The sequence below is a fragment of the Anomaloglossus baeobatrachus genome, chromosome 2, assembly GCF_048569485.1.
Source record: "Anomaloglossus baeobatrachus isolate aAnoBae1 chromosome 2, aAnoBae1.hap1, whole genome shotgun sequence".
NCBI classification, from domain to species: Eukaryota; Metazoa; Chordata; class Amphibia; order Anura; family Aromobatidae; genus Anomaloglossus; species Anomaloglossus baeobatrachus.
Window position 1 is genome coordinate 29,894,401 of NC_134354.1, and position 72,089 is coordinate 29,966,489.

At 50.5% G+C, this 72,089-nt stretch overlaps 1 protein-coding gene across 1 annotated transcript; it reads right to left on the bottom strand.

Annotated features, from left to right (window-relative positions):
* Positions 1 to 20,352: 20,352 nt before the first annotated feature.
* LOC142290890 (interferon-induced GTP-binding protein Mx2-like) lies at positions 20,353 to 51,149 on the bottom strand. Its single transcript, XM_075334957.1, has 14 exons — positions 50,831 to 51,149; positions 50,703 to 50,740; positions 47,739 to 47,934; positions 46,263 to 46,400; positions 45,156 to 45,310; positions 44,797 to 44,935; positions 42,453 to 42,651; positions 42,207 to 42,285; positions 38,102 to 38,224; positions 37,842 to 37,983; positions 25,393 to 25,551; positions 25,136 to 25,212; positions 22,646 to 22,906; positions 20,353 to 21,079 (listed from the first exon to the last, which is right to left on the bottom strand). Exons 1-14 carry the CDS (start codon positions 51,144 to 51,146, stop codon positions 20,849 to 20,851), a joined length of 2,253 nt encoding a protein of 750 aa, XP_075191072.1. The 5' UTR covers positions 51,147 to 51,149; the 3' UTR covers positions 20,353 to 20,848.
* Between the last annotated feature and the right edge of the window lie 20,940 nt (positions 51,150 to 72,089).

Sequence of the window (72,089 nt, forward strand, 5' to 3'; positions counted from 1 at the left end):
GGCTAGGAGTCGCCATAATTTGCCAAATCCGTCAGTGAAGGGGACGACTGTCTCCCAACAACCAAGTCCCGATTGAAGGCAACAGTCCGACCGTTAAGGGGAGACACCGCCACCGCCAAGGCACCAGTTTCCCAGGGCCAGCGCCTGCGGGCAAGAGTGGAGCTCCTCCGGCTCATATCAAAGCTGGGGAGCGGGTTACCGGTGGGAACCCATCGCTACCAAGCAACAACACATAGGTGCAGGGAAGAGACAGTCACCGTCAACTGCAGGGGATATCAGCAACGTAACCGTCTGAGGGACTCGTCTAACCAGCCGTTTGTTTACCGAAAACTGTGTCGTGTTTACTGGCTGAGGGAGTACCTCCGTGCCGTGCGGCACAGCGCTGCCCCTGCACCTCCACAGGCCCCCTACCCGCCTGCCCACCATCCCAACCCCATCACTGGGCCCCGGGATCACCAACCCCTACCCACGGAGGGGCAACACAACAACTGGCTGCTCCACACCATCACTCCCGGGATCCCCAGCCAGAGCAGCGGTGGTGTACACTCAATCACCACAACCGTGGGTGGCGTCACGGACAATAAACAATCCCCACACCCAAAAACCCCCTTTCACTCACGGGCGAGGAGCGCCGCTAGAGTCCCCGGGATCCGGCCCATCGCTTGAGCCACTGAGCAGCAGCAGGCCGCAGCAGCCGGACCCGAGCAGTGGGACAGCGCGGCGTCCCCTCCTCCGCCCGCGACAAGCTCCCCTTTCACCACCAACAAGCCCCAGGGAACTCTTCCCCTACCCACGGAGGGGTTAAACACCTAGCTGCCATACCATCGCCACCGGGCGCTCTCCACAGCAGCGGTGGTATTACACCTTACCACACACCATGGGTGGCGTCACGAACTCTAATACCCCCCTTTTATTTCTAGTGTCCGCGGGGCCCCTCCCGGGTCTGGAGATCTCTCGAGCCACCGCGGATCCGGGTCCGAGCAGCAGCCCGGCTGCTGGCACTGGGGTGGTACACTCCCCTTACCGCGAACCACGGGTGGGGTCATGAACACTAATCCCCTGTACATAGTTCTCACCTTTTATTTTCGAGTGGCTGCGAGCCCCCGGGTCCGGAGACCCTCATGCCACAGCAACCCCGGATCCGAGCACTCCAACTGCTGCAGGGGCAGCCCACAACTCCTTCTCAGGTCAGCATAGAATAAACTATAGCTGGCAAAACACTAGTCTTCTATTATAAAGACAATATGAGGAAGGGAAGACAAGCAAAGGAGACATTTTCAACACAGAAGTCCAATTCTTCTCCAGAGAGATTCCACCACATATGCTGGAAAGATCACCACTGCTTTCTCCAAAGACAACCTCCTTCTCAGGTCAGCATAGAATGAACTATACAACATAGTTGTAGAGAAAGACATGAACCGCACATCCAAATATCATACTTTAAAGCCATGAGGGAAAAATCTATGCATCTGACCATGAAGTTCTTGGTTTAACATTCTGATGAGACTGTGTGAAGCCCAGTGCCTAGTGCGAACATCAGAGTTGGTCCCTTACGTTTAAAGGTGCGGCGTCGTGCACCAACCAATGCTGCAGCGACAATGCACCAGCACGACAGGTGATCTGGTGCCTCACTGCGCCCATACTGCAAGGCTGAGTCCCCAAATCTTCAGGTCCCATTGCCCCAAAGACACAAACACCCTGTGAAAGGAGCTGAACTCACCTTCCACCAGCTCCCGGTATGTGAACTGAGGCAAAAAAAAAAAAAAAAAAAAAAGGCAGAGCCCTCTTGCAGTCTCTTGCTGATTGAAAACACCTGTGCCTAATGGGAGGGGTACTGGTCAAAGTAAAAAAAAAAAAAACAGAGGTGATACTGTGGCGCCCCTGACCTGGTCAGGCACCACTGAGTACTGCACCCATGCTGGGGACAGTACAATACAGGTAATCCAGAAGGCTGACAGGGGTGTGGAACACAGGCGCATAGTGATCAGGTCTCACACATGTACCCATGAGAGGACCCCTGGGGATCCCAGGAGGGGGCAAGCCTTCACCTTCACTGGAATAGTGGAGGGGGGTAGAGCCTCCATCTCCTCTCAAGGGGTGTGGTGGAGAGTCTGGTTGCTAGGTGGCGTAGGCAAGAACAGGAGAGGAGGAGCAGTGAGTCAGTTAGAGCAGAGAACTCCATATGGCTCAGTGAGGAGCAGACCTGTGGGGCTGTTGCTGTCTAACAGCGCCCGCGCAGTGGCTACAGACGGGGGAGAACGGTCAACTAGGAGTGCTGCCTGAAAGCCAGCTTCAGCTAGCGAGTGCAACGGAGTGGGAAGTAAGGAGACTGCTAGAGAGCACCAGGCCCAACCGGGCGGCAGATCCCGAAGCGAGGATAGATTCACCTTTCCCTGCTAAACCTGCCGGTGTGGGGCTCTTAAAGCCCACACCACAACACTACAAAAAGCCGCAGCCACGTAACCGCAAGTTAGGGCCCATAGGTCATAGGAGGCAAGAAGCTGGAGTGGCCTGGTCCGGGGAACAAGCACACGGCAAACAACAAGGGGAGAGAGGCTGCAGCATCTTCCCTGGGTGACCCCCATAGGGACTCAAAGTCGGGGTCACCCCAAACCATCAAGGGCTAAGGAAGGCGAGTCGGTAGTCACCCTCATAAAGTCAGCCTGAAGGACACCTGGTTCCCACCTGGTTCATCTCAGCTACGCCCGGGCTACTCACCCTGCCATCAAATGTGAGTAAAGCCCTTGAAAGACATTCCTGCCTGTGTGGTTATTCTGCGACTTGTGGTACTACAAACCTACACAGGGCCCTGGGGCTTGCCTCACTCTCAGGAGGCTACTACATCCGACTGCACCCACCATCAGCCCCAGGCGTCCCCTAACCTGCAGTGGCGGTCCCCACTGACCGCAATACTGAGAGTGGCGTCACGATCAAACAAGAAGATTTCCTACCAGTGACGGAGATCCAGCAACGTGGAGTCCCTGAAGGTAATGCACCGACACCGACACAGCACCGGCGGGGCTTCACATCTGGCGTCACGAACAGGATAAGGACTAGACCTGTTCAGACAGGTGACCATGTGCCTAGGCGGTCCGCTTGAAAAATTGGAAGCGCCGCCATATTGCCACCATGAAAAGCGCGCTGAAAAACAACAGCAGCCCGCGCTGGAAGAAGTTACCGCCCACGAAGAGGTGTGGCTACCCAGAGATCCCCTGCAGAGTTCTGACCTTGCCAGCTATGAGAGTGGAAGCGTCGAGAAACGGCGGAACAGAAAGGGAGCCACAAGCCTGCTGCTGGGAGAGGAGCTGCTGAAAGAGGCAGAGCAGAAACTGGACAGCTTGTTACAGGAGGCAGCGAAGAGTCCACTGCTGGGAGATCGTGCAGAAGACGGCGCAGAAGAAATGGCGTCTGACCGCAGGAACCCAGAACCAGGCTCCGCTGCCTGGTGGTATCGGGAGCTGGCCCAGTTCTGTGACCGACTGGAGACCCGGGTCATGGAGCAGATCAGGGAAGAACGCACGGAGCTCCTGGAGATGGCTGCGGCGGTACGGACCTACGAGGGGGGAGCCGCGCGACGCCTGCCAGACCGAGCGGCGACGACGCAGACCCCGATGCTGCTACCGGTGGGTGAGTCCAGAGATGCCCCGGCCAGCGCAAGTGCGCCGACCCCTGCTGCCACGCCCGCGGTCCCAGAAGAGGCGCCCGGCGCGGCGACGCTGGACCAGGCCGCAGCCACGCTTGAAGCGGCCCGCCAAATCCAGGCTGCTGCAGCCATGCCCCGCCTGTCCCGCAGGGCTCCGACCACCACGGCAGTGCTCATCCGTGCTGCAGGTGTGACGCTGACCCAGGCTGCCACCCTGCTGAACCCGGTCCGCCAAGACCCCAACGCAGCAGCGACGCTAGTCCGCGCCGCAAGTGATATGCTGAACCAGGCCGCAGCCCCGCCGGGTGCGGCCCGCCAAGCTCCGATCGATGCAGCGACGTCTAGCCCAGCCTGCACAGAGCCCCCTGCAACAGCGACACTGATCCAGGCCGCCGCCATGCCAGGCGCGGCCCGCCAAGACGAGGCCGCCGCCATGCCAGGCACGGCCCGCCAAGACCAGGCCGCCGCCATGCCAGGCGCGGCCCGCCCAGACCAGGCCGCCGCCATACAGGGCGCGGCCCGCCAAGAAGAGAAGACTACCTTATCATTTTCCCCGGCCTGCAAGGCCAGAGCAGACACCGCTCCCCGGTCCACGGAGGTCCCTGATCGGCAGCCCACGGTGGGTGAAGACCCTGCATATTGGCAGATGAAGGCTGACCTGGAGGCCAAATTTCCACAATGGTTGGTGAGCCAATACATACCCCCTCCGCATACCCCAAAGAGTCTCCTGCTAACTCCTGCAGCAGCCACGCCAAAGAGTCCCTCACCTGGGCCGGCTGAAGAGCATCCATCCCCGGCACTGCCACAGCTGGAGTGCCAGGAAGAACTAAGGGGGAGAGGAGGCCAGGAAGCAGAAGGGTTGACTCCGACTCCAGTGCCACCCGCGGAAGATGTGTATTCGGAGCCAGAGATGCTGCCATACTCCCGCTGGGATGAGGAAGACCCGACACCGTCTGTTGACGAAGATCAGCCCCAAGACCTCACCTGGGAGTTTGTGAGCTGCCCTCTACAGAACCCAGCCCGCAAGACACGGCGCCACAGAACACAGCGTGCTCCAGCCCCACAGTCTCCAGAACAGAAGGAAGTCACCGCCAGAGACCTACAGGAGAAACGGTCCCTGAGAAGGGCCAAAAGCCAGGCTAGAGGACCCCTGTGTTATGGCGTAGTGGAAGACTTTAATCTGAGAAGCGGCTATGGATTTATTGTAGCACCTGGCATCAAAAAGGGAATATTTGTTAATAGGAGAGATGTCAGCGCACACCTGCCTAGAGGACACCCTGGCAGAAATCTGAAAATGGGAGATTCGGTACAGTATACCATGCACCAAGGTGAAAGGGGATTGTATGCCCTGGACGTAGCGTTATGTCCCAGCAAACCCTACAGCCATCCCATGCCACAAGAAAGACAAGAAAGACAAGAAAGACAAGAAAGACAAGAAAGACAAGACAGAGATAAAGAAACAGATACAGAAAAGGAATCAGATGCAGACCAAGAAAGGAAAGACACAGAACCTACAGATGAGGCAACCACAGATGAAGAAAGAGACAAAGAGCAAGAAAGTCACAGGTGCCAGTGCCCAACGTGCCCTCGCCCTAGTGAAAAAGAGGAGTAAAGTAAAGTACAGAAGTTAAAGTTTTGAAAAGTTTGTTTTGCAACGTTCCCAAGTTTAAGCATGTGCCCACAAAAACTATTGTGAGAAATAAACTTAAGGCTATGAACTTGCTATAGCCACAAACTCTCGCAGTGTAAATAGTTACACCAGTGGCACCACCACCAGGGCCAGCCTGTTTAGGGGCTTGGCTCGTCTGCGACCAGGGGGGGCCCGTCCGTAGAAAAGGGCCTTGGCTCACCTGCGATCAGAGAGCACGCCTGTTTATGGGGCCTTGGCTCACCACCACAAAGAGGGTACCTGGTCAGCACCAACTGTGGAGGCCGCCTCTGCATCCTGCCAGAAGAGGCTGACGGCGCGGATCCACCAGGCCAGGTATACCCTGAAACCACCAGCCCATGAAAGCCGCCTCTACATCCTGCCAGAAGTGGCTGAAGTCGCGGCCAACGGGAGAGGAAGATTGGAGGAAAGGTCTGGGGAAGTAGATGGCCCAGATCTGGTTACCAAAAGGACCGGTGACCTGCCTCCTGAGAGGGTTTTGGGTGGGTTAACGGACTTGTGGGTGGAGGGTGGTGATGTCTGATATCTGGTGCTTTTAAATGTTTTACATGTTTTAATGTTTTATGCATTTTAAAAAGTTGTCTTGCAGCCCGAGGACGTGCTGGTGATAACTAAGGGGGAATGTGGCGCCCCTGACCTGGTCAGGCACCACTGAGTACTGCACCCATGCTGGGGACAGTACAATACAGGTAATCCAGAAGGCTGACAGGGGTGTGGAACACAGGCGCATAGTGATCAGGTCTCACACATGTACCCATGAGAGGACCCCTGGGGATCCCAGGAGGGGGCAAGCCTTCACCTTCACTGGAATAGTGGAGGGGGTAGAGCCTCCATCTCCTCTCAAGGGGTGTGGTGGAGAGTCTGGTTGCTAGGTGGCGTAGGCAAGAACAGGAGAGGAGGAGCAGTGAGTCAGTTAGAGCAGAGAACTCCATAGGGCTCAGTGAGGAGCAGACCTGTGGGGCTGTTGCTGTCTAACAGCGCCCGCGCAGTGGCTACAGACGGGGGAGAACGGTCAACTAGGAGTGCTGCCTGAAAGCCAGCTTCAGCTAGCGAGTGCAACGGAGTGGGAAGTAAGGAGACTGCTAGAGAGCACCAGGCCCAACCGGGCGGCAGATCCCGAAGCGAGGATAGATTCACCTTTCCCTGCTAAACCTGCCGGTGTGGGGCTCTTAAAGCCCACACCACAACACTACAAAAAGCCGCAGCCACGTAACCGCAAGTTAGGGCCCATAGGTCATAGGAGGCAAGAAGCTGGAGTGGCCTGGTCCGGGGAACAAGCACACGGCAAACAACAAGGGGAGAGAGGCTGCAGCATCTTCCCTGGGTGACCCCCATAGGGACTCAAAGTCGGGGTCACCCCAAACCATCAAGGGCTAAGGAAGGCGAGTCGGTAGTCACCCTCATAAAGTCAGCCTGAAGGACACCTGGTTCCCACCTGGTTCATCTCAGCTACGCCCGGGCTACTCACCCTGCCATCAAATGTGAGTAAAGCCCTTGAAAGACATTCCTGCCTGTGTGGTTATTCTGCGACTTGTGGTACTACAAACCTACACAGGGCCCTGGGGCTTGCCTCACTCTCAGGAGGCTACTACATCCGACTGCACCCACCATCAGCCCCAGGCGTCCCCTAACCTGCAGTGGCGGTCCCCACTGACCGCAATACTGAGAGTGGCGTCACGATCAAACAAGAAGATTTCCTACCAGTGACGGAGATCCAGCAACGTGGAGTCCCTGAAGGTAATGCACCGACACCGACACAGCACCGGCGGGGCTTCACAATACACCATGCATTGAAACATGGTTGTAGAAAAAGACATGGCCGCACATCCAAAAATCATAAATTGATCTAAAGGCGCTAGACAAAAATTTAAGAAAATCGTTCCTCCTCAGGAATCTGTAAAAATCCATGTCTTCTGAAGCAATATAACTGAGGGTGAAAACCATATGGACCAAGAATTGTTGACTTGGGCCGCTTTCACACATCCGGCATTTCACCACTTTGCCGGATCTGTCATGTGACCGGAGCTTGCCGCGATGCCATTGTACCGTATTGCACTTTTCTGGAGTGTGACGAATCCGGCAAAGCGGCGAAATGCCGTATATGTGAAACCGGCCTTACCAGTGGACTCATGAAGATGATTGGTCATCGTACCTCTGGCAGCATTGAACAATCTTCCGCTTTCTCAGACACACAACATATAAGGTACGTCTCCAAACTTTAGGCTACATGCGCACGCTGCATCTTTTTGTGTTCACAAACTGCAGCCAAAACTGCACCTTGCCAGAGAGAGCCTGGAAATGTCACAACAAATGCTTGTATTTCTGGGTGCGTTTTTGCTGCATTTTTTGTGCATTTTTCACACCCTGCGTTTTTGCTGCGTTTTTTTGACAAATGTTGACAAAAACGCAGGAAGAATGAAGATGCTGCATTTTTTTTGTCACAAACTTTTGACAAATAAAACGCTAACAAACAAACTGCAATGAGCGCACAGCAAATCTGACTTCTCATAGACTTTGCTGGGAAGTCAAATGTCAGAAAGTTCTGACAACAAAACTGCAGCCAAAAACGCAGCAAAAACGCCTTCTGTGGGTGGCTCGAGGGTCTCCGGACCCAGGGGTTTCGCGGTCACTTCAAATGAAAAGGGAGATGATGGGATGGTGGATGTAGGACGTAGATGTACGGGCTGGGCCGTACGGAGTTCGTGACGCCACCCACGATATGTGGTGAGGTTGGACATCACCGCTGCGTTTACGGGGCACCCGGGGGAGATGTTGTGCAGCAAGTTATTAACCGCTCCTTGGGCAGGAATGGTAGCCCCGGGACCCGTTGGGGAGGTTTGGTACAGGGAGATGGGCGGCCACTGGGTGCTGATGTACTCACTATTAGAAAATACACGAGTCTCTGGTAAACCAAGGTGATGGTGGTCGGTGCCCGCAGCCGACTCCGTTCGGGGATCCCCCACCCGGCTGGTAGTCTCTGTCTTTCTCCCGCACCTGTGTAAACTGTGGACTGCCTGCGCATGAAACTTCAGGAGTCCGCTCCCGGCTGGTTGTGGCCAAAGGAGCCCTTGCTTACAGACGCTGACCCGTGGGATCTCTGAGCCATGGTGGTGGCCTTTTATCCCCCTTGTTGCGCTGTTGCCTTCTTTCGGGACTTTAGGTGGGACAGGACCTATAATCCTGGCCTCAATCGGTTAGTTAACCAGTTCCAGTAGGTTCTGGTTCCTGGCTTCAGGGTCCGAGTACCCCCCTTTGTGCACGGTTTCCGGTCGGGTCCCCAGTGTACATACTGGCGGGCTACGACCCTGTCCCGGTACCACCCAGTTCTGCCGAACCGTCTTCCCTTCTCCTACGGATGGAGACCACCGTCTGCCTCCTAGCCAAAGGCTCCAGGGCTCCTACCCTGGTACCGGTCAGTTTGCTTCAGGCCTGACACACAGACCTGACCTCCACACACTTCGCTCTCTACAGACTGACTCCCTGAACTTGACTCTGAACGGTTTCTTTTCCTCCCCCGGGCTGTCCAAACTCCTAGGTGGGTGTCTTCCAACCGCCTGGTTCCGCCCCCTGGTGTGTCTGTCTAGCCCTGAGTGGGTGACTAGGGTATTCTGGTCGGCTATGTGTTACCTGTGAGGGAACGGTGTAATGCGGGGCCCTCTTTGTGACTACCTGGCCTGGCCAGGGCGTTACACAGTAGCAGTCAGGGATGGAATCACTCCCCTCAGGTGTGGCGGGCCCCAGGGAGGATGATGAGAGGAGTAGTGATGGCGTTTGGCGCCGAGGAGCTGGGCGGCGGTGCCGGTATTAAAGAGTTCAAACCAGTTGCTGTGGCTCCAGGTGGTTTACTCAGTCTTTAGTGCCGCTCGCCCGGGTAATGCCAGTCACCTGCTGTGATGGGCTCCGTCGAACCCAAATCCTTTCAGAGGTCAGCAGCTGGCCGGAATTGCCGCATCCGTTAGATTCAACAGTCCTGGGACTTTACCCGGCTCATCTCATTTCCCTGGTGCAGTGGCAAACGGGGTAATATATGGGGTTCATACCAGATGTGTAATGTCACCTGGCATCAAGCCCAGGGGTTGTGATGGCACGGCGTCTATCAGATACCCAACATCACTAACCCAGTCAGTATTAAAAAAAAAATAGACGACAAACAAATTTTTATTTGAAAAAACACTCCCCAACACATTCCCTCTTTCACCAATTTATTGGAAAGAAAAAAAACAAATCCGGGTCCGACGGAATCCAATAAGGGGATCCCACAACGATCCATAATCACTGTCCCAGTCAATAAAGAACAGAATGTTCCCCATTGGCTGGAATAGTAGTGCAGTAACTTGTGCTAATATCATGAGGTCAGCCCAGGGCATGACCAGCGCTGACTGCAGGAGGTTAGCTAGGTACATTACCTCCAATGATGGAAGCCGCTGCACTCCTGATGTCAGCGCTCGTCACTGAGTTCAATGACTGCCGCGTTCTCAGATTACCTCTCGCGAGCGGTCCGTGATGTCACCGCTACTCAGTCTCAGGCCACCCACAAGAGGTGATCTGAGAACGCAGCAGGCATAGAAGTCAGTGACAAGCGCTGACGTCAGGAGAGCAGCGGCTTCATCCACCGAAGGTAATGAACTCTACTAACCGAACTTTACTAACCTCCTAACGGCAATGCTCATCATCCCCGCAGCTGCTCACACACTGCTGTGCGGGCAGACGCTGACACTGCTGTGCGGGAACATGCTGACATTGCAGTCTGAGCAGCCACGGGGCTGACGCGGGAGTGGGACACAGACTGCAGGGGCACCCGACAGAAGTCACACGGAAGTGCTTCCATGCGGCTTCCGGGGATTTGGTGGACCCCTTGACTTGTATTGAGTCACGGGCCGTTATCATGGAATAGAATAGGACATGTTCCATAATAACGAAACAGACAAACGGCATCCGATGTGGTTTTTGTAAACATGTAAATGTAATGTAAATGTAAATGTACCCCCAGACGAGAACAAAAGGCCTTCCAAAACTTGGAGACAAGCTTGGTCCCCGATCTGACACCACATCCGAGGGAACCTCGTAAAGCTTCATAATCTTACTGACAAATACTTGAGCCAAAGTTTTTGCATTAGGGAGCGCAGGTAAAGCAATGAAGTGTGCCATTTTGCTAAACCTATCCACCACCACTAAAATGACCATTTTTCCATGGTCTGTGAAGTATAGCCAAAGGTAGGAGAGACCCGGATGGACGAGTTTGCGGGATCTTAGAACACGCACAAACATTACATTTAAGCACAAAATCAATCATATTCCGATGCAAGCTTGGCCACCAAAAATGGCAAAAAAGGAGGCATCCCCACACTTCCCTCCACCCGGCCGGCACTGTCAGTGTTGAAGGGCTGGTGCGGTGCGGGGCACGGCCCCGCTTTTTAAGCCAGAATGCAGTACTCACCGGAGAGCATGCCATGGGAACCCAGGTATTACCTCCGGTGAACTGAGTGACGTCACTGCTGCCAGCCATGTCCCACTTGTCAGTATTTTCCGGAACCAGGAGAGATTGGACATGTTTTCGGTATCTCCAGGTTCGGATGTAGCAGAGCCAGGACCATCGTGAGACGTTGTATGGATTACGGCGGAACTTCAAGAGTCTTTTTGGGGTTAATAAAGAGGGTGCTGTATTTTATTCTAAATACAGGAGTTTTCTCGGTGTTTGTGTTTATTTATAGGATTAGTGATGGGGGAGTCTCATAGACTCCTATCCATCACTAATTCTAGGCTCAATGACAATTGTGTGTTGTCAAATACTTAATTACCCCGATTGCCACCAGACCAGGGCAATCGGCAAGAGCCAGGTAAAGTGCCAGCATTGTGGCATCTAATGGATGCAACAATTCCAGAGAGGCTGCGGGCTGCTCTTATTAGGTTGAGGGGTCCCAATAACCATGGGCCTCCTCAGCTTGACAATACAAGCCTTCAGCTGTTGGCTTTATCTTTGTTGTGTATAAAAATGGGGGGGGGACCGCACTTCAGTTTTTAAAATTATTTATTTAAATAATTTTAAAAAAAAAGTGCCTCTTATTCAGATACACAACCAAGATAAGCCAATGGCTGGGGGCGGCAGCTTGTAGCCGTGGCTTTATCTGTGTTGTTATCACTATAAGGAGGACCCTACACTATTTTTTTCATTTATTTATTTTAAACCCTACTATAAGCATAATCACAAAAAAACCCCCAGAAAAGATCCATACATAATCAAAGCATATCAACTAATTACAATCGGCATCCAATTAATAATGTGATGTATGGGGACAAATATTACTGGTCAAATCGCTACATAAATCAGAGCACAAAAAAAACAAACAATTGACTAGCCCAAATACTGCAAAATGAGATTTATTGACAAATATGAAAATTGCAAGAATTCAGTGGAGGTGCACAAAAAAAGCAGAATTACAATTAAAACCAAGAATCTGGTCCTAGCTTATCCATGAAGATATGGCTGTATAGCAATAAAACAATTGCAATGCATGGCACCGCCACAAGAGGTCACCATACTCCCAAATAAGGACATGCACTCCAGAAAAATAGCGATATATGCAAGGTATCCAGAAACTGGCTGTATATCAATATAACCAGCATACCAGAGAGTAACTAGTGTGGCGCTGTAGGAGGCCCAATCCAGAGGCCTGCACTCCAACGTACATTTCGGTAACTTAATTACCTTTGTCAGGGAGCGAGATTACCCCCTGACGAAGGTAATCAAGTTAACGAAACATATGTCGGAGTGCAGGCCTCTGAACTGGGCCTCCTACAGCACCACACTAGCTACTCTCCTGATAATGTAAGTCTGCCTGTATCTGCACTCTGTATGCTGGTTATATTGATATACAGCCAGTTTCTGGGTACCTTGCATATACGGCTATTTTTCTGGAGTGCATGTCTTTATTTGGGAGTATGGTCACCTCTTGTGGCGGTGCCATGCATTGCAATTGTCTTATTGCTATACAGCCATATCTTCATAGATAAGCTAGGTCCAGATTCTTGGTTTTAATTGTAATTCTGCTTTTTTTGTGCCCCTCCATTGAATTCGTGTAATCTTTATATTTGTCAATAAATCTCATTTTGCAGGATTTGGACTAGTCGATCGTTTATTCCTCTTTTTTTGTGCTCCACTATAAGCATGCAGACAGCCCCTGTGATTCCAGCCAATTACTGGTGCTGTCAGAGAGGGTGGCGGCATGGTCTACCGGCAGCCAATCAGAGCCACCGGTGGGTGGGGAAAGCAGTGAATATGTATGAGGACTGATGAGCGGACCCAGAAGTAGCGTTACAGCCGCGCTGGAGGCTCAGTAAGTAAAATGCTCACACCTATCACAATTTTTTACAGCATATGTTCGGGTCCCCATAGAAGTATATGGGGTCTGGCGTCCGGGAAGATGTTCGGGCTCAAGGACAGTCCAAAACCGGACTTTTTTGTTAAGTCCAGCCGGACCCACTGGACACGAACATCTGCAGGTTCGCTCCTCCCTAACTGTAATTATTGAAAAATCATGAAGAATTGCAAAAAAAAAAGTATTTTTGACTTTTCCTAGATTTAATTGCTGTATGCTATATTTTTGCGTACACCCTATGCAAATCTAGTACGAACCTATATGAATTCATGGTCACTATAGACCACAAAATTATGAAAATGGAAATTTTATTAAGATATTATTATGGCCTATCAAAAAGGAAATCATGTCATAAAGGGAAAACAATCCCCCCAGCATATACACAGCACAATCAAGTTCATTTGGTTAAGTAGTGAATAACAGTATACGCTCCTACCTACTAGACCACAGGGCTGACATTCAATCACAATGATAGTGCATTTCAGCTCCAATTTGGAATCAGAAGCACAATATAAAGTGCAATGCTTATACATAAGGTTGGGGGATTATGGGCCCTCTACATTACCCCGATGCATGTTTCGCATATTGCTTTTTCAAGGGCTTATTTTATGATCTATCCTGCTTCAAACTATATACTGCCATTAATTAATGCAATTTGACTGGCGTATGTGAGCTGCAGCCTGCACCGGTAATACTGGACCAGCTTCCACCCATCATCATATTGCATCCATGTCAGGGGAAAACATTTCCCCTTGACATCATAGATATGTGTGGGTTAATGGACCGCTGAAGCGTAATGCGCAGTCGTACGTTGGCAGATATTTTATTGTAGTCTGCTGGAGAATACCATGTTATATAAAGATCAATTATACAGTGTGTCCACCCATATCCTGTCCACTGACCTTAACTTGAGAACGGCGGCAGCTATAGGCATAGAAGTGGTGTCTAGGTATAGTAAAGTAGCCATGCATTACGCAATGAAACCACCTATATAGCGCCACCTGGTGGAAAACAACGGAGTAAGCATTTTTATCTCAAAAACAGAATGAGACAGAGAAAAAAGTGAATTACAAAGTTGTAGGGCATCATCAATTCAATCCGAATGGACACCTTGCATGCAGAAATGCTATGATTAGAAGGTGGAAAACTCACAAGGCTGCGGACGTGAAGCGATACCTCATGGAGACCTTCCTACAAGTCATTGGGTATGGTGGCTGTGTGGAGTGGCCTCCTCGCTCACCTGACCTGACCCCATTGGCCTTCTTTCTGTGAGGTCACATCAGACAGCAGGTGTATGCGACCCCTCCACCAACATCGCAGGACCTACGACCATGTATCACAGATGCTTGTGCAAACGTGTCACCTACCATATTCCACAACGTGCAGCTAGATACAGTATGCTGTGCAGAGGCCAGATGTGCATTGCAGCTGACGGGGGCCACTTTGAGCATCAAAGTTACATGAGCGCCATATGTGTGACCAGCATTCAATGTTTTGGGGGGTCATGGGTTTCATATCATAACATTTCTGTATACAAGGTGTTAACTCGTATTAAATTGATGATGTCCTACAACTTTGTAATTCACTTTTTTTCTCTATCTCGTTCCGTTTTCGAGATAAAAATGCTAACTCCGTTGTTTTCCACCAGGTGGCGCTATATAGGTGGTTTCATTGCGTAGCGCATGGATACTTTACTATACCTAGACACCACTTCTATGCCTATAGCTGCCGCCGTTCTCAAGTTAATGGCAGTGGACAGGATATGGGTGGACACACTGTATATTATACAGTTGCTAATATGAAAAAACAGCGCCATCCAGTGGCTAAAAAAAGATGCACGAATGATGAATGAGCATGCTCGCCACTGCTTGATAGTCAATCATTGGAGTGCTTGGACACGCTCATTACTCGACCGAGTATTGGAAGTGCCATGCTCGAGTCCCCACCCCAACTTAGACAGCCCACCAACATGCGGAGATTGCCTGCCATACACGGTAATGCCGTAGCCTTGTTGACTACTGGCATTACTGTGATTGGCTGCATGCATGGCGTCGTAAATTAAATTTTGATTTGACTTTGATGAAATCCGAATTACAGGTGTCACCCGGAGTTTTGCACAAACGTTGCTGACTGTCATGGCAGCATTGGACTGTATTTATATTGCAGATTCTGGAAGTCCTCCCGATGGCTTCTCTGGTGTCTGGGATCAACCCAGGCAGACTTGGCGTTGACTAGCTGTGTGCTGCTTCATTGGCAGGCTAGCAAGAGTTAACTTCTGCTAGTCTGCTTGCTCCTTTATTCACATGTTGTGGGTATACTGTCACATCTGCTCCCCTCCTATTTATGCTGGTGGAATCATTCTACCCATGCCAGCTATAGTTTATTCTATGTTGGACTGTTGAGGTGTGGTGTCTCAGACTCTCTGGTGAAAGTTGTGCCTACTGCTTGGAGCAGTTGAGGCGTTGACCCCTGTTGTTTTGTACTTCCCCCCCTCCTCTTGTTTTTTCCCTGCTGAATTTCTTATTGTCTTATCCTGTGTGCGTGCTGTGTGACAGAGTTTTGGTTTTCCCTTGTCGGTCTTTATCTGTGGTCTTCAACACACTCATGTCCCTGGGGGAGGGAGAATCAGATCAGGACTGCTCATGACTCATGAGCAGGGCCAGGAAGGAGACTCAGACCTCTCCACCATCAGGTGTATCCCTAAGGTTAGGGATAGCATAGAACCCCCTAGCTTGAGGTTCAGCTTAGGAGCCCCGGTTCCCCGCCATTCCATAGTCATGGTTGCAATAACTACTACACTGTCTATCATTATAAGCTATAATCGCCAAACTGTCCACCCTCAAGAAACACTACTTGTGCCATGCCTGCCTATCTTCACTGTTTTGCCTTATACTCTCTTTATAGCCACCTACCCCGCTAACCTCTGCCCATTCTGTACTCCTATTTCACACTGTCCCCTTTCCATATCCATTCGGAGCCCCTTTTTTACACTGTGCCCTCATATCCATTATACTCACGTTCTCGAGTCGCGCTCATCTGAGCATCCAACTGCTCATTATGGATACCGAGCAGCCAAACATGATCGCCCATCAGTGGTTACAAGAACCGAGCTCCCGAGCATGGTAGTGCCCGCTCATCACTAGTTACCAGTACTGAGCACCTGAGCATGGTAGTGCCCGCTCATCACTAGTTATGAGTACTGAGCACCCAAGCATGGTAGTGCCCGCTCATCACTATTTACGAGTACTGAGCACCCGAGCATGGTAGTGCCCACTCATCACTAGTTACGATTACAGAGCACCTGAGCATAGTAGTGCCCGCTCATCACTAGTTCCGAGTACCGAGCACATGAGCATATTAGTGCTCACTCATCACTACTTACGAGTACTGAGTACCCGAGCATGGTAGTGCCCACTCATCACTAGTTACTAGTACTGAGCACCTGAGCATGGTAGTGCCCGCTCATCACTAGTTACTAGTACTGAGCACCCGAGCATGGTAGTGCCCACTCATCACTAGTTACAAGTACTGAGTACCCGAGCATGGTAGTGCCCGCTCATCACTAATTACCAGTACAGAGCACCTGAGCATGGTAGTGCCCGCTCATCACTAGTTACCAGTACAGAGCACCTGAGCATGGTAGTGCCCGCTCATCACCAATTACCAGTACAGAGCACTTGAGCATGGTAGTGCCCGCTCATCACTAGTTACTAGTACTGAGCACCCGAGCATGGTGATGTCCGCTCATCACTAGTTACCGGTACTGAGCACCTGAACATGGTAGTGCCCGCTCATCACTAGTTACCGGTACTGAGCACCCGAGCATGGTGGTGTCCGCTCATCACTAGTTACCGGTACTGAGCACCCGAGCATGGTGGTGTCCGCTCATCACTAGTTACCAGTACTGAGCACCTGAGCATGGTAGTGCCCACTCATCACTAGTTACGAGTACTGAGCACCCGAGCATGGTAGTGCCCACTCATCACTAGTTACGAGTACTGAGCACCCGAGCATGGTAGTGCCCACTCATCACTAGTTACCAGTACTGAGCACCCGAGCATGGTAGTGCCAGCTCATCACTAGTTACGAGTACTGAGCACCCGAGCATGGTAGTGCCCACTCATCACTAGTTACCAGTACTGAGCACCCGAGCATGGTAGTGCCCGCTCATCACTAGTTACGAGTACTGAGCACCCGAGCATGGTAGTGCCCGCTCATCACTATTTACGAGTACTGAGCACCCGAGCATGGTAGTGCCCACTCATCACTAGTTACGAGTACTGAGCACCCGATCATGGTAGTGCCCACTCATCACTAGTTACGAGTACTGAGCACCCGATCATGGTAGTGCCCACTCATCACTAGTTACGAGTACTGAGCACCCGATCATGGTAGTGCCCGCTCATCACTATTTACGAGTACTGAGCACCCGAGCATGGTAGTGCCCACTCATCACTAGTTACTAGTACTGAGCACCCGATCATGGTAGTGCCCACTCATCACTAGTTACGAGTACTGAGCACCCGAGCATGGTAGTGCCCGCTCATCACTAGTTACCAGTACTGAGCACCCGAGCATGGTAGTGTCCGCTCATCACTAGTTACCAGTACTGAGCACCCGAGCATGGTAGTGCCCGCTCATCACTAGTTACCAGTACTGAGCACCCGAGCATGGTACTGCCCGCTCATCACTAGTTACCAGTACTGAGCACCCGAGCATGGTAGTGCCCGCTCATCACTAGTTACCAGTACTGAGCACCCGAGCATGGTAGTGCTCGCTCATCACTAGTTACCAGTACTGAGCACCCGAGCATGGTAGTGCCCGCTCATCACTAGTTACCAGTACTGAGCACCTGAGCATGGTAGTGCCCGCTCATCACTAGTTACCAGTACTGAGCACCCGAGCATGGTAGTGCTCGCTCATCACAAGTTACCAGTACCGAGCACCTGAGCATGGTAGTGCCCGCTCATCACTAGTTACGAGTACCAAGCACCCGAGCATGGTAGTGCCCCCTCATCACTAGTTACGAGTACTGAGCCCCCGAGCATGGTAGTGCCCACTCATCACTAGTTACGAGTACTGAGCACCCGAGCATGGTAGTGCTCGCTCATCACTAGTTACGAGTACTGAGCACCCAAGCATGGTAGTGCCCGCTCATCACTAGTTACGAGTACCGAGCACATGAGCATGGTAGTGCCCGCTCATCACTAGTTACCAGTACTGAGCACGGTAGTGCCCGCTCATCACTAGTTACCAGTACTGAGCACCCGAGCATGGTAGTGCCCGCTCATCACTAGTTACGAGTACAGAGCACCCGAGCATGGTAGTGCTCGCTCATCACTAGTTACGAGTACAGAACACCCGAGCATGGTAGTGCCCGCTCATCACTAGTTACGAGTACAGAACACCCGAGCATGGTAGTGCCCACTCATCTCTAGTTACGAGTACTGAGCACCCGAGCATGGTAGTGCCCGCTCATCACTAGTTACGACTACAGAGCACCCGAGCATGGTAGTGCCCGCTCATCACTAGTTACGAGTACAGAACACCCGAGCATGGTAGTGCTCACTCATCACTAGTTACGTGTACTGAGCACTGAGCATGGTAGTGCTCACTCATCACAAGTTACCAGTACTGAGCACCTGAGCATGGTAGTGCCCACTCATCACTAGTTACGAGTACCAAGCACCCGAGCATGGTAGTGCCCGCTCATCACTAGTTACGAGTACTGAGCCCCCGAGCATGGTAGTGCCCACTCATCACTAGTTACGAGTACTGAGCACCCGAGCATGGTAGTGCCTGCTCATCACTAGTTACGAGTACTGAGCACCCGAGCATGGTAGTGCTCGCTCATCACTAGTTACGAGTACTGAGCACCCGAGCATGGTAGTGCCCGCTCATCACTAGTTACGAGTACAGAGCACCTGAGCATGGTAGTGCCCGCTCATCACTAGTTACGAGTACAGAACACCCGAGCATGGTAGTGCTCACTCATCACTAGTTACGTGTACTGAGCACTGAGCATGGTAGTGCTCACTCATCACAAGTTACCAGTACTGAGCACCTGAGCATGGTAGTGCCCACTCATCACTAGTTACGAGTACCAAGCACCCGAGCATGGTAGTGCCCGCTCATCACTAGTTACGAGTACTGAGCCCCCGAGCATGGTAGTGCCCACTCATCACTAGTTACGAGTACTGAGCACCCGAGCATGGTAGTGCCTGCTCATCACTAGTTACGAGTACTGAGCACCCGAGCATGGTAGTGCTCGCTCATCACTAGTTACGAGTACTGAGCACCCGAGCATGGTAGTGCTCGCTCATCACTAGTTACGAGTACCGAGCACATGAGCATGGTAGTGCCCGCTCATCACTAGTTACCAGTACTGAGCACCTGAGCATGGTAGTGCCCACTCATCACTAGTTACCAGTACTGAGCACCCGAGCATGATAGTGCCCGCTCATCACTAGTTCCAAGTACTGAGCACCGGAGCATGTTTGTGCCCACTCATCACTAGTTACCAGTACTGAGCTCCTGAGCATGGTAGTGCCCGCTCATCACTAGTTACGAGTACTGAGCACCCGAGTATGGTAGTGCCCGCTCATCACTAGTTACAAGTACTGAGCACCTGAGCATGGTAGTGCCCGCTCATCACTAGTTACCAGTACTGAGCACCCGAGCATGGTAGTGCCCGCTCATCACTAGTTACGTGTACTGAGCACCCGAGCATGGTAGTGCCCGTTCATCACTAGTTACGAGTACAGAGCACCCGAGCATGGTAGTGCCCGCTCATCACTAGTTACCAGTACTGAGCACCTGAGCATGGTAGTGCCCGCTCATCACTAGTTACCAGTACTGAGCACCCGAGCATGGTAGTGCCCGCTCATCACTAGTTACCAGTACAGAGCACCCGAGCATGGTAGTGCCCGCTCATCACTAGTTACGTGTACTGAGCACCCGAGCATGGTAGTGCCCGCTCATCACTAGTTATGTGTACTGAGCACCCGAGCATGGTAGTGCCCGCTCAGTACTAGTGATAAACTGTTCCTATCATTTGGTTCCAGCCTTTCAAGACGTGTAAGGCTACTTTCACACATCCGGCTTGAGCCCTGCGGCTCAATCCGGCTGTGCAAGCTATGCAACGGATGCGGTGAAAACACCGCATCCTTTGCATAAGTTTTTCCCATGCGGCCCGCCCGGTTTTTGCCGCTTGCGGCATGCTACTGAGCATGCGCAGTGGCAAAAACCGCATGCGGCGGCCGGATGCGGTATTTGCCGCATCGCGCCGCATCCGGCCGCCATAGGCATGCATTGAGAGATGCGCCGCATCGGCCGAATGCGTCGCGATGCGGTTTTTTTTTGCCGCACGAAAAAACGTGCCAGGCAACGTTCCATCCGGCCGCCGCATCGGCTAAATCTGCCGCATGCGGCAAAAACCGGATGGAACGCAAGGCCATGCGGCACAATGCGGCACTAATTAAAGTCTATGCAGGAAAATCGCAACCGGCAGCAAAAAAAAACGTTTGCGATTTTCCTGCAAAGTGCCGGATTGTGCCGCAGAAGAAAAACCGGAGGTGTGAAAGTAGCCTAAGAATTATACAAGTGTCATCTTTTATTTATTTATTTTTGTACCATACATACACATAATCCTATTTGTGCTGTGGGTGAGATCCATTGCAGACTACCACTGTCCATATTACCGAGGCTTGCTTTTCTTGGCACTCCGGAGAGCCTCTGCAGACACCTGCCCTCACTCTGAAGCTCTCCACAACACGTCCTCTGGTTCTAGTTGACATTGAAGGGAGGCATGTAATACAATTCCTGTGGATGTTCTAGAAGCTTCCACGGAGGAAAACCGCTATTCTCTTGGATGAGTTCCACCAATTAGTTCCTTAAGAGATCAGCTCTTGCAAGGAGAAGGCTGCACAAGGGTCCCGGTTGGAGACTAAGGTGAGTCAGACAGATGATGCCCAAGAGCTGGAATCAGGGATTAAATGCATTGAGATAAAATTGTCTTTACATTGAGGATAGAAAAAACTACAAATAACGACATCACAGGCAACGGGAATAAATAAGCAGAGGAAAACTGGCCACAAGGAGAAAGGATCCAGGAACGACCCACTACAACAATGAATAATTGTGGGGTAAATGGGATAACTTCTAGCATGGAAATCTGGCTAATCTCCGTTGGGCGGCGCGGAGGCGCTCAATCTGGTCTTTCAAATCCTTCCGAGTTCTGGCTACGTCCGCCTTCTCCATCAGTAACACACTCAGGTTCTTCTTGTCTTGGAGCAGAGACAACATTTGCGCCTGCAGCTTCTCAGCAACTTCATGGAGCATGTAGTGTAGAATGATCAGGGGGATCTGGTTACACAAACGGGCGGTCGTGTTCTAGAAGGAATATAGAAGACGAATATTAAAGAATGGATGAAACTATTCATAATATAAGTACAATACAGTACAGTGCATCTCAATAAATTAGAAGATCATCAAAAAGTTAATTTATTTCAGTAATTCATTACAAAACGTGAAATGCATATGTTATATAGAGTCATTACACACAGAGGGATCTATTCCTATATATTATATAGAGTCGTTACGCACAGAAGGATCTATTCCTATATATTATATAGTCATTACGCACAGAGGGATTTATTCCTATTATATTATATAGAGTCATTACACACAGAGGGATCTATTCTTATATATTATATAGAGTCATTACACACAGAGGGATCTATTCCTATATATTATATAGAGTCATTACACACAGAGGGATCAATTCTTATATATTATATAGAGTCATTATACACAGAGGGATCTATTCCTATATATTATATAGCCATTACACACAGAAGGGTCTATTCCTATATATTATATAGAGTCATTACGCACAGAGGGATCTATTCCTATATATTATATAGAGTCATTACACACAGAGGGACCTATTCTTATATATTATATAAAGTCATTACACACAGAGGGATCTATTCCTATATATTATATACAGTCATTACGCACAGAGGGATCTATTCCTATATATTATATAGAGTCATTACGCGCAGAGGGATCTATTCCTATATATTATATAGAGTCATTACACACAGAAGGGTCTATTCCTATATATTATATAGAGTCATTACACACAAAGGGATCAATTTTTATATATTATAGAGTCACTATACACAGAGGGATCTATTCCTATATATTATATAGAGTCATTAAGCACAGAAGGATCTATTTCTATATATTATATAGAGTCATTACACACAGAGGGATCTATTCTTATATATTATATAGAGTCATTACACATAGAAGGGTCTATTCCTATACATTATATAGAGTCATTACACACAGAGGGATCAATTCTTATATATTATATAGAAACATTATACACAGAGGGATCTATTCCTATATATTATATAGAGTCATTAAGCACAGAAGGATCTATTCCTATATATTATATAGTCATTACACACAGAGGGATCTATTCTTATATATTATATACAGTCATTACACACAGAAGGGTATATTCCTATATATTATATAGAGTCATTACGCGCAGAGGGATCTATTCCTATATATTATATAGAGTCATTACACACAGAGGGATCAATTCTTATATATTATATAGAGTCATTATACACAGAGGGATCTATTCTTATATATTATAGAGAGTCATTACACACAGAAGGGTCTATTCCTATATATTATATAGTCATTACGCGCAGAGGGATCTATTCCTATATATTATATAGAGTCATTATACACAGAGGGATCTATTCCTATATATTATAGGAATAGATCCCTCTGTGTGTAATGACTCTATATTAATGTGTTTCACTTTTTGTATTGAATTAGTGAAATAAATTAACTTTTTGATGATATTCTAATTTATTGAGATGCTCTTGTGTGTGTGTATGTATATATATAAATGTGAGCACGTAATGAACTGACCTTGAAATACGCCTCGATGTGCTGAGACATCTCCTCAACAGAAAATGGTGTTTTTGCTTTTTGTGTTCCCTTTCCAGAAATGCCAAATGCAGACACCGCAGCGATGGTTGTGGTCTCTATCGCTGCCTCTGCCCGGACCCTCTTCAGAGCTCCCCCGTACAGCGTGTCCTGGCAGTATATGCTCTTCTCCACCCTGAACTGGGTATGGATCATTTTTTCAGCCTCCCTTTGTTGCTCAATGCAGATATCTACTAGTTTTTCCTTAAGAATGATGTGGGAAAAAAAAAACAATTAAAAGGACTGTGCTGGACCCCACAAACTAAGGGAATGAAAGAAAATCCACCATTCCTCATCAGCAAACCTTCTGACCCCTTTGCAGTCTCGTTAATGTAGACTGGACTGACATCTATAATATGGGCGTCAGCAGAGTTTCGGGCTGGCCATATATCATAGGTAGCTGTCCACAGAATGGAAGAGTCGTCCTCACCCCCCACTTTAAGGAGCGTTTCTGTTTTCTCAGAAATGGTAACGACCTCTGCCAGATACCGCTGCTCATCTCGTGTGACAACAACAGGATCGGCCATATTGAAATCCCAACTGGAAACGCACATGGACGTCCGTACAATTCAGCCAATAACTTCCCATAAGTGTCACGAGCGTGGAATGGCCTGATGTGATCTCAGGGAGATCTGCGATCAGAAGGTCACAGCACATTGTGGATCACAGATCTACTTTGGTGCCCACTCACCATTTACCCTGAGTTGGGACATATTTAATTCCATCCACTACTGAAGGGGTTAAGGTTCACTTCTATCCTGCAGTGATCTAACAGGTAGTTGTTATTTCAGCTGCAGCCACTCCCTTCTGCTATAAGTATCCATCCTCCCTCCTTCCTAGGTCGGCTATAGCTCATACCTATTGCTGTCCACTGGGAAGGAGCCAGTCTACAGAAGAAGCTGAGCTGTGAGTTGGGGCATATTTAATTCCATCCGGTACTGAAGAGGTTATGGTTTACTTCTAACCTGCCGTGATCTAACTGTTTATTATCATCTTAGCTGCAGACGCTCCTTTCTGCTATAAGTATCCACTCCTCCCTCTTTCCTAGGTCGGCTATAGCTCATACCTATGTTGTCTATTTGGAAATAGCCAGTCTCTGGAGAAAGCTGAGCTGTCGCTTCAGTTGCAGCTGAGAAGTTCCTGCCAGAGTGTCTTGTTGTCTCTTTCTCCACTGTTTGCCTTTCAACCTTATGTTGTATTATGTCAGTAGTGAGACTAGAGACTCGCTGGTCTGCACTAGTCAGGGTGAGGTTCAGGGCCAGTGAGGGCCTAGGCATGTGATTGGCGTACAGAAGGAAAGGACTGGTCTAGGGACATTTGGGACTGCAGAGGAGTGTTAAAAGGTGACCCCGTTCCCCTGTTGCTAGTGCCAGGGTCTACATTCTATCGTGTTCCCGATGTATTGTCTTTCCTACCTCATATTGTCTTATGTCAGTAGCGAGACTAGGGACTCGCTCGGCTGCACTAGTCAGAATGAAGTTCAGGACCAGCAAGAGACTAGGTCCGTGATCGGCAAATAGGGGAAAGGACAATCTAGAGTTTTTGGGAGTGCAGGGATCAGCTGCATGGGAGTGTTAAGAGGTGACCCTGCTCCCCTCTCGGTAGTGCCAGGGCCCACCGTTGTATCATGTTCCCGGTGTATTGTCTTTCCTACCTCATATTGTCTTATGTCAGGAGCGAGACTAAGGTCTCGCTTGCCTGCACTAGTCAGAGTGAAGTGCAGGGCCAGCAAGGGCTTAGGCACATGATCGGCGTATGACCCATTTAGGGATGTTTGTGAGTGCAGGGATCAGCTGCATGGGAGTGTTAAGAGGTGGCCCTGCTCCCCTCTCGGTAGTGCCAGGGCCCACCTTTGTATCATGTTCCCGGTGTACCCTGTGTGTTGCGGCACTCATTTCTTTATACATTGGTGGAACCCCGTTAGTCACTCTGTGACAATAAGGCCATATGCGCCTGACGTCTTTTTGGAGAAGAAACTCCCAAGTTTTTGAGAAGTTTAGTGTTTTTGAGAAGGTTTTAGACTTTCCTCTCCAGAGTTTCTGCTCCAAAAACTCCTCAAAAAAAAAAAAGTCTACCTTAGAGGTAAAGGGGTTTATCAGTTTTATAAAATGGAAGGTCTATGCTTGGGAAAGACCAAGATCAACGGTGGTCTGAATTTCACTCCTGCCAATGAGCTGAAGTGACCCAATTACTTAAAAGTGGATAAAACTGCACAAATGCTACTAAGTGTGCCCAATTCTGGTAAAAGGAGTAATATAAGCAATGAAGAGAACACAGGGTTGGTCCGAGCACAATCGCCCCTTCCCCAGCTGATCGGCAGGGTGTCCTGCGCTCCATCCCCTCTCATCCGATCCTAACAATTTTTAAGTTGGAAATTATAAATCAGTTTTATTTATTTTAGAGAATTTTGCAAAACAGTAATACTGATCCTACCTTTGCGCTTCTGTAAAGATTGTAATAATTTGTGAAGTGCTTCACCGCGGTATCGTGGAAAATTGATCTGACAAATTCTAAAACAAAAAAACAAATAAATAAGCGCAGTCCGTACCTTGTACCTAAAGCACTCCAATAAAAGCAGCGACGTTCATGTTTTACTACAGTGTATAGCAAAGCTGTAAAACTGCCACTTGACATTTCCATCCCCAACAAAGTCCATTTTCCACAGGCTGATTTCTGGAGTTTTTTCTTACCGGTGACTTCTTTCAGCTTCCGGATGGCCGGTTCCTCGAACGTTTTAATTTGATTCCTTGCAATGTTTTCAAATGTTTTAAAGTTGATAAATCCTGTAAGTTCCCGGCCACGATGTTGGTTCTCAAACGTGTTAACATCATCTTTTAATTCCCGTGGGACTGATGGGCAAATGATAAAATATAAGATCGTAAAAAAACATGCTATAGGACGTCCATTGTATGCAAATACATGATTGCTTATTAGTAACTATTTGTTTAAGATCAATAAAAGGGGTAATCCAACTGGAAACCCCCTCTATGAGCAAGAATGCCGGTAGAGATCAACTGATGACAAAGACAGACACTGGTCAGGAGATTGAAGAAAAGTTACCAGCATCTTAGGTAGCTAGTAAGTGGGGATGAGTGATACTCGCAAGTTGGTGAGGCACCTGAGGGCTTAGTATAAGGCTAAGGCCTAAGGGCCGCTTTGCACGCTGCGATATCGTTACCGATATCGCTAGCGTGCGTACCTGCCCCCATCGTTTGTGCGACACAGGCAAATCGTTGCCCGTGGCACACAAATTCGCGCGGACCCGTCACACATACTTACCTGCATAGCGACGTCGCTGTGACCGGCGTACCGCCTCCTTTCTAAGGGGGCGGTTCGTTCGGCATCACAGCGGCGTCACTAAGCGGCCGCCCAATCAAAGCGGAGGGGCGGAGATGAGCGGGACGTAACATCCCGCCCACCTCCTTCCATCCGCATTGCGGGCGGCCGCAGGTAAGGTGAGGTTCCTCGTTCCTGCAGTGTCACACAGAGCGATGTGTGCTGCCGCAGGAACGACGAACTACATCGTCCAAGCAGCAGCAACGATAATTGGGAATAGGGGGGATGTCACTGATGAGTGATTTTGAACGTTTTTGCGACGATTCAAAATCGCTCATAGGTGTCACACACAACATCGCTAATGCGGCCGGATGTGCGTCACAAATTCCGTGACCCCAACGATATCGCTTTAGCGATATCGTAGCGTGTAAAGCCACCTTAAGCCACACTGCATGAAAATCTGAGCGAGTGGAATGCGATAAAACATTGCATTCCACTCGGACCAATATTAGCCTCTGTGCCAGCACCCATGAGTGATTATTTTCTCAGCCCTTATTGGACCGAGAAAATAGTCGCAGCATGCTGCGGGTGCAATGCAATCCTTGTATCTCTTGCACCCATGTCTATGGGGCAAGAGAAAAATCACACTCGCAGAGCGAGAATGGCAATAGCCGTCAACGGAGGAGAGAGGGAGATAAATCCCTCCCTCCCCTCCGCAGCGCTGTCCCACCCCTTCTCAGTATCGGCCCGCCCCCTGCAGCTGTGGTCTGATCGGACCTCAGTCGCAGTGACACTTGAATGACACTACTCCCGCTGTGCTGCCAGCATGAGCCGAGTGTCATGCGAAGATCGCAGTAGTCCCCGGTGTGGCCCCGGCCTAAAGAGGAGAATAAGTAGCTCAAGACTAAGGTTGTTACAGAGATGGGCCACTCCAGATGCCGCCTCTAATGAATAGTCAGCGTAACAGCAGCCTAACAGCACCAATCAGGAGATTGAAGAAATTAGCAGCATCTTCGGTAGCTAGTAAGTGGGGGTGAGTGATACTCACCAGTTAGTGAGGGCTTAGTACAAGGCTAAAGAGGGGAATAAGTAGCTCAAGCCTAAAGGTGAAAGTTGTTGCAGAGCTGTGCCCCTACGTGCAGGGCAGATGCCGGCTCTAATATATAGTCAGCATAATAACACCAGTCAGAAGATTGAATAAAAGTTGGCAGCATCTTAGGTATCTAGAAAGTGGGGATGAGTGATACTCGCAAGTTGGTGAGACACCTGAGGGTTTACTGTAAGGATAAAGAGGAGAATAAGGCCTTGTGCGCACTAGGCGTTTTTGCCGCGTTTTTAGCGGCGTTTTTTACCGTGTTTTTGTGCTGAAAACGCAGTGACATTGCTTCCCCAGCAATGTCTATGGGTTTTCATAAGTGCTGTCCGCACACAGCGTTTTTTTGTAGCTGCGTTTTTGTGGTGACCACAAAAATGCAGCATGTCAATTATTTCTGCGTTTTTCACTGCGTTTTTCACCCATTGAGTTCAATGAGATGTTCAACAACGCAATGAAAAACGCATATAGCCGCGTTTCTATGACTAAAAACGCAGCTATAAGCGCAAGGGGTGGGTACTACAGTGACGTGTACAGGAAGAGGATTCCTTCTGTTGGTAAACACAGAAGCATGAATCCTCCCGGTACCGTCACTGCTGCCTCCACCTCCCGTCCGGTGCCATGTCAGCTCCGTGCGGCGCCATGTCTGGGCGGGAGGTGGAGGCAGCGGCGAAAACCAAAGTGAACAGTAGAAAAAAAAAAAATGTCATATATACTCACCTGTCTGCAGGGTCCCGGTGCCATGCCCGCTCCCAGCCCCTGTCTCAGCGGTACCGCCGCTCTGGCTGTGTGCAGTCTCCCCGGGGCAGGACCTTGCTTGCAGGACCTGGCGGTGGATCACCTGATGCAGTCATCTGACGCATCAGCTGATCGTAGTCTCGCCGGCTTTTTCGCGCCCGGCCGAAAGGTATACAGGGGTGCCGTCAGGGGACTTCATCAGCTGATTACCGGCAGCTCCTGCAGCGATCGGACAGGATCAGACTCCTGTCCAATCGATCGCTCCAGGAGCTGCCGGTAATCAGCAAAGCACATAAGTGAGTGTTATTTTTTTTTTCTACTGATGCATCAGCTGATTGTATAATCAGCTTTTATACAATCAGCTGCTGTGTCGTGTGATTCACGTCCTTTAACCTGACACATCATCTGATCGCTTTGCCTTCCAGCAACCGATCAGATGATATTGGATCCGGATTGGACGGCGCGGGACCCTTGACCCAGGATTACTGCGGAGGGGGGTTCTTTATTGCAATAAAGATGGAGTCACTAATTGTGTTGTGTTTTATTTCTAATAAAAATATTTTTCTGTGTGCTGTGTTTTTTTTTTTTATCATTACTAGAAATTCATGGTGGCCATGCCTAATATTGGCGTGACACCATGAATTTCGGGCTTAGGGCTAGCTGATAATATACAGCTAGCCCTAACTCCATTATTCAACAACAGGAAGATGAAAAATCGACCGCAAACAGCTGCTATGCCAAACAATTTATTTTTTATTCAAGCGTTCTTTTCATCGGTGCAGATAAAAATGCGGGAGGTGACTAGGATGCGAGTCCCTCCAAAGGACGACGGCCGTTTCGTCTGTAAGCCAGACTTCTACGGGTCTGGACCCGTAGAAGTCTGGCTTACAGACGAAACGGCCGTCGTCCTTTGGAGGGACTCGCATCCTAGTCACCTCCCGCATTTTTATCTGCACCGATGAAAAGAACGCTTGAATAAAAAAGAAATTGTTTGGCATAGCAGCTGTTTGCGGTCGATTTTTCATCTTCCTGTTGTTGGATCTCCTAGCTGCTCAATACCGACCAGCATGCTGCGCCTGCAAACCAGCGCTACATGGCAGTCATCAGCACGTGAGCCACTGAACTTGGAGGTAATCTGAGGGCAGGCGGTGCAGGACTTGTTCACTTGTTGCTACACTAACTCCATTATTACCCAGCTAGCCACCCGGCATCAGGGCAGCTGGAAGAGTTGGATACAGCGCCAGAAGATGGCGCTTCTATGAAAGCGCCATTTTCTGGGGTGGCTGCGGACTGCAATTCGCAGTGGGGGTGCCCAGAAAGCTTGGGCACCCTTCACTGTGGATTCCAATCCCCAGCTGCCTAGTTGTACCCGGCTGGACTCAAAGAAGGGAATTTTGTTACTTACCGTAAATTCCTTTTCTTCTAGCTCTTATTGGGAGACCCAGACGATTGGGTGTATAGCACTGCCTCCGGAGGCCACACAAAGCAATTACACTAAAAAGTGTAAGGCCCCTCCCCTTCTGGCTATACACCCCCAGTGGGATCACTGGCTCACCAGTTTTAGTGCAAAAGCAAGAAGGAGGAAAGCCAATAACTGGTTTAAACAAATTCACTCCGAGTAACATCGGAGAACTGAAAACCGTTCAACATGAACAACATGTGTACCCGCAAACAAACCAAAAATCCCGAAGGACAACAGGGCGGGTGCTGGGTCTCCCAATAAGAGCTAGAAGAAAAGGAATTTACGGTAAGTAACAAAATTCCCTTCTTCTTCGGCGCTCTATTGGGAGACCCAGACGATTGGGACGTCCAAAAGCTGTCCCTGGGTGGGTAAAGAAATACCTCATGTTAGAGCTGCAAGACAGCCCTCCCCTACGGGGAGGCAACTGCCGCCTGCTGGACTCTTCTACCTAGGCTGGCGTCCGCCGAAGCATAGGTATGCACCTGATAATGTTTGGTGAAAGTGTGCAGACTCGACCAGGTAGCTGCCTGGCACACCTGTTGAGCCGTAGCCTGGTGTCGCAATGCCCAGGATGCACCCACGGCTCTGGTAGAATGGGCCTTCAGCCCTGATGGAACCTGAAGCCCCGCACAACGGTAGGCTTCAAGAATTGGTTCTTTGATCCATCGAGCCAGGGTGGCCTTAGAAGCCTGCGACCCTTTGCGCTTACCAGCGACAAGGACAAAGAGTGCATCCGAACGGCGCAGGGGCGCTGTGCGGGAAATGTAGATTCTGAGTGCTCTCACCAGATCTAACAAATGTAAATCCTTCTCATACCGATGAACTGCATGAGGACAAAACGAAGGCAAAAAGATATCCTGATTAAGATGAAAAGAGGATACCACCTTCGGGAGAAACTCCTGAATGGGGCGCAGCACTACCTTGTCCTGGTGGAAGACCAGGAAGGGAGCCTTGGAAGACAACGCTGCTAGCTCAGACACTCTCCGAAGAGATGTGATCGCTACCAGAAAAGCCACTTTCTGTGAAAGTCTAGAAAGTGAAACCTCCTTCAGAGGCTCGAAGGGCGGCTTCTGGAGGGCAACTAGTACCCTGTTCAGATCCCATGGATCTAACGGCCGCTTGTACGGGGGAACTATATGGCAAACCCCCTGTAGGAACGTGCGCACCTTAGAAAGTCGTGCTAGACGCTTCTGAAAAAAGACGGATAGCGCCGAGACTTGCCCTTTAAGGGAGCCGAGCGACAAACCTTTTTCTAACCCAGATTGGAGGAAAGAAAGAAGGGTAGGTAATGCAAATGGCCAGGGAGACACTCTCTGAGCAGAGCACCAGGATAAGAATATCCTCCACGTTCTGTGGTAGATCTTAGCAGACGTGGGCTTCCTAGCCTGTCTCATGGTGGCAACGACCCCTTGGGATAAGCCTGAAGACGCTAGGATCCAGGACTCAATGGCCACGCAGTCAGGTTGAGGACCGCAGAATTCCGATGGAAAAACGGCCCTTGGGACAGTAAGTCTGGTCGGTCTGGTAGTGCCCACGGTTGGCCGACCGTGAGATGCCACAGATCCGGATACCACGCCCTCCTCGGCCAGTCTGGAGCGACGAGTATGACGCGGCTGCAGTCGGATCTGATCTTGCGTAGCACTCTGGGCAAGAGTGCCAGAGGTGGAAACACATAAGGGAGCCGGAACTGCGACCAATCTTGCACTAGGGCGTCTGCTGCTAGAGCTCTTTGATCGCGAGACCGTGCCATGAATGTTGGGACCTTGTTGTTGTGCCGGGACGCCATTAGGTCGACGTCCGGCCTTCCCCATCGGCGACAGATTTCCTGAAACACGTCCGGGTGAAGGGACCATTCCCCTGCGTCCATGCCCTGGCGACTGAGGAAGTCTGCTTCCCAGTTTTCTACGCCGGGGATGTGAACTGCGGATATGGTGGAGGCCGTGGCTTCCACCCACATCATAATGCGCCGGACTTCCTGGAAGGCTTGCCGACTGCGAGTCCCTCCTTGGTGATTGATGTATGCCACCGCTGTGGAGTTGTCCGATTGAATTCGGATCTGCTTCCCTTCCAGCCACTGCTGGAAGGCTAGTAGGGCAAGAAACACTGCTCTGATTTCCAGAACATTGATCTGAAGGGTGGACTCCTGCTGAGTCCACGTACCCTGAGCCCTGTGGTGGAGAAACACTGCTCCCCACCCTGACAGACTCGCGTCTGTCGTGACCACCGCCCAGGACGGTGGTAGGAAGGATCTTCCCTGTGATAATGAGGTGGACAGGAGCCACCACTGCAGAGAGTCCTTGGCCGTCTGGGAAAGGGAGACTTTCCTGTCCAGGGATGTCGACTTCCCGTCCCATTGGCGGAGAATGTCCCATTGAAGTGGACGCAGATGAAACTGCGCAAACGGAACCGCCTCTATTGCCGCCACCATCTTCCCGAGGAAGTGCATGAGGCGTCTTAAGGAGTGCGACTGACTTTGAAGGAGAGCCTGCACCCCTGTCTGTAGTGACCGCTGCTTGCTCAGCGGAAGCTTCACTATCGCTGAGAGAGTATGAAACTCCATGCCAAGATACGTTAGTGATTGGGTCGGTGACAGATTTGACTTTGGGAAGTTGATGATCCACCCGAACGCCTGGAGAGTCTCCAGTGCAAAATTCAGGCTGAGTTGGCATGCCTCCTGAGAGGGTGCCTTGACCAGTAGATCGTCCAAGTAAGGGATCACAGAGTGTCCGTGAGAGTGCAAGACTGCTACCACTGCCGCCATGATCTTGGTGAACACCCGGGGGGCTGTCGCCAGACCAAATGGCAGAGCCACGAACTGAAGATGTTCGTCTCCTATCACGAAGCGCAGAAAGCGTTGGTGTTCCGTAGCAATCGGCACGTGGAGATAAGCATCTTTGATGTCTATTGATGCTAGGAAATCTCCTTGAGACATTGAGGCAATGACTGAGCGGAGGGATTCCATCCGGAACCGCCTGGCGTTCACATGCTTGTTGAGCAGTTTTAGGTCCAGAACAGGACGGAAGGAGCCGTCCTTTTTTGGAACCACAAGAGATTGGAGTAAAATCCTCGCCCCCGTTCTAGAGGGGGGACAGGGATCACGACTCCTTCTGCTCTTAGAGAGTCCACCGCCTGCAGCAGGGCATCTGCTCGGTTGGGGTGTGGGGAGGTTCTGAAGAACCGAAGTGGAGGCCGAGAACTGAACTCGATTCTGTACCCGCGAGACAAAATGTCTGTTACCCACCGGTCTTTGACCTGAGACAGCCAAATGTCGCAAAAGCGGGAGAGCCTGCCACCGACCGAGGATGCGGAGGGAGGAGGCCGAAAGTCATGAGGTAGCCGCCTTGGAAGCGGTTCCTCCATTTGCTTTCCTGGGGCGTGAGTGAGCCCGCCAGGAATCTGAGCTCCCTTGTCCTTTCTGAGTCCCTTTGGACGAGGAGAATTGGGGCTTGCCCGAGCCTCGAAAGGACCGAAACCTCAACTGCCACTTTTTCTGTTGAGGTTTACTTGCTCTGGGCTGTGGTAAGGAAGAGTCCTTACCCTTGGACTGTTTTATGATTTCAGCCAATGGCTCACCAAACAGTCTGTCTCTAGATAATGGCAAGCTGGTTAAGCATTTTTTGGAACCAGCATCTGCTTTCCAGTCCTTTAACCATAAGGCTCTGCGCAAAACCACAGAATTGACGGCCGCCATAGAGGTACGGCTCGTAGATTCTAGGACAGCATTGATAGCATAAGTCGCAAACGCAGACATTTGCGAAGTTAGGGACGCCACCTGTGGCACTGCTGGATGTATGATAGCATCCACCTGTGCTAAACCAGCTGAAATAGCTTGGAGTGCCCACACGGCCGCGAATGCTGGAGCAAACGACGCGCCGATAGCTTCATAGACAGATTTCAACCAAAGGTCCATCTGTCTGTCGTTGGCATCTTTAAGTGAAGCGCCATCCTCTACTGCGACTATGGATCTAGCCGCAAGCTTGGAAATTGGGGGATCCACCTTTGGGCACTGGGTCCAGCGTTTGGCTACTTCAGAGGGAAAAGGATAACGGGTATCCTTAGAACGTTTAGAGAAACGCTTGTCTGGATGAGCGTCGTGCTTCTGGATTGATTCTCTGAAGTCAGAGTGGTCCAAAAAAGCACTTAATTTACGCTTGGGATACAGGAAATGGAACTTCTCCTGCTGTGCAGCTGCCTCCTCTGCTGAAGGAGCTGGGGGAGAAATATCCAACAGTCTATTAATTGCCGATATAAGGTCATTAACCATGGCGTCACCCTCAGGGGCATCCAGATTGAGAGGGGCCTCAGGATTAGAATCCTGATCACCGTCCTCAGTCTCATCACAGAGAGATTCTTCTCGCTGAGACCCTGAGCAGTGTGATGACGTGGAGGGTCTTTCCCAGCGAGCTCGCTTAGGCTGCCTGGGACTGTCATCTGAGTCAGAGACTTCAGCTTGTGATGCTTGAGACCCCCTTGAAGTACGGATTAGTTCCAACTGAGGGGGACCAGAGAGCATAGCCACAGCAGTGTCCATGGTCTGAGGAACTGGCCTGGCCTGCAAGGTCTCCAGGATTTTTGTCATAGCCTCAGACATTTTATCAGCAAACACTGCAAAGTCTGTCCCCATCACCGGGGCAGGGTTCACAGGCATCTCTGCCTGGGCTACCACCACAATAGGCTCTGGCTGACGAAGTGCCACTGGGACTGAACATTGCACACAATGTGAATCATTGGAGCCTGCCGGTAGATCAGCCCCACATGCAGTACAAACAGTGCACACAGCCCGTGCCTTGGCAGCCTTGCGTTTTGCGGATGACATGTTGCTGCCTCCTCAGAGCAGTACAGGGTGTCCAGCCAAGAAGCGACCTACAGTGCAACTATATATATATATATATATATATATATATATATATATATATATATATATATATATATATATATATATATATATATATATATATGGTACCAAGACAAAAGTACACTATATATCACTGAGGCACTAGTGGGGCCAGCACTACTGTGCAGCTTACCGCCCGCTTAGGAGCGGTGTGTGGTCGCCAGAAATCCCTCTAGTCTGGGTCTCCCAGAGCCTGCTGCCTTTCCCCAGCCAGACCGCATGTGTAATGGCTGCCGGCGTCCCTGTGGAGAGGGGGGGCGGGCCCTGGGCGTACACCGACGAAGAGCGGGAAGTCTGCTTCCCCTTGTGCCTAGTGAGAGGGCTGGAGCATGTAAATAAAGCTCCAGCCCTCGGCGCTGCCTATTGAGCAGCGTCTCTCCCCTACCCTGATTGACAGGGTGGGGGCGGGAACGAAGCGGCGCTAGGCCGCAGAAGCCGGGGGCTAAAGTTAGAAGCGCCGCCGCCGTAAAAGCGCGGTCGGCGCAAAGCCCCCGGCGCACCACAAGTCGCAGCTGCGCCGCCGCTCCAGGAGCGGTCGGCGCAGTAGTTCCCAATACACAACGTCACTCAGCAAAGCTGCAGTGACCTAACCCCCAGCGTACAGCGCCACTGTCCCCGGCGCACTACAACGCTCAGCAAGCCCTGAGAGTGTCCGTGCCTGCCGGGGACACAGAGTACCTGAAAGTTGCAGGGCCTTGTCCCTGAACGGCACTCCCGCTCCACATCCAGCAGGTTCTATGGGTCTGTGGATGGAGCCCGGCCCCAGGGCTTGGGGGCCGGCAAGATCCCACTTCCACAGAGCCCTCCAGGGGATGTGGAAGGAAAACAGCATGTGGGCTCCAGCCTCCGTACCAGCAATAGGTACCTCAACCTTACAAGCACCAACCGCGGGTGAGAAGGGAGCATGCTGGGGGCCCTATATGGGCCCTCTTTTCTTCCATCCGATAGAGCCAGCAGTTACTGCTGACTACAAACAGTGGAGCTATGCGTGGATGTCTGACCTCCTTCGCACAAAGCAGAAAACTGGTGAGCCAGTGATCCCACTGGGGGTGTATAGCCAGAAGGGGAGGGGCCTTACACTTTTTAGTGTAATTGCTTTGTGTGGCCTCCGGAGGCAGTGCTATACACCCAATCGTCTGGGTCTCCCAATAGAGCGCCGAAGAAAATTAGGCGAAGCTCACGTCATTTTTTTTTTTTAATTATTTCATGAAATTCATAAAATAATTAAAAAAAAAGGGCTTCTCTATATTTTTGGTTCCCAGCCGGGTACAAATAGGCAGCTGGGGGTTGGGGGCAGCCCGTACCTGCCTGCTGTACCCGGCTAGCATACAAAAATATGGCGAAGCCCATGTCATTTTTTTTTTCTTTTTGGGCAAAAAACTGCATACAGTCCTGGATGGAGGATGCTGAGCCTTGTAGTTCTGCAGCTGCTGTCTGCTCTCCTGCATACACTAGTGAATGGAGGATGCTGAGCCTTGTAGTTCTGCAGCTGCTGTCTGCTCTCCTGCATACAATGAACATTTTGAAGAAGGAAATGACATCAGACCTTTTTTTTTTTTTTTCATTAACAATCTTTAATGGCATTGTGCACTGATTAAAAACGCAGTGAGCAAAAACGCAGCAAAAAACGCACCAAATCGCGGCAAAAACGCATGCGTTTGTCGCGTTTTTTAGCCGCGGATGCGTTTTTTGAGACAAAAACGCACATAAAAACGCAGCGTGAAAAAAACGCCTAGTGCGCACATACCCTAAGAGCTGGGCCACTCCATACAGGGCAGATGCTGGCTTTAAAAGTCGGCATAACATCAGTGTAACAGCAGCAATTGGCGCTAGATGTTTTCACTGCTTTTTAACTAATTAAATGCAGCTTTCAATTACTAACAGTAGCACTTAAAAACACCAACCACTGCCGTGACGCGATTGCGGTTGTTTGGGACTGATGGGTTATCATGGTAGGTGAGAACTTGCTGAAGGCCCTTGTCGCAGTCATCTTGGTCCTCCTCTGAAACTGCACTATAGGCTGAGCTTCAAAGGAGACTGTGATTTGTCTAAGATACTGCAATACTTTGGTATTACAGTATATGGTATAAGGAGGATCATCATGCTACATGGTCATTTTTGCTGAAAAATAAAAGCTGTAAAAACAAAACCAAAAAAACAATGGTGGAATTGCATTTTTTCTCAATTTTACCCCACTTGGAAATTTTTTCTTGTTTTTCAGAACATGATATGGTAAAACAAATGGTGTCATTCAAAACTGCATCTTGTCCCACAAAAAAACAACTCTCATACCGCTATATCGACAGAAAAATAAAACCGTTATGGCTCTTGAAAGTAGGGGAGCAAAAAACAAAAGAGCAAAAATGGCAAAAAAATAATTTTGTCACAAAGTAGGTAAAGGGCTGAGAGCAGGGTGTTATGATTCAGTGACCGAGGAGAATCAAAAAAGGTAAAAACTAGGAAATCCAGAGTGTCACCAGAGTGGTTGGGATCTCAGCCGACTACAGACCTCACACTGAAAACACAACTAGAAGTAGCCGTGGGACGTGCCTACGATGACCTAGTCGCCTCGACACAGCTGGAGAGCTAATTATTCCTTAAGGGAGAAAAACACGAAAAGCTGATCTGCCTCGGAGCAGTCCCCCAAAGATATAGATAGCCCCCAAACATATAAAACTGGGGAGACAAGATGAAACACAGTACACAGGTAGAAAACAGATTCAGCAAAGATGAGGCCCAAACTATCTATATAGGAAGGGACAGAAAAGAGCACTGTCTGCAGCCACGCAATACCCTAGAAAAGACTAACACACCTGATAGGAAAAAAGCTGAGACCACATGGCCTCTCCCCCACTATATCAGTACTCTGGTGTTACTGGGATCCAAGCAAAACACTAATATAGAGGAAGGACTAAAATTAATACCAAGCATGACAAAACACAAATACATTGCAGAATATGGAGCAAGGTACACAGACATTCCCAGCAGGGAATGATCCAACTCTACCCAGAACTCCACAAGCAAAATCAGGTAAAAAGCCTTAGTACCTCCAAATTAAACAACAGGAAAATAGAAACAAAGCAGAGGTGCAAGACCAAACTTATCTGTTAGGAGTTCAGGTAGAAACAGAAGATAGGGCAGGCTTCAGAATGTCCACAGCACCACAGGAAGCAACATTGATCACCGGCCCAGACCAAAAGAAAACTACTCAGTTATATAGGCCCAGTATGAACAACCTGATTCCCAATCACCATTAGCTGTCTGGCTTCTGTTAAGCAGACCAACTCTACTACCAGCACTGGCCACAAGAGGGAGTCCCAAACCAGAACCCAGTCCAAATGTGTTCACAACAGCAGGGCTCACAGGAGAAGGCATGTTCTTCTGACCTTCTGGGGGTGTGTCCTTCTCTCCTGTACATGACACTTCCAGCTTGTGATTGGTCAATGTTGTACAGGGGATAAAATCCATGCCCCAAAGGAAGAATCTTAAACTAAAATCTCTGCAGCACAGAAGAGAAATAAGAAAAAAATAAAAACTTTTACTGAGGTCCCTAGCCACAATTTCAAGATCTGGCCACTTTAGACAGCTGAAAGGTCCATGCTCATAGCGTCTGTTCCTTTCCTTCTCCTATACACGGCCTTGCTGTACGGCTGTACATTTCATGATCTATACTTACATTCATCCGCGGATTCCTTCAGTTTGGTTTCCCATTTAAAGAATAATTTTCGAATGGTGGTGAAAAGTTTCTCATTCCCCTCTAAGACCTCTTCTTCTCCTTGCGAGATCTGAGTGATTTCATCCACAAAACGTTTGATTCTCTGTGGAGAGATCAGGAATGGAATATAATAGTAAATCATCAGTGAGAGCCGGAGTATATAGAATATATATCTGTATGGACACATGGAGGACATCTACATTGAGATGATCGGATCTTACATCTATGAGAAATAGCAGCTTGTCTGACTCCGACTCCGGGACGCCGGCGCCGATCATCTCCACTTTCACCTCTGCCTTTTGAAGTTTGGTTTTGATCTGGTTCTCCAGATTTGGGATGCTTCTCTAAAACATACAAAGAAATGAATGAAAAATGTCCCTCATACACCCTGGGCCAAACCTCTACATGCACTAGATCCCATATTTATATATGAGAATATTACTAAAATGCTCTCACTAGCGTCTAAGCTCCTGAGCACCTTTTGGTCCAGTGGTATATCTCATGGTCCATGATGGTGAAGGAATTTCTGATAGTATTCATGGTCCTACAAAGTGTTTATGAGTCAAAGTTTAATATCCCTCGTGATCTGACTCACTAATAATTTGTATTATGTCTGATGGTTTAGGATTGTGAAAGGGTTAATGATATTATTTATGATCATCTATTAATTCATTTTCTTAACTACACTTACAACTATAAGCAACTTTTAATAGTACATAAAAAATAAAGTTTGTGATATGTTTTATTACAGAACAGTTCCTCAGATCACTTGATAAAATCTGTACAAATGAACCAGATAAGAGATAACACCTTCACTGAGAGATCAGGTTACAGCTGCTGTCCCGAAACGTCACGGAGAGATCAGGTTACAGCTTCTGTCCCGAAACGTCACTGAGAGATCAGGTTACAGCTGCTGTCCCGAAACGTCACGGAGAGATCAGGTTACAGCTTCTGTCCCGAAACGTCACTGAGAGATCAGGTTACAGCTGCTGTCCCGAAACGTCACGGAGAGATCAGGTTACAGCTTCTGTCCCGGAACTTCACTGAGAGATCAGGTTACAGCTGCTGCCCCTGGAACTTCACTGAGAGATCAGGTTACAGCTGCTGTCCCAGAACATCACTGATAGATCAGGTTACAGCTGCTGTCCCAGAACGTCACTGAGAGATCAGGTTACAGCTGCTGTCCCGGAACTTCACTGAGAGATCAGGTTACAGCTGCTGTCCCGAAACGTCACAGAGATCAGGTTACAGCTGCTGCCCCTGGAACTTCACTGAGAGATCAGGTTACAGCTGCTGTCCCAAAACGTCACTGAGAGATCAGGTTACAGCTGCTCTCCCGAAACGTCACTGAGAGATCAGGTTACAGCTGCTGTCCCGAAACGTCACAGAGATCAGGTTACAGCTGCCCCTGGAACTTCACTGAGAGATCAGGTTACAGCTGCTGTCCCAGAACATCACTGAGAGATCAGGTTACAGCTGCCCCTGGAACTTCACTGAGAGATCAGGTTACAGCTGCTGTCCCAGAACATCACTGAGAGATCAGGTTACAGCTGCTGTTCTGCGACTTCATTGAGAGACCAGGTTACAGCTGCTGTACTGGAGCTTTACTGAGAGATCAGATTATATCTGTGTCCTGGAACTTCACTGAGATCAGGTTACAGCTACTGTCCTGGAACTTCACAGAGATCAGGTTACAGCTGCTGTTCTGGAACTTCACTGAGAGATCAGGTTACGGCTGCTGTCTCGGAACTTCACTGAGAGGTTAGGTTACAGTTGCTGTCCAGAACATCACTGAGAGATCAGGTTACAGCTGCTGTTACTAGAACTTCACTGAGATCAAGTTACAGCTGCTGTCACTGGAATTTCACTGAGAGATCAGGTTACGGCTGCTGTCCAGAACATCACTGAGAGATCAGGTTACAGCTGCTGTTACTAGAACTTCATTGAGATCAGGTTACAGCTGCTGTCACTGGAATTTCACTGAGAGATCAAGTTACAACTGCTGTTCTGCAACTTCACTGAGAGATCAAGTTACAGCTGCTGCCCCTGGAACTTCCCTGAGAGATCAGGTTACAACTGCTGTTCTGCAACTTCACTGAGAGATCAAGTTACAGCTGCTGCCCCTGGAACTTCATTGGGAGATCAGGTTACAGCTGCTGAAGAAAACAGGGTCCACAGCACCCTGGTCAAAACAATAAACTGCCTTTGTATTCAACACACAATCAGCTGTATAGGGACGTACGTTCAAAAGCAAGGGATTACTTGATATAACATACCATAAGAAAAAAAAAGGATGACAGCGTCCCACTGAGTGAAATTTGTTCCATATTTATTTCATGCTTGAAAAAGACTAAACCGGTCGAAACGTTGCTGTTTGTTCATCCAATGGAATAAATATGGAATGAATTTCACCCAGTGGGATGCTGTCATCCTTCTATTCTTATGGCAGGTTACGGCTGCTGTCCCAGACCTTCAACGAAAGATCAGATTACAGCTGCTGTCCTGAAACTTCACTGAGGGATCAGGTTACAGCTGCTGTCCCAGGAACTTCACTGAGAGATCAGGTTACAGCTGCTGTCCCGCAACTTTCCTAAAAGATCAGGTTACAGCTGCTGTCCCAGAACATTACTGAGAGATCAAGTTACAGCTGCTGCCCCTGGAACTTCACTGAGAGATCAGGTTACAGCTGCTGTTCTGGAACGTCACTGAGGGATCAGGTTACAGCTGTTGTCCAGAAGCTACTGCCCCTGGAGCTTCACTGAGGCATCAGGTTACAGCTGCTACCCCTGGAGCTTCACTGAGGGATCAGGTTACAGCTGCTGCCCCTGGAGCTTCACTGAGGGATCAGGTTACAGCTGCTGCCCCTGGAGCTTCACTGAGAGATCAGGTTACAGCTGCTGCCCCTGGAGCTTCACTGAGGGATCAGGTTACAGCTGCTGCCCCTGGAGCTTCACTGAGGGATCAGGTTACAGCTGTTGTCCAGAAGCTACTGCCCCTGGAGCTTCACTGAGGCATCAGGTTACAGCTGCTACCCCTGGAGCTTCACTGATGGATCAGGTTACAGCTACTACCCCTGGAGCTTCACTGAGGGATCAGGTTACAGCTGCTGCCCCTAGAGCTTCACTGAGGGATCAGGTTACAGCTGCTGCCCCTGGAGCTTCACTGAGGGATCAGGTTACAGCTGCTGTCCCTGGAGCTTCACTGGAGGGATCAGGTTACAGCTGCTGCCCCTGGAGCTTCACTGGAGGGATCAGGTTACAGCTGCTGCCCCTGGAGCTTCACTGGAGGGATCAGGTTACAGCTGCTGCCCCTGGAGCTTCACTGAGGGATCAGGGTACAGCTGCTGCCCCTGGAGCTTCACTGAGGGATCAGGGTACAGCTGCTGCCCCTGGAGCTTCACTGAGGGATCAGGTTACAGCTGCTGCTCATGCAAGTGCAGTCAAAAAGTATGTTCTGTGCTTCTCAGTAAGAAAATAAATATCAGTTACTGCCCCCCATAGTGGTACAAACTTTATAGTTATAGTCTCTTAAGAGGTATAATACTTGGCAGATACTCTTTAATTTAGCAGGCACTTTCTATTGAAGAGGAAAAAAACTGTTGCAATTTCACAAGTCTTTAGCTGAAGACTGATGGTGTGGCTGTGCTCAAAGAAGGTTTTGGGATGTTGGCTAAACTTATGTGCCTCCAAAATACTAAAATATGTAACTCTCCCCTACAACATAACCTGCCTAGGCCTCAAATTGTGTAGCAGATGCAGCAACCACCTATATAAAGTTGTCCAGGCTTGAAATGGTACAAATTGATTTGCAGGACTGAGTGCAGCTGCCTGGCGGGAGCCCATGAACCATCTCTCAGCTGATGGCATCCACAGCTCCTCACCACTTCAGGTTTTTGCACTTGCTAAAGCCATGACCCTGCTCAAGTGTCCTCCTGACCACTTCCAAGTCTTACTTTGCAGTGTGTATGCATTTCATTTCATGGTTATGAAATGGGGACACCATATTAACCAGTGTGATCCATAACTTATGACACTACTATTTATAGAGTACTCCATTTGCTCTTGGTGCTCCTTGCACCTTCTCACAGGAGGAGGATCCCTACAGATACTCACCTCGCATCAGTCACCTTCCTGGTCCGGCACGTGACCTTCCCGTCCCGAGACTCTAGTAGCTTCTGCTCAGGTATAGAAGAGCAAGTACTTTTACTAACTAGTTAAAGCCTATACAATGCTTCTGATAACACACAGTCCCTCGATTGCTCCCTATGGTGGCGTGGCACACCCACCTGTTAGACATGTATAACTTATTCTAATAGAGCAGACTTACTGAAATATGTTCCACAAGTTCAACAGTAAGTTTTTCTGCCAGCAAGGAAACAGTAGCGCGTCGCTCCTCTAGAAGAACCCTAAAAAAATACACAAAAAACTATATTATTCTAATATGGCAAAGGGGCCTTTGGGTGCAACTATTTAAATTCTGTAATCCCCCATTATTCCGCACCTATAAGTTCTCCTAATGGAGCCCATCTCCTAATCCCTCATTACGGATAGAGATAGTATATTTGCATTTTACCCAAAATGTTCATGATCCTCGAAGAAGGTTTGCTCATTTTGGAGGGCGGTCTCCAGGGAGGTGTTGTTCTGGATCTCGCTCTGCCCCCGACACTTGACTATCATGTAGCCCTTCTTAAGCTTGTACACCAGATTTCGGACGACACTTACGACTTCTTGTTCAGATCCTTTGTCAACTAAATCTGGTTTAGTCAGGATCCCTAGGAATAAAATCAGATTTGATAAACATGTGTTATCTATATAGTAACTACAGCACTGCAAAAAAAACCAACCCAAATCCACAAGAACTCCTGCTCTTGTTCTAGTGTCTCTCTCTCTTCTCCCCTTCTTCCCTCTCTCAGTGTTATTGATAGCAGAAGGAAGTGGTTAAACACAGATTTACACATTGTGTAGAGGGGAGAAAGCATGTACAGTCTCAGGGAGGGCAGAGAATATAAGCACTTCTGGAGAAAGCACATGAAAAGGAAATAAATGATGGATATTACTGGGAGAGACACACAGAGCTCACATCCAGCCTATATTACTGGCAGAGACACAAAGACCTCACATCCAACCTATATTACTGGGAGAGACACACAGAGCTCACATCCAGCCTATATTACTGGGAGAGACACACAGAGCTCACATCCAGCCTATATTACTGGGGGAGACACACAGACCTCACATCCAGCCTATATTACTGGGAGAGACACACTGAGCTCACATCCAGCCTATATTACTGGGAGAGACACACACAGAGCTCACATCCAGCCTATATTACTGGGATAGACACAGGCCTCATATCCAGCCTGTATTACTGGGAGAGACACACAGATCTCACATCCAGCCTATATTACTGGAAGAGACACAAAGACCTCACATCCAACCTATATTACTGGGAGAGACACACAGAGCTCACATCCAGCCTATATTACTGGGAGAGACACACAGAGCTCACATCCAGCCTATATTACTGAGAGAGACACACTGAGCTCACATCCAGCCTATATTACTGGGAGAGACACACACAGAGCTCACATCCAGCCTATATTACTGGGAGAAACACTCAGACCTCACATCCAGCCTATATTATTGGGAGAGACACACAGAGCTCACATCCAGCCTATATTACTGGGAGAGACACACAGACCTCACATCCAGCCTATATTACTGGGAGAGACACACAGAGCTCACATCCAGCCTATATTATTGGGAGAGACACACAGACCTCACATCCAGCCTATATTACTGGGAGAGACACACAGAGCTCACATCAAGCCTATATTACTGGAGAGACACACAGAACGCACATCCAGCCTATATTACTGGGAGAGACACAAAGACCTCACATCCAACCTATATTACTGGGAGAGATACACAGACCTCACGTCCAGCCTATATTACTGGGAGAGACACAGAGCTCACATCCAGGCTATATTACTGGGAGAGATACACAGAGCTCACATCCAGCCTATATTACTGGGAGAGACACAGAGCTCACATCCAGGCTATATTACTGGGAGAGATACACAGAGCTCACATCCAGCCTATATTACTGGGAGAGACACACAGACCTCACATCAAGCCTATATTACTGGAGAGACACACATAGCTCATATCCAGCCTATATTACTGGGAGAGACACACAGACCTCACATCCAGCCTATATTACTGTGAGAGACACACAGACCTCACATCCAGCCTATATTACTGGGAGAGACACACAAAGCTCACATCCAGCCTATATTACTAGGAGAGACACACAGAGCTCACATCCGGCCTATATTACTGGGAGAGACACACAGACCTCACATCCAGCCTATATTACTGGAGAGACACACAAAGCTCACATCCAGCCTATATTACTGGGAGAGACACACAGACCTCACATCCAGCCTATATTACTGGGAGAAACACACAAAGCTCACATCCAGCCTATATTACTAGGAGAGACACACAGAGCTCACATCCAGCCTATATTACTGGGAGAAACACACAAAGCTCACATCCAGCCTATATTACTGGGAGAGACACACAGAGCTCACATCCAGCCTATATTACTGGGAGAGACACACAGAGCTCACATCCAGCCTATATTACTGGGAGAAACACACAGAACTCACATCCTAAAGTTAAAAGTTTAGTCATGGAAGAACTTTCTCAAATTTAAGCCCTGGAATTAAAGCTGTAAACTCCTTCAACACCATTAATGGACTCTGCTCTACAAAATTTCAATATTCCAATTTGTCCTGAAGAGTCTCGTTTTGCGTATTTCATGTTGAGCCACTTAAGGTTTACTTATACTTTTCAGTAGTACTAGCATTGTACTCCGGCAGTAAGATGACTACAGCTTATAATGTAATTACCCAGCGTCCGCTCTCCCTTAGGATCCACCTGTCGCGCCATTTCGAGAGCTTCAGTGGTGGCAATGTCCACATTGCTAGGAACCACAGCCAAATTGATGGTCTCCTGCCTTTCTATGTACTTCTTAATCATCTTCTTGATCTGTGAAAATGTGAAATGTGGAGATTCTTAGATTAGTATGCATAGATCAACGTTACAAAAGTCAATATTAGTTTGGGGCACAGTATAGACACTTTTGTCTTGATGAATGTCAGTAGGTAAAACTCTCATCTGGGTTACAGACCTAAAGGGACATATTGAAAGTGTGAGAAATTTTGAAATATTTCCCCAAAGCATTAGTACCTGAGGTCACTCTGCTTACCTGTAGTCCAATGTCTTGAGGTTGGTCGGCTACGGCAACTCTTGTTATTCCAGGAAGATCGAGAAGTGTCAGGTCTGGGACATTTGGAGACTCTATATCAAGGGTAATGAGCTCTTGGCTGACTCCTTTTCCATTACCGGCCATAAAGTTTTGGGCTAGAAGAGAATATTATCTCGTAAGACATCAAAAATAACAGAGAAAGTAAGATGTGACCTTAGTAAAGTGGATATATCTAGAGATGGAAGATCTGTCCATCTCTTGAGAGCAGTGGTCACGTTGTCGAAATTCCATTCTGGCAAGAGCAATTTATAAAGTTGAGTTGTACGGCCTCTAGATGTCGTTGTTTGTTTCAGCATAGATAGAATTTATCCCCTAAGGTCCCAGTTTGTCCGTGGACCTAGATGTGTTAATACTGAATTTATGTATTGTAGCTTGGAAATAAGCAAAAGGTTGGAATGTTAATGTTGGGGACTTAGGTCTATGTTCTTGTAAACAAGAGATTTGGTTTTTTTGGTGGTATGATCCCAGCTTTGTGCCATTTATAAAATATCAAGTATTCTCATCCATGTTGGATATTTGAATTATAATATAGTGATATATAAAGGAGGTCTAAGAGGTAACATCAATCCTTGTAGAGACTAAGGAGACTTGTAGGCCATGCAATGCTCCTTGGGGAGTTAAATATCCAAGTATCCTTTTCAGAGAGGTAGAGGCCTACATCACAGATGCCACCTATTGGGGATAGCAACCTAAAAAGTCAATATTGACCCTTTAACGAGCCTTGCCACATGACTTAGGATAAGAAGCCAAACCAGACACGAGTTTCAGGGTATTTGGTCCTCATCTGGAAAGTAGACATTTGATTTGGGTGGATGAGAGGCCTCTGACAGGGGTATCTGCAAATGCCATGATCTGTATATGACATTTGCCCAAAGGACTGCCGGTAAATGTTGGGTGTGAGCTGTAAGTACCTAGTAAGCAGATCTATTGTACGAAAGGTCTTTGCGCACCATCAGGATCCAGGTTTCAGGTGTGATTGTCGCCCCCCCCCCCCCAAGTCTGTCAGATAAATATAAGCACATTTCATACATGTCATTACATTATTACCTTTTCGGATCTCCTTCTCCACATCCCCTGGATTTTTTAGGCCCTCATTCTGCTCTCGATAGCTTATTTTGCCTTTCCACGGAGAACCCTTTTTGGATTTTTTCAACTTGAGTACAAGAGGGCACCTTGTCACAATGCCTGTGTGAAATATCAGATATAATGGAGTAAATATAACATAAAATTGTTCTTACAGTTATTTTTCACTGTTTTTCGTCACGTCAAGATCCGTGATGCACAGAGCCATGTTTTGGGCAGTGGTACCCATATAGGCCTCAAAGAGCGTGATCAACATTACTACAATATCACATTTTCACCATAGGTTAGGGGGGTATGAGGTCATCTTTTGCACGGTTAAGGAAAATATGTGACCTGTCTAATGTTTTTTTTTTTTGTAAAAGGACATTTGTCACGATGATCAGGGGCTTCTAGACTGGTCCTCAGGCTAGGGGGGCCCAAGCTATCCCTTATCTCAAAGTTACCTCTGAAGGTGAGGATGTCACTTACCTGACCCTGCTCTTGACCAGGCCTGACCTTATACCCACCTCCCCCCTACACAAGGGGAGGGCCGGGACTGTAGTGTGATAAAACCAACAGAGATAGAGAAACAGGGGAAACCAAAATTATATCTTACAGCACCCTCACACAAGGAAATAGGAGCAGGGAGGAAACAACAAAATGACGAGAGAATTACACAACAACTCCAAGTACCACACAATATAATCTCCAGCAGGACTAGAACACAACAGCGCACAGACCAACCCAGCATAAAACTAGAGTCGGCATGGGAAAACCGAATCCACCATCTTAAAAAGGCAAGGAGTTAATGTGAAGGCTTCCAACAACATGTGATCCCAGAGGTAGCCAGCAGACTAGCAGAGGTTCACTCTTGCTAGCCTGGCCATTAATGAGCACACAGCTGATTGATGCCCAAGCCTGCCTGTGTAACTCAAAAACACCAAAGAAACCATACCATGGAGTGTCAGAATCTGTAGTGTGAACAGTGTCTGATGCCGCCAAGACACTCGGTGAGTTTTGAGCAAACCTCCGTATGACAACATTGTTCCGTCATTGCCTGGGGGAACGTTTAAGACCTGGGACAATTTTAGCCTTTAGAATTACCAAAAAATATTTCACATTTTTCTTATTACTATTCTGGATAATTCATAAGTTAAGACTTCAGGTTTTCACCAAGGTTTTTGATTTGAGCCAATATATTTGAAGATATCAAGTCGACTTTCTTTCCCCAAGTTCACTTTTGACAGTCTCCAAACTGCCACAGATAAATAAAAGTATCATCAAATACATGCTTCATCCTTGAATTCGGTAGTACAATAGCTGTTGCCAGCTTTTCCTTCCATTCCTTGCTTTTGGTCAGAAATTGATAGGATTTGGTCACGTAATGTTAGACCTTATTTAGATATATACAGTACAGTAGGTATCATATGACCAAACCATAATACTGTGACCCGTTCTTACCGCTGCCTCTGGGAAGATTGACTCCAGACAGAGCTTCCAGAACTGAACTTTTCCCAGAGCTCTGATCACCGATCACAGCGATCACTGGTAATGCCAGATCCTTCTCCACTCCCAAAGTCCTCAGGGAATCAATAAGGTCAATACACGGACGGATTTTGGATTCATACTGTTGTCCTAGGACGTTGTCAGGTTGGGCCTTTAATAAAAAAAAAAAAAGAAATAAAAAATAGGAAGTTAGCGGAGACAAATCTGTGAAATTTATGGAATTACATTCCTATGCAGGACCTACAATTCGGTGGTGCAACTTGAAGCTCAACGGCTCCAATGGAAGATCTTCAACACTGCCCAACTATATTGGGACTTTAGTATTATTGGTCCAATCAGAACTTTTGAGCCCCTCATTCCCTATATTTTAGGGCCCCGATGTGACTGAACCCCTGCACCTAGAATGTCCCAAGTCTCATCTTTTCGACAGATCAGACACTTTCCCTGGCATATACAGTATCTTGCAAAATTTGATTGTGAATCCAAAAGACATTTCACGTTCCACCCTCAATCTGTCTAAAAACGCCCCCAAAATAAGACCCATTATATTTTACTTTGGAGCAGTTGGTATATATGATTTGATGGTAGTATCCTGAGAAGCTGGTACCAACACAACCACATTCCCCAGAACACAGCACCAGCCACAGGACTCCCAAGTTCAGTGCCAAATACATGTACTTTACCAAATGCCTGCTAAAGAGTCAGCCAAAAAGTTTGTCACCATATGCCAGTCACATACCCTATGTATGGTGCCCACACACAAAGTTCTGCCATATTCTCTTTTCAACCCAAGTGTTGACAAGATAACACTTGCTTGTTACGCAGGAGCTCGACATTCCTTCACACGAAGCAAAGATTGACTTGGATGCCCCACTCCGGAATATGAAAACTCGAGCCCAGGCAGAATGGTTGTTGGCATGGCATTACTCCACCATCACCTCCCTCTAATTAGTGAATAATACAGCACTGACTATATCTCTCCTATCAAAGGATATATATGTTGTAATTACTGCCACTTTCCGAGACTTTGATCAAAGTTAAGAGGGGATTAGGGTTCAATTTAGCTGAATTCAAGACACTTGGGGGGCAAGTAGCTATAATTTTGTCACAAGCACTGTAATATTGATCACTATTAGTGATGACTGAGCATACTTGGCACTGATCGATGGTTGAGTATCGGGGTGCTCAAGATGCTCGTTACTCGGCCGAGTATTGTGGGTGCTTGAGCGCCATTCTCAAGGCTTCGCCCTGCATGTTTGTGGCTGTTAGACAGCCAATCAACATGCGGGGATTCCCTGCCATATACCGTAGCCATGTTGGCTACTGGTATTACCGTGATTGGCCAGCTGCATTGCATGATTGGGTCTTATACATGAACAATGCTTCATAGTTCACTCTTGGTCAGGCTTCACTATGCGATACCCGGTGAATGTGCAGAGCACAGCCTGACCGGGAGTCACTTATGAAGCGTCGTTGTCAGAACTAGGCTCCATAGCTGTTGTACTACAGAATTGGTGGACATCGTGGAAACACCATTGACTACTGTCATGATTCCTCTGTGCAGAGCATCTTGAAGACCAGGAGATGCTCTGCGGCACCTTCCTGAGCTACTAAGCTAGCAGGTTAATTGACAGCAAAGGATTCCATGTTGGTGCTGATTACTCAGGTGTTTTACCTTCCTGTTAATTGTTCAGGCTTCTTTACTGAGCATGCTCGCCCAGAACCTTGCTAGTTGTATTTTCTGGTCCTGCAGTTGTGCTGTTGGCTTGTATCTCTGCTAGTGTTCTGATCTTTGTTTGCTGACCCCGAACTGTTATTTGACTTCTCTCTGCCCGCTCCCTGTTCGTGTTGTGACCTCCTGCCTTTGGACCTCAGACCGTTACCTGACCACGTCTCTGTTTTCTCCCTGAACCTATTATGTGCTCTCCTGGACTTCTGACCCTCAGATTCTGACCTGACTACTTTTCTGTTTACTCATTGCGATCATACGTGTCCTCCTGTTACCAGACCCCAGCTTTCCTCACTATTCTTCCATCTATACTATCTGTAAATAGTGACTAGCAACACAACTACGCTGGAGCTGCGGTGATTTTTTTTTTTAATAATAAATTGGTGAAAAAGGGACAGTATCTTGTTTTTATTTCTTTAGCACTCTCTTTTTTATGTCTTTCAGGTTCCCATTTATGGACTACTTTAGATCTGCATGTTTTTTTTGTTTTGTTTTCAATAAATTGGTGAACCAGGGCAAGAGCTGGTGAGTGTTTTTTAAAATAAAATATTTTTTGTATGTGTGTTCCTTGCTCTTTTTACTTACTGAGTTAGTAATGGGGGTGTCTAACAGAAGCCTCTCCATTACTAACCACTGGGCTTGATGCCAGCTGACAATTCACAGCTGACATCAACCTACAAAAGTATTACCTCGATTTCCACTGCATCAGGGAAACCGGAAAAAGCCGGGCAATGCGCCAGATTTGGTGTACCTAATAGATGCACCACTTCTGGGGCAGCTATGAGATGGTATTTTTAGGCTAGGAAAGGGACAATTTCCATGGACATTCCCAGCCTGATATCAGCCTCCAGCTGTCTGCTTTACCTTTGCTCCTTATAAAAAATGGGGAAGACCCTCCCACATATGTTTTTGTTTTTTTTTTAAATTAATTATTTATTTATTTATTTAGTTCACAGCAGCGACCTGGGAGTCCAGGCTTCTTCACCCTGCTGTTTCTATTCCATTTCAGTCATTTTCCAGCCCACTCCTTCCCTCTTGGAAAGGTCTTCTGGAAAAATGCTCGAGTAGCATTGACTTCCATTACACTCGTTAATCGAGTCAAGCCAGTCCCAGCGTCAAGCAACGAGCTCGAACATTTTCATGCTCGCTCATCACTAATGACTATATAATGGATGAAGATATATACTTACCATTACACCTTCAGATACAGATATCTCAGAAGAGGAGCCTAGAAAAGCATATAAAGTTCAAAATCCATTAACATGTAGTCTATAAGCAACAAAAATAATAAATCTGAGTCATCTAAAAAGAAATCTACCTCCATTAGCTACCGGCTCCTGTGACGTCCTCTCGGCAGCTGGTGGTAACTCTTCCATTGGTATGATAGCTACCGGGGCTGGAGTGCTTCTGTTTTGGCTTGCAGGTGGTGAAGGAGATGTTGTCTGTGGCGAAGACATCAGACCGGTGGATGGCTGATAAGCTGGTGTTGTGCTATAGAATGAAAATGATGGAGCTGGCACCTCTGATTTCAGTTGCGAAACTAGTGAGCTAACTATAGGTTGAGTTGCAGGTATCGAACCAAAGGAGCTCGGGGAACTGAACGTAAAGACAGATCCATTTTCATTAGTCTGCATTGTGTCGTCTAATAAAAACATAAAATAAGAGATTGGATCACAAAAAGAAAACACCTTCTGTAATTGCTAAAGGTCCAAAATGTTGACATTTCTCTTCATTGTGGCTTGTATTAACCAAATCTAAAGTTTGGAGATATTTTTGTGGTTGGCCATTTGGCCCTACACAAGGTTTAATACTCGTCATTCAGAGTAACCGGGATCACCTGGCCCTTACATAATAGTCGGACCCAAAGGTCCGGCAGGAGACCGCCATGTCACTAGGGTCTATTCTTCATAAGATAAATCACAAATTACCTAATAAAACTTGACTACATATCCTATTTGTGCAGTGATAGTGGAAAATCGTGTGCTATGTGCTCTACAAATGGATGGAGGGCTTTGTTTACTACAGTCAAATTAAATCAAGGGTTTTCTTTATGCACCATACCCTTCAAAAAGACACTCCTATTTTTGTTATCATCTGTTGATAATGTATCACTCAGTGAAGAGCTCCCATAGCTGGACATCCCCACCTTTGCACCCTGTAGTTTTGAACATATGATAGAGCACTGTAGCAACAGTGTCTCTGCAGAGACGCCGACTTACTCCACACCCCCGGCTGAGTCACGTCCCCCCCCCCGCACTCTCCCAGCCATCCACGTGTGTTGCTGCCTCCTTCTTTCCCTACTGGGCCCTGAAAACGCCGCACAGGATTTCCAGGGTTGCCCCTAAGAAGAATTGCGCAGACCGGCCCTCTTCTTAAAGGACTGGTGCTTCATTTACTGGAAATTAAGGTACCTACCCATTAGGGGAGGTGCCTGTGCAACGCCTTTAGTCAGTCATCAGTCTGCTACCTAGCTAGTTGTCAGGTTCTGAGCTTTTGCCCTCTTATCCCTGTGTCTGTCTCCAGCACCTGCCTTCCCATACTTGTCTGTCCCTGCTGTGCCCACCAGCATTTCCGCTTGTCTAGCCTGCCTCAGTCCCTCTGCCTGTACATGTGTCTGCCCCACCTGTCCTGGGGGTCAGCTGCCACATTCCCGGGTATGGCCCCCGGGAATGGTACTCGGCGTCTGCCTTGTGGTGGGTGCTTAGTTAAGCCCCTCCCATTGCAGCTTAGCTTCATTCATTTCAATGCCCTTACTTACAATAATAAACATAACCAAAGGTTACAGATAGCACTTTTCAAAAAGAAGCCATCCATGTTTTCTGGACAACCCATTGAAGGCCCAAACGAGTCCACAATCTAAAGGGATTAAAGAAAGGCTAAACTGTCATAGCAAAAAACTGGAAATTTAATAAACCAATGGAGTACCAGCTTAAGGTATAGCTCCCCAAAAAATGTGCTCTTTCCCAACCTTCCGCCACCAACCCAACTGGTGAGATGACCCCAAGAGGACTGAGCTAGATCAATACCATCTGAAAATCTATATTCAGAATGTCTAATATCTCACATTCTAGGATATTGATTTAACCATTCTGAGACATTTCTTTGGTGTCCTCCTTCTTAGGGGCGAGATTAGCAGACTTGGCTTTTTTGAAGCCATGTACGGCAGTAGGATACAAAGTGGTCACCTACACACTGTATAATCTACAACAGCTCTGACTGAAAAGCCAACATTTGCCTCTACCAATGGTACACAATGCTTGGGCTCTATGCTCCAACATGGGAACGGCCCTTGCAGGAAAGTTATGTTGTTCTGGACGACTAAAGGTCATAACTAAGAGTGACATATTTACATCCTTGTTGTCTCATGTCAGCCCTACAATTTGAAAACTGTTATTTTCCGCCATATTAGGACCAACAGGATCCCCCATATATTTTGTAGACACTCTAGATCACGTAAGCATAGGAAAAATTGTGCAGATTTTTACACAATGGAATCATTTGCACTAGTGAATATTGAGAAACCTTCCAACCAGCTCCTATTGTATGCGGCATCTGTTTTGCCTTGTCCATATCAATGTCTCTGGGACACCGGAATGGTTTGTCTATTGATTCCCTATCCATGTGGACTAAGTAATAATCATCTACGTATTGTCTATTCCAGATATTCCCTTTTATGTTCTCCGGTGTGTTCCAACTAAGGGAAGATGTGGTACATATTAGAGATCGGTCTATGTCAGAGGGTCATCTGTCTCTGTCCCACATGTGCCAAGGGACATTATTAAAGATTATAGAACTTTGTGGGGTTATGGATGAACAGGACTTATGGAGCTGATAACCGATCAAGTTTGAGTGACAGAACCTGTCGGATATCTTCAGTGTTAAGTGATCCTACCCTATGACGTGAAACATTTCCCATGTCACACTCACCCATTAGAATTTCAGATGGTGATCCCGGTGTGGAGTGATCTCCGACCATTCCCGCCTCACAATGCTGGCTGACACTTTCCACAGAGACTGGGCTGCAAGCCATAGGGGCACAAACATAATATTCAGCTCCAGAGACCCAAGACTGAGGAGATTTAGATCTGGTGCGATGTGGGGATCTGTTGTGCAAACTGTGATGTGGGGAGTTTCTTTTCCGCCCATGAGGTGGGGATTCGTTTTGATCCTTGTCATGCGGGGATCTTGGTGGTGGGGACTTGGGGTCGGTGCTGCTGCTGCTGGAAGTCCAGTCAGGTGAAGTGGGTGCCGGCATATAATGATCGTCAGAAACTATGCCACAGTCATGAAGGGGAGATTTGGCAGAGGTATGCTGCGGGGCTCTGTCCTGTGTATTAGGTCGTTGTGGTGTTGGTGACCTGTAGTTGGTACTTGGTCTTCTAATGCGTTCAACGCTATAAGGGTGGGGTATTTTACTGTAATTCATGTGGCTTCTGTCCTCTGGACTCTCCTTTGACCCCCTATCACCAGTGCTGTGTGGGTGGGGTTTATTTTTGTAATATTTGTGGCTTCTATCTTCTGGACTCTCCCTGGGCCCCTTATCACCAGTCCCAAATTTGTGGGGTCTATTTTTGTAATATTTGAAGCTTCTCTCCTCTGGACTCACCCTGGGCCCCTGATCACCAGGGCTATATGGGTGAGGTCTATTTTTGTAATATTTGTGGCTTCTCTCCTCTGGACTCACCCTGGGCCCCTGATCACCAGGGCTATATGGGTGAGGTCTATTTTTGTAATATTTGTGGCTTCTCTCCTCTGGACTCACCCTGGGCCCCTGATCACCAGGGCTATATGGGTGAGGTCTATTTTTGTAATATTTGTGGCTTCTCTCCTCTGGACTCACCCTGGGCCCCTGATCACCAGGGCTATATGGGTGAGGTCTATTTTTGTAATATTTGTGGCTTCTCTCCTCTGGACTCACCCTGGGCCCCTGATCACCAGGGCTATATGGGTGAGGTCTAGTTTTGTAATATCTGTGGCTTCTCTCCTCTGGACTCATCCTGGGCCCCTGATTACCAAGGCTAAATTGGTGAGGTCCATTGTAAAATCTGTGGCTTCTCTCCTCTGAAGCCCTCCTGGACCCCGGATCACCAGGGCCATATGGGTTAGGTCTATTGTTGTAATATCTGTGACTTCTCTCCTCTGAACTCTCTCTGGACCAATGACCACAAGGGCTATATGAATGGGGTCTATTGTTATAATATCTTTGTCTTCTCTCCTCCGGACTCTTCCTAGACTCCTGATGAACAGGGTCATATGAGTGTTGTCTTTTGTTGTTATACCTGTGGCTTCTCTCCTCCGGAAGTTCCCCTGGCTCAAGATTACCAGCACCATATGAATGGGGTATATTGTGGCAATCCCTGTGACTTTTCTCCTCTGGAAGTTTTCCTGGCTCCAGATTACCAGCACTGTATGAATGAGGTCTATCGTGGCAATTCTTGAGACTTCTCTCCTCTGGAAGTTCTCCTGGCTCCAGATTGCGCTGCTTTCGGGGATCACCAGGAGAAGCTGGACTCTGGCTGCAGACATTGGGCTCAATGGTGGTGGCATTCTTGCAGTCATGTTTTGTTGCTTTTGCTCTGCTTCGGGTGTCGCGTGCCGATGGGCTCCTTTTTCTCCTGGAGGAGCTCTTTTTTAGGGCCTTTTGTGTAGAACTGGGTCTGAGGCATACTGGTAAATGTGACTTACGTTTTGCCCTGGTGGTGCTTGGGTTGACATGTATGGAGTCATCTTCAGGGTGGTTGTTGGCTCCAAGAGATTTTTCATTAATGGCCTTAGATACCAGGGATGTAAGCCAATCCATACTTCTGCCCATAGGCGCATCTAGGCCAGCCTCTGCTCCATTTCCACAGAATCACCACTGCAGATGAGAGATGTGAGGATGTTCACTGGCGCTAAGGTATTAGCAAGGTGTGGGCTAGCACGATAAGGCAAAAAAACCCACACAGCACGTTGTCCCCCCATAACACACAACTAATAGTCTGTTTGCATGACAAATAATATTACACATTATAATTTTGCCCTCCAAATGACCTGATGTGGATGTTACCGTCAGTCATGGCCCTCATTACCTCCTTTCAGAGGATAGTGTGTGCTTCTGAATCAGTGGCCATGTTTTTCTTATCCTAGCAACCTCTTTAAAACCTCCCTCCCTACTATGACTACTATATGATAGAGCAGGTTCAGGTATGTGAAGCGGGCTCAGGAGCTGAGCCCGCTCCACACAAGTCAGAGATTGACTGCCTTACACAGCATCTGCCTTCAATATCAAAGAGCCACCGTTACTGTTAAGCACCATTTAATACACATGAACTGGGGAATACAGTTCTACAGAACCACGCCCTGCCCCCTGTGACGCGATCGATGGCAGCCCATGATCTACTGGAGGTTCCCATGTCTGCCATGACAGCACAAGACTAGCCGTGTGGCTCAAGGGCGGGCATATCATTGGTGCAGCCTGTGCAGTAACACAGGGGTCCCAAGAGGATGGGGGGGGGGCATTTGTACCTCCAAAGCAGGTGGAATTATACTTTCTGATAAGCTTTTAGGCTGCAAAGGGCCCATTTATTGTTCTTGCACAGGGGCCCATTTCAATGAACACATTCAAATCCCATAAGAGGACTATAAAATACAGTAAAAAAAAAACCTTTAAAAAAACATAAAAAAATTTAAATATAAATATATATAAATATATATATATATTTCTCTGCAAAAGTCCAATACATCAGAATATAAAATTATGTGAACCCAAGCAGAAAAATGCAATAAGAAGCAATCAAAATGCTTTATCTACCCCAAGGCTGAAAACAAAAAAGTTACAGGTCTTGGAATATGGCAACACAAACAAAATTAACTTTTTTTTTTTTTTTACAGCTTTCGGTGAGTTTTTGATGTTGCATATTTTCTGTACTGTTTTACTTGTGTTTTTTTGTGGATTTTCAGCATCTAATACAATTCTATGGAGAAAATCTGCAAATAAAATTCAGTGTACCCTGATAAAAAAAATCTACATTTTGTGGCGCCCTGGCAAAACCAGGTAGTCACAAATAGGCCCCCGCACTACACCTTCCCTCACAAGGCAACATTCTGCCAACCAGTAAACCCTAGTCACTCTTAGTTAGGGGCTGAGAGACACACCAGTAGCATACCTCCCAACCGTCCCGGATACAGCGGGACAGCCCCGATTTTATAGTCTAGTCCCGTTCTCACGCCCGGGAGCTCCGTAATCCCGCATTGTAGTGAGAGGCAGCTGCCACGCCCCCGCACTCTGCCGACCACGCCCCCTCCGGATGCAGGCCACACTCTCTGGATGCCTTCCATGGCATCTATGCTGCTGGGCACGCCGCTTGCTGTTGTCCACACCCCCTCTGAATGCTGGACACATACACTCCTCGGGATGTCTTCCTTGTCCCCTCCTGCTGCTCGCTCTATGCTGGCCACGCCCCCTTTGCCTGCCTCTTCTGCCCAGGATCCTCACATGTGACCGGCTCTCCACAGCGGCTGCTTCGTTTGTTCTGCAACTGAGGTAAGAGCAGCAGCAGAGAGAGAGCAGAGTCAGTGCAGGAGGACAGTGCAGAGTGAGTGCAGGAGGACAGTGCAGAGTGAGTGCAGGAGGACAGTGCAGAGTGAGTGCAGGAGGACAGAGCAGAGTCAGTGCAGGAGGACAGAGCAGAGTCAGTGCAGGAGGACAGAGCAGAGTCAGTGCAGGAGGACAGAGCAGAGTCAGTGCAGGAGGACAGAGCAGAGTCAGTGCAGGAGGACAGTGCAGAGTCAGTGCAGGAGGACAGTGCAGAGTGAGTGCAGGAGGATAGTGCAGAGTGAGTGCAGGAGGATAGTGCAGAGTTTAGTGCAGGAGGATAGTGCAGAGTTTAGTGCAGGAGGATAGTGCAGAGTTTAGTGCAGGAGGATAGTGCAGAGTTTAGTGCAGGAGGATAGTGCAGAGTTTAGTGCAGGAGGATAGTGCAGAGTTTAGTGCAGGAGGATAGTGCAGAGTTTAGTGCAGGAGGATAGTGCAGAGTCAGTGCAGGAGGATAGTGCAGAGTTTAGTGCAGGAGGATAGTGCAGAGTTTAGTGCAGGAGGATAGTGCAGAGTCAGTGCAGGGGGACAGAGCAGAGCGAGTGCAGGAGGACAGAGCAGAGCGAGTGCAGGAGGACAGAGCAGAGTGAGTGCAGGAGGACAGAGCAGAGTGAGTGCAGGAGGACAGAGCAGAGTGAGTGCATACCTCCCAACCATCCCGTATACAGCGGGACTATCACGCTTTGCATTGTTTGTCCCGTTGCCACGGGCGGGACGGCCGTCTCCCAGGCTCCGCCCACCCACTCTCTCCCCGCCTCCCTGCTTTTCCCTCCTACCATGCTAACACGTGACTTGGCATAACAGAGGAGCGCGCTGCCCGAAACTAGTCTCTGTCTGCTCTGTGCTGCTGCTAAGGTATGTAGAATCTCCCCAGCGCTGATTCCCCTCCCCTCCCCTCCCGGCCGGAGCCTCTCTGTGCGGTCGGCCGCCGCCTCTCTGTGCGGGCGGCCGGCAGCCTCTCTGTGTGGCGGCCCGCCACCTGTCTGTGCGGGCGGCCCGCTGCCTCACTGTGGCTGCCTGCGTCTCCGTCTGCGTGTCCATGCTGGGGGCCCGCCGGCTGCCTGCGTGTCCATGCTGGGGGCCCGCCGGCTGCCTGCGTCTCCATGCTGGGGGCCCGCCGGCTGCCTGCGTGTCCATGCTGGGGGCCCGCCGGCTGCCTGCGTGTCCATGCTGGGGGCCCGCCGGCTGCCTGCGTGTCCATGCTGGGGGCCCGCCGGCTGCCTGCGTGTCCATGCTGGGGGCCCGCCGGCTGCCTGCGTGTCCATGCTGGGGGCCCGCCGGCTGCCTGCGTGTCCATGCTGGGGGCCCGCCGGCTGCCTGCGTGTCCATGCTGGGGGCCCGCCGGCTGCCTGCGTGTCCATGCTGGGGGCCCGCCGGCTGCCTGCGTGTCCATGCTGGGGGCCCGCCGGCTGCCTGCGTGTCCATGCTGGGGGCCCGCCGGCTGCCTGCGTGTCCATGCTGGGGGCCCGCCGGCTGCCTGCGTGTCCATGCGGGGGGCCCGCCGGCTGCCTGCGTGTCCATGCGGGGGGCCCGCCGGCTGCCTGCGTGTCCATGCGGGAGGCCCGCCGGCTGCCTGCGTGTCCATGCGGGAGGCCCGCCGGCTGCCTGCGTGTCCATGCGGGAGGCCCGCCGGCTGCCTGCGTGTCCATGCGGGAGGCCCGCCGGCTGCCTGCGTGTCCATGCGGGAGGCCCGCCGGCTGCCTGCGTGTCCATGCGGGAGGCCCGCCGGCTGCCTGCGTGTCCATGCGGGAGGCCCGCCGGCTGCCTGCGTGTCCATGCGGGAGGCCCGCCGGCTGCCTGCGTGTCCATGCTGGAGGCCCGCCGGCTGCCTGCGTGTCCATGCTGGAGGCCCGCCGGCTGCCTGCGTGTCCATGCTGGAGGCCCGCCGGCTGCCTGCGTGTCCATGCTGGAGGCCCGCCGGCTGCCTGCGTGTCCATGCGGGAGGCCCGCCGGCTGCCTGCGTGTCCATGCGGGAGGCCCGCCGGCTGCCTGCGTGTCCATGCGGGAGGCCCGCCGGCTGCCTGCGTGTCCATGCGGGAGGCCCGCCGGCTGCCTGCGTGTCCATGCGGGAGGCCCGCCGGCTGCCTGCGTGTCCATGCGGGAGGCCCGCCGGCTGCCTGCGTGTCCATGCGGGAGGCCCGCCGGCTGCCTGCGTGTCCATGCGGGAGGCCCGCCGGCTGCCTGCGTGTCCATGCGGGAGGCCCGCCGGCTGCCTGCGTGTCCATGCGGGAGGCCCGCCGGCTGCCTGCGTGTCCATGCTGGAGGCCCGCCGGCTGCCTGCGTGTCCATGCGGGAGGCCCGCCGGCTGCCTGCGTGTCCATGCGGGAGGCCCGCCGGCTGCCTGCGTGTCCATGCGGGAGGCCCGCCGGCTGCCTGCGTGTCCATGCGGGAGGCCCGCCGGCTGCCTGCGTGTCCATGCGGGAGGCCCGCCGGCTGCCTGCGTGTCCATGCGGGAGGCCCGCCGGCTGCCTGCGTGTCCATGCGGGAGGCCCGCCGGCTGCCTGCGTGTCCATGCGGGAGGCCCGCCGGCTGCCTGCGTGTCCATGCGGGAGGCCCGCCGGCTGCCTGCGTGTCCATGCTGGAGGCCCGCCGGCTGCCTGCGTGTCCATGCTGGAGGCCCGCCGGCTGCCTGCGTGTCCATGCTGAATGGGTGTGGATGGGGAGTGGATATTGGCGTGACTGTGAAATGGGTGTGGTTAGGGGGCGTGGCCTAAAAAATTTGCCGGCTGCAAAAGTTGGGAGGTATGCAGTAGCCGTGACCAGGCGGTTGGGACATGCCAACCGAGGGGTCTAGACAGCCCAGGGCGGGGAAAACAACACAGTTCTTGTCTGAAGTTCAGTTTGGAGAGGAGTGTGGGCTGGAGCTAGGGGTAGCCTCGAGGAAGAGTGGTAACTCCCGCGGAGGAGCAGGAAGCAGATCGCCCACCGATGGGGACCGCTGCCTGGCTGGAGCGGGAGCTAGCGACGTTCTGCGTCCAGGTGCGGTCGCAGTCACTGCAACAGGTGCTGGAGTGGAAGGCGGAGGTCCGGAGAATGGTGGTCTTGGTGTGGGCCCATGAGAGCCGAGCTGCCCGTACGGCACCGCGTCGGGAGAAAGGTACCCAGACCGACTCGACCTCGTTGACCTGCCAGGAGATGGAGCCTGTTTCCTACGTGATGGGAGAGTGTCAGCCGGCACCGCTCCCTGGAGCAGCGTCAGCACCTGCTATACCACCTCCGTTCCCAATGGAAGTCCATAGCTCCAGGATGCATTGCAGCTGGTCCCGGAATGCTGATCCTCGGGGCACAAGTGAGCCGTACGGCCCCATGCAGCAGTGGTAGTGGTTCCTGGCTACCAACAAGTTGAAGTCCCCGTTGGGATTGTGTGTCTTTTGCAGTTAAACCCCCGTTTCTAAAGACAATGGCTCAGAACTTGCGGGCCAACCCATAAAGTTTGGATTTTGTAAATAGCCCCTGACCAACCTTTTCGCCAAGCCGCAGTCTCTGGAGAGGCTGGTTGGAGGAAAGGCCTGCAGTAGAGTCAGCCGAGGTCCTGTCACCACTGAGACCGGTGACTACCCTCCGGGTCTGGGGTCCCCTGGATGTGGGGCCCCTGGAAAAGGACTGGCGGGTAAGGAAGTTTTTACCCGGCCCGTTTGGGCAACACCTGGACCTAACCCGAACATTAGGCAAGGGGTGCCAACCTGTGTTTTAGAGGTGGCATCAGGGTTAGGTTGTTTTGGATGGGTGAAGCGAGAAGGACCTGGTCCCGTCCTGTCCCAGTTTTTATGTGTGAATTGTTTAAGAAACATGCCTCACGTAAGGGAAGAAAGATATAAACCTGCTTGACTGGAAATATGTTATTATAATTGTAAGATGTTTTAACCATTTTATTCCCTTTTCCTAGTAAATAAACGGTGGTGGTCAGACAGCCCGCGGACGGTCTGTGTTTAACCAAGGGGGAATGTGACGCCCTGGCAAAACCAGGTAGTCACAAATAGGCCCCCGCACTACACCTTCCCTGACAAGACAACATTCAGCCAACCAGTAAACCCTAGTCACTCCCCCTTAGGGGCTGATACACACCAGTGGGCGTGACCAGGCAGTTGGGACACGCCCACCGAGGGGTCTAGACAGCCCAGGGCGGGAAAACAAACAGTTCTTGTCTGAAGTTCAGTTTGAAGAGGAGTGTGGGCTGGAGCTAGGGGTAGCTCCAGCAGTCGAGTCCAAGTTAAACAGTACCAGGGTAGGAGCCCTGGTGCTACTGGCTAGGAAGCAGATGGTGGTCTCCGTCAGCAGGATATGGGAAGGCGACTCGGCAGAACCGAGGTGGACCGGGACAGGGTTGTAGCCCGCCACTACCGACACGGGGAACCGACACGGAAACCGTAGCACAAAAGGGGGGTACTCGGACCCTGAAGCCGGCACCAGAAACCACTGGAACCGGCTAATTAACTGATTGAGGCCAGGACTAGAGGTCCTGTCCCACCCAAAGTCCCTCATAGAAGACAACAGCCTACAGATTAGGGATAAGAGGTCACCGCCAGGGCCCATAGATCCCACGGGCCAGCGTCTGCGGGCATGGCTCCTTAGGCCACATCCAGCCGAAACGAACTCCTGAGTTTCACACTGGGAAAGTCCACCTTACACAAACAGTGCAGGAAGAGGATAGAGACCACCAGCCGGGTTGGGGACCCGAACGCAACCGGCCGCTGTACCGGCCACTACCACCTTGGTTTACCAGAGACTCGTGGGTTTTACTAAAAGTGAGTACAACAACGCTCCCTGCGGTTATCATCCTCTGCACTGAGCCACAGGGTCCCGGGGCCACCATCCCTACCCACGGAGGGGTTAACAACTTGCTGCACAACATCGCCCCAGGGTGCCCCACAACAGCAGCGGTGGTGTCCCACCTCACCACACACCGTGGGTGGCGTCACGAACTTACTACAGCCTAGCCCGTATAACTACGTCCCCCCTATTTATTCGGCGTGTCCGAGAGACCCCGGGTCCGGAGACCCTCGAGCCACCGCCCCAGGAGAAGGTCCGGCTCCGAGCAGTGTCGACTGCTGTGCACGGGGGCGGCAGAGATGTTTGACTCTTCAGGTACTCTGTCACTGACTAAGCTTCAAGTAATGTCATCTGAGGCCTAGTCAGTGCCAAAAGCACTGAAGAATGAAGGCGAAATATGAAAGTAAAATGTCAAAGGGTAGGACTTGGCAGGTTTCTGATTTTGGAAGCAAGCCATGGAGAGAACCTGCCAAGGAACTGAGGGAGAAAGTGACCAATGGGGAAGACTGGGCAGGAAGATGAAGGGGGAAGTGAGCTATTGGAACGACCAGGTGAGGAGCCAAGAGACGAAACAAGCCATTAGGAGGACCGGGTATAGGATATGAGGGAAGAAGCAAGCCATGACGAGGACATGGTGAGGAACTGAGGTAGGAAGCAAGCCATAGGAAGAAATGGGCACATAGCTGAGGGACAAAGTGTGCTATGTGAAGGGCAAGGTGGGGAATCAAGAGTTGAAGCAAGCCATGAGGAGGACCAGATGTGGAAAATAAGGGAAGTAGTATGTCATGAGGAGGACCAGGTAAGGGGCTAAGAGAGGAAGCAAGCCATGAGGAGGACCATGTGTGGGAAATGAGGGACGAAGTTAGCCATGGGGAGGACATGGAAGGGAACTGAGGTAGAAAGAGAACCTTAGGAAGGAATAGGTGCACAGCTGAGGGACAAAGTGAGACATGGAGAAGGCAAGGTGGGGAAACGAGAGTGGAAGCAACTCATGGGAAATATGTGGAGACCTGCGGAAAGAAGTGAGCCATGGGGAAGTTCAGGTGGGGAACTGAAGGAAGACGTCAGCCATGCGAAGTGCTTGTTGGGAGCTGAGGGAGTAATCGAGCTATAGGGGAGCACTTGGCAGGTAGCTGACTAAGGAAGTGAGCCATGAGGAGGACTTGGCAGGGAGCTGAGGGATAAAGCAAGCCATGGGGAGGACCAGATGGAGAGCTGAGGGAGGAAGTGAGTCATGTGGAGAACCTGGCAAGAGACAGAGAGAAAGTGAGCAATTGGGAAGATCCAGCAGGAAGTTGAAGGAGGAATGAGCCATAGGGAGGACTAGGTCGGGGGCTGAGGGGGAAAGAGAGCCATGGTGAGCACCATGTGGGGAGCTGGTTGAGGAAGCAAGCTATGGGGAAGACCAGATGGGGAGCTGAAGGAGGAAGCAAGTTATGTGGAGGACCAGATGAGGAACTGAGGGAGGAAGTAAGAAATGGGTAGGACCATGTGGGGAGTTGAGGGAGAAAGCGAGTGATGGGGAGTACCAAAAGGGGACCTAAGGGAGGAATTAAGCCATGGGGAGGACTAGATGAAGAGCTGACAGATTAAACAAGCCATGGGTAGGAACAGATGGGGATTGTAGGAAGAAGTGAGTCATGGGGAGAACCAGATGGAGGACTGAGGAAAGAAGCGAGCCATAAGGAGGACCAGATTGGGAGCTGAGAGAGGAAGTGAGCCATGGGGCTGAGGGATAAAGAAAGTTATGGGGAGGACCAGATGGGGAGCTGAAAGAGGAAGCGAGCCATGGGGAGGACCAGATGGGTAGCTGAAAGAGTAAGCAAGCCATGGGGAGGACCAGATGGGTAGCTGAAAGAGTAAGCAAGCCATGGGGAGGACCAGATGTGAAGCTGAGGGAGGAAGCAAGCCATTAGGAGGATCAGGTTTGGAGTTGAGGGAGGAAGTGAGTGATGGGGAGGACCAGATGTGTATCTGAGAGGGGAAGTGAGCCATGGTGAGGACCAGATGGGGGCTGAGGGAGAAAGCAAGTCATAGGGAGGACCAGATGGGGAGCTGAGGGAGGAAGCAAGTCATGGGAGGACTAGATGGGGAGCTGAGGGAGGAAGTGAGTGATGGTGAGGACCAGAAGTGTAGCTGAGAGAAGAAGGGAGCCATGGGGAGGACCAGATAGGGGTTGAGGGAGAAAGCAAGTCATGGGGAGCACCACATGCAGGGCCGTATTTGCCACTAGGCACCCGTGGTCCCGTGCCTAGGGCGGCACGTTGCGGGGGACGGCACTTTCTGGCAGCAAAAAAAAAAAAAAAAAAAAAATATATATAATTTTTTTTTTACATCCCCGCCCCCCGTCCCTCCCTCCGTTACACTCGGCTGTGTTCCGGGGGGGGGGGGGGGGGGGGGTTGGGATGGAGGACAGGCGCACTTCTGCTGTCTATTTAAATACATGGCGGCCGCCAGGCATAGTGAGCTGACTAACCCCGGAAGTTCCATGGCCTGCACTTCCGGGGTCAGAGGCGCGCGGGCGCGACAGTCAGCTCACTGCCCCATGCTGCAGCGTCCAATCCTGCAGATGACACGCCGCGGAGGAGGACGCGTCTGCAGCTGGAGCAAGCCAGAAGAGGAGCCAGCCAGAGCAGGGCGGCAGGCACCGGAGCAGGTAAGGCAGAGGCAGAGCCTAGAATGTATGGGCTCCTTACAGGTTAGTTGATGATCGTTGCAAATTGCGATGCCTCTTTTTGTCCACTGTAATCATGCAAGGGGAGGCTGGGGGGAGAGAGGCTGAGGCTGGGGGGAGGCTGGGAAGAGAGGGCGGCTGGGGGGAGGCTGGGAAGAGAGGGCGGCTGGGAAGAGAGAGAGGCTGGGGGGAGGCTGGGAAGAGAGAGAGAGAGGCTGAGGCTGGGAAGAGAGAGGCTGGGAAGAGAGAGGCTGAGGGGAGGCTGGGAAGAGAGAGAGGCTGAGGCTGGGAGGAGAGAGAGACTGAGACTGGGGGGAGGCTGGGAAGAGAGAGGCTGAGGCTGGGGGGAGGCTGGGAAGAGAGAGAGGTTGAGGCTGGGGGGAGGCTGGGAAGAGAGAGAGGCTGGGAAGAGAAAGAGGCTGAGGCTGGGGGGAGTCTGGGAAGAGAGGGAGGCTGAGGCTGGGGGGAGAGAGGCTGAGGCTGGGGGGGAGGCTGAGGGGAGAGAGAGGCTAAGGCTGGGGGGAGAGAGAGGCTAAGGCTGGGGGGAGAGAGAGGCTAAGGCTGGGGGGAGAGAGAGGCTAAGGCTGGGGGGGAGGCTGGGGGGAGAGAGAGGCTAAGGCTGGGGGGAGAGAGAGGCTAAGGCTGGGGGGAGAGAGAGGCTAAGGCTGGGGGGAGAGAGAGGCTGAGGCTGGGGGGAGAGAGGCTGAGGCTGGGGGGAGAGAGAGGCTGAGGCTGGGGGGAGAGAGAGGCTGAGGCTGGGGGGAGAGAGAGGCTGAAGCTGGGGGGGAGGCTGGGAGAAGAGAGGCTGATTCTGGGGGAGGCTGAGAGGGGGAGGCTGATGCTGAGGGAGGCTGATGCTGAGGGAGGCTGGGAGGGGGAGGGTGAGGCTTGGAGGAGGGAAGCTGATGCTGAGGGAGACTTGGAGGAGGGAGGCTGAGGGAGGCTGGGGGAGGAGGGAGGCTGAGGCTGGGGGAGGAGGGAGGCTGAGACTGGGGGAGGAGGGAGGCTGAGGCTGGGGGAGGCTGGGAGGAGAGAGGCTGATGCTGGGGGAGGCTGGGAGGGTGAGGCTTGGAGGAGGGAAGCTGATGCTGAGGGAGGCTTGGAGGAGGGAGGCTGATGCTGAGGGAGGAGGGAGGCTGATGCTGGGGGAGGCTGGGAGGAGAGAGGCTGATGCTGGGGGAAGCTGGGAGGGTGAGGCTTGGAGGAGGGAAGTGGATGCTGAGGGAGGAGGGAGGCTGATGCTGGGGGAGGCTGGGAGGAGGAAGGCTGATGCTGGGGGAGGCTGGGAGGAGGGAGGCTGAGGCTGGGGGAGGCTGGGAGGAGGGAGGCTGAGGCTGGGAGGAGGGAGGCTGAGGCTGGGGGAGGCTGGGAGGAGGGAGGCTGAGGCTGGGGGAGGCTGGGAGGAGGGAGGCTGATGCTGAGGGAGGCTGGGAGGAGGGAGGCTGATGCTTGGGGAGGCTGGGAGGGGGAGGGGGAGGCTGATGAGGAGGGAGGCTGATGAGGAGGGAGGCTGATGAGGAGGGAGGCTGATGAGGAGGGAGGCTGATGAGGAGGGAGGCTGATGAGGAGGGAGGCTGATGAGGAGGGAGGCTGATGAGGAGGGAGGCTGGGAGAAGGGAGGCTGATGCTGAGGGAGGCTTGGAGGAGGGAGGCTGATGCTGGGGGAGGCTGGGAGGAGGAAGGCTGATGCTGGGGGAGGCTGGGAGGAGGGAGGCTGAGGCTGGGGGAGGCTGGGAGGAGAGAGGCTGATGCTGGGGGAGGCTGGGAGGGGGAAGGTGAGGCTTGGAGGAGGGAGGCTGATGCTGAGGGAGGCTGGGAGGAGGGAGGCTGATGCTTGGGGAGGCTGGGAGGGGGAGGCTTGGAGGAGGGAGGCTGATGAGGAGGGAGGCTGATGAGGAGGGAGGCTGATGAGGAGGGAGGCTGATGCTGGGAGAAGGGAGGCTGATGCTGGGAGAAGGGAGGCTGATGCTGGGAGAAGGGAGGCTGATGCTGGGAGAAGGGAGGCTGATGCTGGTGAAGGCGGGGGAGAGCGGCTGCTGCTGGGGGAATGGGAGAGAGGGGCCAATGCTAGAGACAGGACAAGGGTTGAGGGATAGAGCAATGACAATATCGATGGGGGGGGGGGGGAGTGTAAGGACTCAGAATAAGAGGGGGGCAGCATTGGGAGCTCATTATGGAGAAGGGGCAGCATGTGTGGGCTCAGTATAGAGTGGAACAATGTAGGGGAGTCAATATCAAGAGTGGGGTAGTGTGTGTGTGTGTGTGTGTGTGTGTGTCTCAGCATAAGCGTTAGTGTGGTGGTTTTAGTATGATGAATGGGGCAGCATGGAGGTGTCATTATGGAACAGAGGAAGGCAGCATTAGGAGCTCATGGAGAGGGGCAGCATGCACGGGACACTGTGAGGAGGGGGCAGCATGCACGGGACACTGTGAGGAGGGGGCAGCATGCACGGGACACTGTGAGGAGGGGGCAGCATGCACGGGACACTGTGAGGAGGGGGCAGCATGCACGGGACACTGTGAGGAGGGGGCAGCATGCACGGGACACTGTGAGGAGGGGGCAGCATGCACGGGACACTGTGAGGAGGGGGCAGCATGCACGGGACACTGTGAGGAGGGGGCAGCATGCACGGGACACTGTGAGGAGGGGGCAGCATGCACGGGACACTGTGAGGAGGGGGCAGCATGCACGGGACACTGTGAGGAGGGGGCAGCATGCACGGGACACTGTGAGGAGGGGGCAGCATGCACGGGACATTGTGAGGAGCGGGCAGCATGCATGGGACACTGTGAGGAGCGGGCAGCATGCATGGGACACTGTGAGGAGCGGGCAGCATGCATGGGACACTGTGAGGAGCGGGCAGCATGCATGGGACACTGTGAGGAGGGGGCAGCATGCATGGGACACTGTGAGGAGCGGGCAGCATGCATGGGACACTGTGAGGAGGGGGCAGCATGCATGGGACACTGTGAGGAGGGGGCAGCATGCATGGGACACTGTGAGGAGGGGGCAGCATGCATGGGACACTGTGAGGAGGGGGCAGCATGCATGGGACACTGTGAGGAGGGGGCAGCATGCATGGGACACTGAGGAGGGGGCAGCATGCATGGGACACTGTGAGGAGGGGGCAGCATGCATGGGACACTGTGAGGAGGGGGCAGCATGATGTGAGGACAATGTGCAGATCATATTTCATAATTGAGGAAGGTGTGGTGGGTATAATTTATAAGGGAGGGCAGTGTGTAGTACATTAGGGGCAGTGTGACAGTCACAGTATATAAGTGGGGACGGTGTGGTGGAAATATTTTATACCCATGCTATGTTTTGATGTGCCTGTGGTGATCCCTATTGGGGGGGGGGTTAGTGCCCTTCGTTTCTCATTGATACTTTTTAGGCTATGTGCGCACGTTGCGCAAATACATGCAGTTACGCTGCGCTTTGTAGCGCAGCGTAACTGCATGCGTCCTGCGTCCCCTGCACAGTCTATGGAGATTGTGCAGGGGCCGTGCGCACATGGCGCTTTAGAGCGCAGCGCTTTGGCTACTGCCGAAGCGCTGCGTAAAAAGAAGTGACATGTCACTTCTTTCCTGCGCTTTGCCGGCAGCTCCTGCTCTGTCTATGGCAGGAGCTGCAGGCAGAGCGCATGGAATCGGCGCTCACTACGGACATTTTCTGCAGCGATTAGAAGCGCACATGTGCTCTTCAGATCGCTGCAGAAATTTCTGCAGTGAACTGTACGCAACGTGCGCACATAGCCTTAAACTGTTTTACAGAGTAGATCTGCCTTAAACAGATGTCGTGTGCGAAAACTCAGTTTTACGTTGTCAATAAGGGGCGCGACCACTTAAAGTGCCTAGGGCAGCACGAAGGCAAAATACAGCCCTGACCACATGGGAATGTAAGGGAGGAAGAAAGCCATGGGGAGGTAAGACATTGGCACATGACCAGAGAGTAGAATGGCAGGTGAACGACAGGTGAACATTAAACAGGTGTCAATCAAAATTGCAGAAAATAAAGGAATGTCTTTAGTAATACAAAGCCCAGCGCTGAGAAGCGTGCGGACAAGTGATGATGTTACACGGGGAGGTCACACTACTATTGACCAGACACCTGACACCCATTACAGGGGGCTGACTATACATGCACAAGGCTTCTATATGGTGCAGGCTTACTTGGGACTATGTGTGATAATGCCCTTTTATATGATTTGCTGCCATGAGCCCCCCTATCTACTCCCCAGGTCATGGTGGGCACTCACCAGTGCAGTGTGTCCTCCAGGAGACTGGAGACCAGCTGCTGTATCTGGGCTTATATACTCCTCTCATCTGCAGAGATTCACTTTCTAATTATTGAAACTGAAACTGACAAATCCCTGTTTAACCTCTTCACTGCCACCTCCTGACTGCTGCAGTCACACATACAGCAATAGCATTGTTTTTGCCCATAGAACATCATTAACATTAGTCTTTTTTAATAGCGTGGTTAAAACTGCATAAAAAAAATTGCATGCAATGTAACGGTATTTTCTGCCATTACTTTTTTACAGGTCATTTACAATCTTAACCTGTAAAACAAAGAAAGGAATGGCAGAAAATACAGTTACATTGCATGCGATCAGTTTCAGATGGGAAAGTCACATTGAAGAAGATTTTGGTAATTTACTGAAAAACAAAGGGATTTTTTTTTTTTGTACTTTTTTTTTTGTTTCAAAATATTCCCTGTATACTGTCTCCGAACTACTGCGGAATAAGGGGGCAAGATAGTCCATGCTAGGCATACCTCCCAACATTTAAAGATGAGAAAGAATCACAAAATCTGCGATGTGCTACGCGCGCTGCGTCAATTTTAGGACACGCCCCTAACCACACCCATTTTGCAATCTGTCACGCCCAGTTCCAATCCTTTTCAGCACTGCTGATCACATTGTATAAGGCTGCGTGCCCACGATCAGTGTTTGCAGCATTTTGGATGTAGCGTGTTGTTGCTGTGTCCAAAACGCTGCGTTGTACAGTACAGGTGTGGCGCCCCTGACCTGGTCAGGCACCACTGAGTACTGCACCCATGCTGGGGACAGTACAATACAGGTAATCTAGAAGGCTGACCGAGGTGTGACTACACAGGCGCATAGTGATCAGGTCTCACACATGTACCTTTGAGAGGACCCCTGGGGATCCCAGGAGGGGGCGAAGCCGGTGCGAAGCCTCCATCTCCACTCAAGGGGTGTGGTAGAGAGCCTGGTTGCTAGGTGACGTAGGCAGGCACAAAGGGAAAAGGGAAGGAGGAGTAAACAGTCTGAAGCAGAGTGTGGAGGAGTGAGGAGCATGGAAGTGGAGCTCAGACAGGAGCAGCAGTGCAAGTCCCACGAGTGAGCCGGTTTAGTGTGCAGCTCAGGAAGAGCAGAAGCAGACCCTGGAGCTGTTGCAGTCTAACAGCGTCCGCGCAGTGACTACCGACGGGGGAGAACGGTCACCTGGTAGTGCTGCCCGAACACCACACACAGCTGGAGAGAGAGCAGTGTAGTGGAAAGTAAGGAGACTGTCAGGGAGTACCAGGCCCAAACGGGCGGCAGATCCCGGTGCGGGGATAGATCCACCTTTCCTTGCTAAACCTGCCGGTGTGGGGCCCTTAAAGCCCACGCCACAACACCACAAAAGCCGCAGCCACGTAGCCACAGTTAGGGCCCATAGTTCACAGGAGGCAAGCAGCTGGAGTGATCTGGTCCAGGCGACAAGCAAACGGCAAACAAACGAGGGGAGCAGCTACTTCCCTGGGTGACCCCCATAGGGACTAAAAGTCGGGGTTACCACAAACCACAGAAGGGCTAAGGAAGGCGAGTCGGTAGCCACCCTCATCAGTCAGCCTGAAGGATACCTGGTTCCAGCCTGGTTCATCCCAGCTACGCCCGGGTTACTCACCCTGCCATCAACAGTGAGTAAAACCCCTGAAAGACATTCTGCTTGTGTGGAGTTATTCTGCGCCTTGTGGTTCTACACACCTACACAGGGCCCTGGGGCTTGCCTCACTCTCAGGAGGCTATTACAACTGACTGCACCCACCATCAGCCCCAGGCATCCCTTAATCTGCAGTGGCGGTCCCCACTGACCGCAATTCTGAGAGTGGCGTCACGACAATCCTAGAAGAAGGTTTCCTACCTGTGACAGGATCCAGCTGCGTGGAGTCCCTGAAGGTAATGCACCGACACAACACTGCACTTGTGGGGCTTCACACAGGCACAGTGGATGGATTTCTAGAAATCCCGTGCCCACTGTGCTTGTTTTTTCTGCAGCAAACACTGATCTGCGGAGCGTCTTTCCAGACTGCAGCATGTCAATTGTTTGCTGCAGTTGCATGCGTCCTCCGTAGGGAGAACACAGCAGGAGACTGCAGAGCACTGAACCCTGATCATAGGCATAGGCAGCTGCGTTCTCCTGCGGAGGAGACTTATAGCCCCGCAGGTCAGGACCCGCTGCCTCCAGGACACAGCGAGTCCTGATCATGGGCACAGGCAGTTGCGTTCTCCTGGGAAGGAGACCTGCAGCCCCATAGGTCAGGACCCGCTGCCTCCAGGACACAGTGAGTCCTGATCGTGGGTACAGGCATACGCACATATACGGTACATAGTTGAAGACAAATTCCCTAAAATACATATAGACAGACAATTCTATACACAGTCATCTACACTTACATACATAGATGTATACATCATACATATACACACATTGAAGGTAATAATATGGGGAAGCCGGCAGCAGCCGCACTCACCTCCCCCGCTTGTCTCTGTCCAGCTCCTCCTCGGCATCTGATCACTTGGCATCACTTTAACAGACCTAGGGACGCACAGTGCACACTGACACCGCTATGTATGTGTCGCGGGCGGCGGGGCGCAGCGCTCGCTAACGCTCGGGTCCGGCACTGCTGCTGCTGCTCGGTGGCTCGAGCGGTGGGCCGGATCCGGGGACTCGAGCGGCGCTCCTCGCCCGTGAGTGAAAAGAGGGTGGTTTGTTTGGGGAATTAGTCCGTGACGCCACCCACGGGTTGTGGTGAAGATGGGCACCACCGCTGCTGTTGACGGGGATCCCGGGAGCGATGTTAGGGAGAAGCTGGGATGTTGTTCTCCCCCTCCGTGGGTAGGGGTTGGTGGTCCCGGGGCCCGGTGGTGTGACGGGGAGGCAGGGTTGGTGGGGTGCAGGGTTGCAGGGACAGCGCGGCGCGGTGCCGGATGGCACTGGTGTACTAACTCAGCAATAGATGCACAAAGTCTCCGGTAAACCAAATGGCTGGATGGACGGGTTCCGAAGCCGGCTGCAGTGTCTCTCCCCGGACAGGTGATGGTGGCTGTCTTTCCCTGCACCATTGTGTACTGTGTTGACTCCGATGGCTTCCCAACGGTAGTCCGCTTCCCGGCGTATAGGTGCCGGAGGAGCCCGTTTTGCCCGCAGGCGCTGGCCTGTGGCGGTGGCTGTATATCCTCACGGTGCGGACGGTTGCCTTCTGACGGGACTTGGGTAGTTAGGAAACCCCGGGGGTTCCTGTAACACTCGGATTTGACTATTGTCGGC

Bases quoted from the DNA above. Each gene is read 5' to 3' on its own strand.
- LOC142290890 (XM_075334957.1), bottom strand. From the start codon at position 51,146: ATGCAGACTAATGAAAATGGATCTGTCTTTACGTTCAGTTCCCCGAGC. The intron at 38,225-42,206 runs GTAAGTCTGCTC...TGTATGTTTTAG, and splicing joins AACTTGTGGAACATATTTCA to AGAAGCATCCCAAATCTGGA. The intron at 25,213-25,392 runs GTAAGAAAAAAC...TTTTTGTTTTAG, and splicing joins GAAGCTGAAAGAAGTCACCG to AATTTGTCAGATCAATTTTC.